The sequence below is a fragment of the Rosa rugosa genome, chromosome 2, assembly GCF_958449725.1.
Source record: "Rosa rugosa chromosome 2, drRosRugo1.1, whole genome shotgun sequence".
Taxonomy (NCBI): domain Eukaryota; kingdom Viridiplantae; phylum Streptophyta; class Magnoliopsida; order Rosales; family Rosaceae; genus Rosa; species Rosa rugosa.
In genome coordinates this window covers 58,831,287-58,901,541 of record NC_084821.1, presented here as the reverse complement: position 1 = coordinate 58,901,541, position 70,255 = coordinate 58,831,287, and the positions used below count along the sequence as shown (strand labels likewise).

The 70,255-nt window shown below is 38.5% G+C and overlaps 6 protein-coding genes and 1 long non-coding RNA gene across 12 annotated transcripts; 6 read left to right on the top strand and 1 right to left on the bottom strand.

Annotated features, from left to right (window-relative positions):
- Nucleotides 1-12,089: 12,089 nt before the first annotated feature.
- LOC133732557 (uncharacterized) lies at nt 12,090-14,874 on the top strand. 5 transcript variants are annotated; one of them, XR_009857180.1, is made up of 7 exons: nt 12,181-12,208; nt 12,286-12,342; nt 12,609-12,655; nt 13,183-13,274; nt 13,594-13,729; nt 13,828-13,861; nt 14,611-14,874. It is a non-coding gene; the product is annotated as an uncharacterized LOC133732557 (long non-coding RNA). The 5 variants fall into 5 exon arrangements; XR_009857182.1 differs by having other exon boundaries at nt 12,194-12,208; nt 12,613-12,655; XR_009857178.1 differs by lacking the exon at nt 12,286-12,342 and having other exon boundaries at nt 12,090-12,212.
- Nucleotides 14,875-20,054: 5,180 nt separating this feature from the next.
- Nucleotides 20,055-24,721, top strand: LOC133728850 (zinc transporter 8-like). Its single transcript, XM_062156280.1, has 5 exons — nt 20,055-21,022; nt 21,103-21,252; nt 22,102-23,266; nt 23,523-23,667; nt 24,101-24,721. The coding sequence occupies exons 1-3, from the start codon at nt 20,447-20,449 to the stop codon at nt 22,411-22,413; spliced, it is 1,038 nt and encodes a 345-aa protein (XP_062012264.1). The 5' UTR covers nt 20,055-20,446; the 3' UTR covers nt 22,414-23,266; nt 23,523-23,667; nt 24,101-24,721.
- A 7,920-nt stretch (nt 24,722-32,641) lies between these two features.
- Nucleotides 32,642-34,659, top strand: LOC133728849 (zinc transporter 1-like). Its single transcript, XM_062156279.1, has 3 exons — nt 32,642-33,284; nt 33,576-33,725; nt 34,186-34,659. The coding sequence occupies exons 1-3, from the start codon at nt 32,676-32,678 to the stop codon at nt 34,489-34,491; spliced, it is 1,065 nt and encodes a 354-aa protein (XP_062012263.1). The 5' UTR covers nt 32,642-32,675; the 3' UTR covers nt 34,492-34,659.
- Nucleotides 34,660-39,807: 5,148 nt separating this feature from the next.
- LOC133728848 (uncharacterized) lies at nt 39,808-42,571 on the top strand. The gene is made up of 3 exons (XM_062156278.1): nt 39,808-40,052; nt 40,813-40,922; nt 42,104-42,571. The coding sequence occupies exons 2-3, from the start codon at nt 40,826-40,828 to the stop codon at nt 42,322-42,324; spliced, it is 318 nt and encodes a 105-aa protein (XP_062012262.1). The 5' UTR covers nt 39,808-40,052; nt 40,813-40,825; the 3' UTR covers nt 42,325-42,571.
- A 580-nt stretch (nt 42,572-43,151) lies between these two features.
- LOC133728847 (protein SUPPRESSOR OF FRI 4) lies at nt 43,152-47,791 on the top strand. 2 transcript variants are annotated; one of them, XM_062156277.1, is made up of 7 exons: nt 43,152-43,500; nt 44,540-44,640; nt 44,815-44,935; nt 45,096-45,499; nt 46,422-46,570; nt 46,659-46,712; nt 47,350-47,791. In XM_062156277.1, exons 1-7 carry the CDS (start codon nt 43,307-43,309, stop codon nt 47,419-47,421), a joined length of 1,095 nt encoding a protein of 364 aa, XP_062012261.1. In that variant the 5' UTR covers nt 43,152-43,306; the 3' UTR covers nt 47,422-47,791. The 2 variants fall into 2 exon arrangements, with proteins under 2 accessions (XP_062012261.1, XP_062012260.1); XM_062156276.1 differs by having other exon boundaries at nt 46,659-47,791.
- Nucleotides 47,792-48,585: 794 nt separating this feature from the next.
- On the top strand, nt 48,586-53,072 carry LOC133728846 (GTP-binding protein ERG). The gene is made up of 8 exons (XM_062156275.1): nt 48,586-49,237; nt 49,914-50,003; nt 50,846-50,991; nt 51,077-51,235; nt 51,340-51,410; nt 51,788-51,891; nt 52,016-52,155; nt 52,406-53,072. The coding sequence occupies exons 1-8, from the start codon at nt 48,743-48,745 to the stop codon at nt 52,488-52,490; spliced, it is 1,290 nt and encodes a 429-aa protein (XP_062012259.1). The 5' UTR covers nt 48,586-48,742; the 3' UTR covers nt 52,491-53,072.
- Nucleotides 53,073-53,492: 420 nt separating this feature from the next.
- LOC133734609 (protein UNUSUAL FLORAL ORGANS) lies at nt 53,493-55,335 on the bottom strand. Its single transcript, XM_062162225.1, has one exon. It carries the CDS (start codon nt 54,979-54,981, stop codon nt 53,671-53,673), a length of 1,311 nt encoding a protein of 436 aa, XP_062018209.1. The 5' UTR covers nt 54,982-55,335; the 3' UTR covers nt 53,493-53,670.
- Nucleotides 55,336-70,255: the final 14,920 nt, after the last annotated feature.

Here is a 70,255-nt window from a genome sequence, read left to right as displayed (position 1 = left end):
AGCCCATTAGGCCCGGCCCGCAAACAAAAAATATTATATAAATAACACAGAAACTGTTGTGCAGAACACCTAACTTGCTGAATTTCTAGGAACTTCTCAGATGGAATTAGGAGCTGTACCCTATATGCACGGAAAGCCCCATGTGTCTAGTTTTTGAGAAATTTTACAGTTTGTGATTCTGACCTTTCTAGAAGGAGTTATGGCAATTTAAGTGAAGGCAGTTCAGCTTGAACGAGAATCTGCAACACAGAAACTGTTGTGCAGAACACCTAACTTTGCTGAATTACTGGGAACTTCTCGGATGGAATTAAGAGATGTAACCTATCTGGACGGAAAGCCTCATGTGTCTAGTTTCTGAGGAATTTTACGGTTTGTGATTCCGACTTTTCTAGAATGAGTTATCGCAATTTAAGTGAAGGCAGTTCAGCTTGAACGAGAATCTGCAACACAGAAACTGTTGTGCAGAACACCTAATTTCGCTGAATTACTGGGAACTGCTCGGATGGAATTAAGATCTGTACCCTATATGCACGGAAAGCTCCATGTGTCTAATTTCTGAGGAATTTTACAGTTTGCGATTCTGACTTTTGAAGAAGGAGTTATAGCAATTTAAGTGAATACAGTTCTGCTTGGACGGGAATCTGCAACATCTTTTACAAGTTCATGTCTAGAACCGAACTTTGCTGAATTACTGGGAACTGCTCGGATAGAATTAGGAGCTGTACCCTATATGTGCGGAAAGCCCCATGTGTCTAGTTTCTGAATAATTTTACGGTTTGCGATTCCGACTTTTCTAGAAGGAGTTATGGCAATTTAAGTGAAGGCAGTTCAGCTTTGACGGGAATCTGCAACATCTTTTACAAGTTTATGTCTAGAAGACCCAGCACATATATTTGGAAATCTTTAGTGTGCCACATCATCATTATATGTGTGTATGTGTCTCTTTGTGTGAGTGTGAATTTGTTGTAATTGGCTTATGGTGAAATTGGACGTTCTCATACTTCTATATAGAATATGTGCATATATATTCTACATGTCATGACTACGGTTGACTGATTAGATCGGATGTGAAAATATAGTGAAATTAACTAAATTTTTTACCACACTTATAATTTATTATAACAATCTCATCCAACGGTCGGTTTTTCCATTTTATTTGAATTGATAGAGGTTGTCCTTTGGAGTATATGATATATAAATATAGGTTTATAAGAGTAACTAAGTTTGACCTAGCTGATCGAATTCGAAACGAGAATTAAATTGGCTGAAATTTTTACAACCACCATAAAACATTACAATCTCTCCATCGAGCGGTTAGTTTCTCCAAATTCATTTTCCACTTCATGTTTGCTTTAGAATGAACCTCAACAATTTAAATGCAATGTATAAGTTATACAACTTTAGAAAACAAATTGGTATAGGCCAACGTCTTTGTAATTAAAATTGAAGTTTTTATCTTATGCTCACGCACATCCATCTATGGAATATTTACAGACGTGATGTGAAAAAATAAGCACGTTTCGCGGTCGTCATGCCATCGGTCAACTAAGAAGACATACAAGTGACGACGGTTGACCAATTCGATCGGATTCGAAAATATGGTGAAATTGGCTAAATGTTTTACCACACTAATAATTTATTGTAATAATCATATCCAACGGTTGGTTTTTTCATTTTCTTTGAATTGATAGAGATTTCTCTTTAGAGTGTATGACATATAAATATAGGTTTATAAGAGTAACTAAGTGAAGAAAGACTTCCTTGCCAAAAGATACCTACAACGACGAAAATGTTTTTTCAATTTTTTTATTATTTATAATTTCTAAATTATTTACATATCATTAGCGAGGAAATAATACTTTAGCGATGAAATTTATTTTATCGGGAAATATATTTAACGACTATTGTCTAGCCTTCAAAAATTTTCAGTGAGAAAAAAGTATGAGTTTAGGTGAGGAAAAAAATTGTAGCTAAAGAATAACGGCGAGAAAAAAATATTTTCATCGCGAAAAGGGATTGGCGAGGAAGTATTATTTTTCTCGCTGAAACTTTTCTTGACCACCCTACCGCGAGGAACTGGCGACCAAAATATTTTCCTCGCGAAAACAATACGGCGAGGAAATCTCAGTTTTCAGCGACAAATTTGTTCCTCGCAAATTAGCATTTTTGTTGTAGTGCCATCTTATTAACCGTCTCCCATCTTCCTCTATTCAAGGTCATGTTCCATTTGAGGTTTTGTCTAGTCATGTCTCCATTCCATCTCTCAATACCCTTCATGCCCGTGTCTTTGGTTGTGTAGCTTATGTCCATCTTTATAAGATCAAACGTTCCAAGTTAGATGCTCGGGCCCTTAAGTGTGTCTTTGTTGGGTATGGGTCTCATCAGAAAGGGTACAAGTGTTATCACCCTCCCTCCCAACGGTTTTATGTCACCATAGATGTTACTTTCAGTGAGGACACATGTTATTTCTCACCTACTGCTACTCCTAGTTAGGGGGAGAAGAGTGTTTTCTTTGAAGAGAAGTACAAGGAAGTGACTGACACAAGTCTTGAAATCGCAAATTCGTCTGAGGGCCATTCCGTTGAACCACTGTAGTAGCCAATTCTAGAAGCTCTGGATGCAGCTCTCGACCAGTCGAGAGATTCGTCTTGGCTCGTCCGACACCTCCAGTTGCTTCAGAATCTTTGTTTGATCCGTCAACTGGGTCTGTTCGACCGGCCGAAAAAGACTTTGATCCGTCGAAGGGGGAGCATCGACCCATCAACAATACACTGCCTGAAGACATTAGTTTGAAGAATATGCAAGCTACTTTAGCTACTCCAGTGAAGAATGTGCAAGCTACTTCAGCTACTCCAGTCTCTCCCTCTTCATCAGCGATCTCGCCTGAGGTAGTAGTGGTTCCCCTTTGTCTGATTATTCCCCTTTGTCTAATAATCCTCCTTTGTCTAGCTAGCAGTTTGTCTAATAATCCTCCTCTATCTAGTTGTGTTATTCCTTTAGATGGAACTACACAGGTTCAAATTAAAGTCTTGCCAAATCGACCAACCCGTGGTCAGCCCCCAAAGAATTATGAACTAAGTTTGAGTGCTAAGGTTAAGTATCCTGTAGCCAATTATGTGTCGACCATAGGTTGTCTAAACCATATGTAGCCTTTGTGAATCAATTATCTTCCAACCATATGTAGCCTTCGTGAATCAATTATCTTCTGTGTCTCTTCCTAGTAAAGTGCAGGATGCAATGAAGGATGAGAAGTGGGTAAAGGCGATGGCCGTGGAGATGGATGCACTTGAGAAGAACTATACGTGGGAGTTGGTACCATTGCCTCCAGGAAAACAGACTGTGTTAACGTTAGTGATCCGAGGGATCTCTAGTTAGCTTTAGAGAGAGAGAGAGAGAGTGTGTGACACGAGATGTATAGTGGTTCATCTCCCGCCTTAGCGGGAAACTACGTCCACTTGAATGTTACACTAGTGTGATGAGCCTTGCGGCCCAAGGGGATTACAAAAGATGTAATGGGATGTGTTGAGTTGTGGGAGGAGGCATTCCTTTTATAGGTGAAGGAAGCCATCTCCTTTACATGGTTTTCGATGTGGGACAAGTAACCACCATTCTAGTATAGAAATGCACATTGTGGAGGCAACTTGGCAAGGCCGGAAAGGTGGCTTCCCGGCGACGGATTTGCGACTTCCGGATACCGTAGAGTAGCTTGAACATAGGGCTACAAGATGCAAGTAGCGGTTGGGCCTCACCATGGCTTGTGGGTGTCCCAAAGAGGGTGTTACTTATGCTTGGTGAGATAGCAAACTAGCTTGCTAGTAGGTATCTACAAGTCCCCGAAGTCCCCAAGTAAGAGGAGCTTCTTGGTTGGGGAGTTATAACCACGAAGTCATCAAGCATAAGTAACCGGGCAGCACGGAGCCCCTACAAGTCCCCGAACTCCGTAAGCAAGAAGGGACTCATTAACCTGCACAACAAAGACAAAAAAATAGGCATATGTAGAATGCTTGTTGCATTGGGCAACAAATGTGAGTTGCATTGATATGCGTTGGCATATATGAACGTATGGGGTGCGTGATACATGGTCGTGTGAGCATATGGATTGCATATGATAAATGTGTGACGCGCGCAAGGAGACGAACGAAGTCGAGTTTGACGGGGTTACACTCGTGAGATGTAAGTTGCATGAGTGCCGCGAAGGTATGCATTTGTAACTCATGAACGATGACCGTGCGTACGGTTGTGTCTGTTTGGTTTTCGCTAGTATTAATGGAACCCGAAAAGAATTTGATTTGTCGCGGTCGGTAAACGACAAATGGTAAAAAAAAATTCAATGTTCCATTAACGTGTGGTGTGTCAAGTAGACATGAGCGTAAAGCTCGAGGATTGCCTGGAAGGCATGAGCGGAAAGCTCAAGGATTGCCGGGAAGGCATGAGCGGAAAGCTCGTGAGCGGGAAACTCGGGGTTGCCGGGAAGGCATGAGCGGAAGCTCGGGGTGCCGGGAAGGCATGAGCGGGAAGCTCGTGGGTTGCCGGGAAGGCATGAGCGGGAAGCTCAAGGGTTGCCGGGAAGGCATGAGCGGAAGCTCGGGGTGCCGGGAAGGCATGAGCGGAAAGCTTGGGGTGCCGGGAAGGCATGAGCGGAAAGCTCGGGGTGCCGGGAAGGCATGAGCGGAAGCTCAGGGTGCCGCGAAGGCATGAGCGGTAAGCTCGTGAGCGGAAGCTCGTGGTGCCCGGAAGGCATGAGCTGTAAGCTCAAGGGTTGCCGGGAAGGCATGAGCGGAAGCTCGGGGTGCCGGGAAGGCATGAGCGCGAAAAGCTCGGCGATGCCGCTGAGGCACGAGCGCGAAAGCCTGGCGGTGCCGCTGAGGCACGAGCGCGAAAGGTTCGGCGGTGCCGCTGAGGCACGAGCGCGAAAGGCTCGGCGGTGCCGCTGAGGCACGAGCGCGAAAGGCTCGGCGGTGCCGCTGAGGCACGAGCCCGGAGCTCGGTGTTGCCATGAGGCTTTAACGGGTAGCTCGATGGTGACGCCCTGAGGCATGAGCGTGGCCGTTGCTAATTATGCTGGGCTGTATGTATGAGTCCCCGAAGTCCCCAGTCAAGGAGGGTGTTCTTGCGGGTTGATACAAAAGCGTAGCTTTGTGCCGTATATCAAGCATAATTAGTGCGAGTGCGTCGTCCATCTAGAATTGGTTGGAGCGAACGCTTTTGCCCTTTCGGGTGGGCCCCTGCTAGGCCCTGCGAGGAGTCCCCCACTCCTGGCTATAGACCTCCGGATGGTCGGAAAATTGTTTGATGAGGGGAGCTGCGTGGAGCAGAGGGTGTTGGGTAGCGAGCCCAATCTTTGGTACCCAAGCGTCGGGGTTAACTGCCGGATCAATGGCTGCCGTAGGCTGTGTTAACTAGTCCCTTTACTATTTCTCGGAGGAGAAACTTGACTGCAATGCCGCGTAGCGGTCATTGTCATTATGAGGCGTTGCCTTACCGCTTGGCGGTTGAATGAAAAATGATACACATAGAGCAAGTAATAATATTTTGTATGAGCGTCCCATGTTTATTTAATTGAGGTGCAATTAAGTAGAAACATGGCATATGTGTATAGCATGCATGTACTTGTGATGTGGATGCTAATAACATTGTAGATATGCTAAAGGATCATTGAGATCGGTATGTGAAGCATGACATATGTAGCATGTGAGACCTAGAAAGTGTTGCCAAATCTACGAAATGTTTTAGGCATGCTCAAAAGTTTATGGAAGCATGTAAAAGCATATCAAGTGTGATATATTCGTAGGCATGCTTAGAGTAATAAAAGCATGTGAAGGCGTAGCAATAGCTCTAATTGCCCGAGCGTAAAAGATAAGATAGTGACTTATCTTATGCCGACTTGGAGGCTAGCGGAGTTGGCCGAGCATGGCGGTCCATTGCTTGTGGCGGATAAAGTACTCCGATAATACCCGTCAACTCATAGTTGTGGTTGAATGCTCAATAGAAATAGTTGAATTTCCCTCGTGAACTAGCATGTTTGACCGCTGGAGCTCGAAGCCATGGTTGAAGAGCGGTGCGAGAATGATATGCATTTCGGTGTTTTGACAGAGGCAGCCTGGTGGTTCGATTGGGATCGGCTTCATAAGCTGATCATGGGTGTCCGATCAGATTTGGAATGTTCGTCAACGGGCTTCGTCGTTGGCGGTGGCGCTTTGCCGCTGATGCCTAATTCTCGTTCTGTTGGCCAAAAGCCTGGACGTGCAGCTGCATCAGAAGAGTTGGAAACTCATGCATATTTGGAGAAGAGTATGAGAATAGCCCAGTTGAATCTCGGGCGGAGAAGCAAGGAAGATGAGCAAGCTCTGTAGCTGCCTGGCGGAAGCTTGGCTAGAGGGTTAGCAGAGCTGTGGCCGGCAGTTCAGCGGATCCATTGATCAGCGGAGAAGGGCCGCTGACGGAGATTGGCGGAAGAATGTGCCGCCAACTAGAGCTTTACCGCTGACGGAGATTGGCGGAAGCATGTGCCGCCGACTAGAGCTCCGCCGACTGAAGGTCAGAAGCTTGCTCTGCCGCTGACTGGAGCTTTGCGGATGAATTTTGGCGCTGCCGCTGACAGAGTTCGGCGGAGGAATTCTGGCGCTGCCACTCACAGCTGGGCCGCTGGCAGAGTTGCTGTTGGGCATATGGGTGCTGGCAGGCTGGCCGGCGCTGCTGGCGGGCTGGCCAGCCGCTGGTGTTGGAGGAGCGCCATTGGTGGTGGTGTCCAGCGGAGATGGTGCCAGCGGAGCACTCGACGGAGCGAAGCTGTGCTAGAATCTCGGGGGAGCGGAGCTGTGCTAGAGGTGATGGTTGGCGGAGCCTGATCATCAGCGATCTGTTGGTGCCGCTAGCTGTACTGAGCGGATGCTTGCTGGAACCCTTGACAGCGGAGCTGTTGCCAGCGGAGGTTTGCTGGTTGGCAGAGAAGTTGTTCAGCGGGGTTTTGCCGGCGAGTGAACTTGGTTCTCAGCGGAGATTTGGAGTTCAGCGGTGGAACATGGTCAACGGTTCGTGGCTAGCGTTGATGATCGATCGAAAGAGAAACCAGTGGCCGATAGAGATTAGCGGAAGAAGTGCCGCTGATGGTTCTCTGGCGGAGCAGTTGAGGTTAGCGACGCCTGAGTTGGTGGTGGTGCCGAGCGGAGGTTTAGCCGCTGACAGGTGGTGGCAGTGAAGCCTGCTGGTCACTTGGAGCACGGCGGAGGGACTGAGCTAAGCGGAGGCTTGATGCCGGCGGAGTTGTGCCGCTGGTGCCTATCCATGGGTGCCCAGAGAACTCTTCTGGGTGTCCAGAGAACTCGCTGGCGGAAGACTTGCTGGCCGAAGGACTCGCTCGCGGACTGCCTCGCTGGCGGAAGACTCAGCGGTGAAGAAAGCTCGGGGGAGGAGAAAGCTTAGCGGAGGCCGTTGCCGGTTGGCGGGGCCGAGGTTGCTGACGACAATAGCTAGCGGAGGAGCGGTGTTCAGTTCAGCGGTGCACAGTTCAGCGGGGACGCTGATGATGACTGAAATGCCTCCGGGTGTCCAGGGCAATTTTCTGGGTGTCCAGAGAAGATTTGCACAAATTTTTTTTTTTTTTTTTGTGGTTGGCGTTGACAGCTGTTGACCAACCTTGTCAGCGTTGACCGGAATTGGTTGGCGGAGACTAGCCCAAAGTTGGCGTTGACCAGACTTGTTCGGCATTGATTTGGCCGATGGCACAAGTTGCCGCGAAGGATACGTTAAGATGACTTAACTCAGTGATAAGTGACGAAGCATTTGTGTTGGCTTCCCACAGACTGCGCCAATGTTAACGTTAGTGATCCGAGGGATCTCTAGTTAGCTTTAGAGAGAGAGAGAGTGTGACACGAGATGTATAGTGGTTCATCTCCCGCCTTAGCGGGAAACTACGTCCACTTAAATGTTACACTAGTGTGATGAGCCTTGCGGCCCAAGGGGATTACAAAAGATGTAATGGGATGTGTTGAGTTGTGGGAGGAGGCATTCCTTTTATAGGTGAAGGAAGCCATCTCCTTTACATGGTTTTCGATGTGGGACAAGTAACCACCATTCTAGTATAGAAATGCACATTGTGGAGGCAACTTGGCAAGGCCGGAAAGGTGGCTTCCCGGCGACGGATTTGCGACTTCCGGATACCGTAGCGTAACTTGAACATAGGGCTACAAGATGCAAGTAGCGGTTGGGCCTCACCATGGCTTGTGGGTGTCCCAAAGAGGGTGTTACTTATGCTTGGTGAGATAGCAAACTAGCTTGCTAGTAAGTATCTACAGACTGTTGGGTGTAGATGGGTGTATACTGTGAAGCACAATTCAGATGGGTCGGTGGACAGATATAAGGCAAGGTTAGTGGCAAAAGGTTATACTCAGAAGTATGGAGTGGACTATGATGAGACTTCCGCACCAGTGGCAAAGATCAATATAATCCGGATACTTTTGTCTCTAGCAACTAATCGTGATTGGACTCTACAGCAGTTTGATGTGAAGAATGCTTTCTTACATGGAGATTTGAATGAAGAAGTGTACATGGACTTGCCTTCGGAATATGGTACTTCCACAAGAGAGAAGCTGGTGTATAGACTAAGGAAGTCACTATATGGTTTGAAGCAGTCTCCAAGAGCTTGGTTTGGCCGGTTCACAACATTTATGAGGAGAATTGGATATAGGCAGAGTAACTCGGATCACACCTTATTCCTTAAGCATCAGAAGAGTAAGTTACAGCCTTGATCATTTATGTTGATGACATGGTGGTGATAGGTAATGATTCACAAGAGATTAAGAAGTTGCAGAGTTAGTTGTCCTCAAAATTTGACATGAAAGACTTGGGAAATTTGAAATATTTCTTGGGGATTGAAGTTGCTCGAGGGAAGGATTGTATTATGTTGAGTCAGAGAAAATATGTCCTCGATTTACTAGTAGAGACTGGCATGCTTGATTGTAAGCCAGCTGATACTCGTATTGAGTAGAATCATCGGTTAGCGGAATATCCGGATCAGGTACTAACAAATAAGGCAAGGTATCAAAGGTTAGTTGGGAGATTGATTTATTTGTCACACACTAGACCAGATTTGGCTTATGCAGTTAGTGTTGTGAGTCAGTTTATGAATAATCCTAGTGAAGCTCATATGGATGTTGTAATTCGAATCTTGAAGTACTTAAAGTCTGCTCAAGGTAGAGGGTTGGTGTTCTCCAAGCGTAGGCACTTGGATGTTTGTGGGTATACAGATGCAGATTGGGCAGGTTGTATTACTGATCTAAGGTCTACTTCAGGCTACTTTACGTTTGAGGGTGGTAATTTGGTTACTTGGAAAAGCAAGAAGCAAAAGGTGGTAGCCAGTGGCAGAGCCAGAAATTTTAGTTTGTTGGGGCGCAAAAAAAATATATATATATTAATCATAGCAAAACATAAAATAAAATAAAATTGTATATGTAATCTATATATTACAACGGTACGTAATTTTCTTCGACGAGATTTCATTGGTGTGAAAACCACATGAAAAATATAGAAAAGAGAGCTAGAAAAAGCCTATAGTACGTATATTAGTATTGTATTGTATGGAGATTTCAAAGGTATTGTATATTTGTATTGTATTGTATGGAGATTTGTATATTGACCCTTTTATATACCAAAAAAAAAAGCTAGAAGAAGCCTATAGTACTTATATTAGTATTGTATTGTATGGAGATTTCATAGGTACTGTATATTTGTTTTGTATTGTATGGAGATTTGTATATTATCCCTTTTATATACCCAAAAAAAAAAAACCCAGTAACTGCAAGACTCGAACTAGGGACCTGGTGTCCACAACAAAAGTTGTTGGACCACTATGCCAAATTGGCAACTAGTAACATGTGTAATATAAGTTTTATTTGTATCAATCTTAGTGGGGAACGTGACCCACTAGGCCCCTATGTGGCTTCGCCTCTGGTGGTAGCCTGTTCCAGTGCTGAAACAGAGTATAGAGGAATGGCTCGTGGAGTTTGTGAGATGTTGTGGTTGAGGCAGTACTTGTTGACAGATTTGGGGTTCAAACAGAAGAAGGCAATGCCTCTATATTGTGATAATAAAGTTGCTGTTCAAATTGCTCATAATCTGATTCAGCATGACAAAACAAAGCATGTGGAGGTTGATAGACATTTCATTAAGGAAAGGTTGGATGGTCAAATTATTTCATTTCCTTTTGTACCTACTGAGGAGCAGTTGACAGACGTTCTTACAAAGGCAATATCTAGTAAGGCGTTTTATGACTCACTTGACAGTTGGGCATCCGTGATCTGTATGCTCCAACTTGAGGGGGAGTGTTAGCATGAGTCATGGGATTGGTATCCCATTTATTGTGGTGACTGTGGATTGATTAAGATTGTGTAATCAAGGAAAGAATATTTGTGTAATTAAGGAGAGAATATTTGTGTAATTAAGGAGAGAATATCACATTGTAATTATTGTAATTAGTTTCCGAATAGAACTCTGTAACTTGTTTATATGTAATACTCTAATTTGGGAGATGAGATATATATGAGTATGAGAAATTCTCAAACTCTCTCTTTGTATTCTGTTTGACTCAGCGTGCTCTTGGTCTGGAGCGAGCACGAGGCGTGCAGGCAGTGGAGGTAGGCGGTGGCAGGCGTCCAGTTGGTGCAGGCGGCGGATCTCAATTTGGGTCGAGGGTAGAGTGCTGGGCTGCTTGAGCTTCCATCCTACTAGGCCAGCTATGGGCTGGGCCTATTTGTTTTTAGCCCAATATGTTAGCATTTTTTTAAAGCTTGCATAGTTTAAGTTTTCAGCATTTTTCTCTAGGGATGTCCCCTTTCATAGGGTGCTTCTCAGGTTCAGTGAATAATATTACAGTTAATTATTCGTTTCATTCCGGTCCTTTCTCTAGTAGTGTCAGGTTACTAGTTAAATCTGGTGATGTTGAATAATTTTGCATTTTAGATAGCCCTGTTATATTGCTCCATTTCGGGTTAGCCCAAGGGCTCTTTAAGGATGGCTCAATCTTGTCGTAGCCCTTTCTTGGATAAGCTATTATATGTAATATTCTCTATATTCATCAATGAATTGACATTCACATTCTCTTAAAAAAAATAAAAGGAAAAAAAAAAAAAAAACCTTGTGTGTATAGAAGCACAATAAATTATCTGAAAAATGAGAATGCTCAAAAATACATGTGTAAGTTTATTAAAGCTTTTCATTTTATTTTAATGAGCGTTTGAGTTGTTAGTTTTGAGTTTAATAATGGCTGGAAGAAGGCGGATGTCTTTTCCTAGTGAACGGCGGCTGACATTATGTTGTTTGGTGTCGAGTTAATTTGGTCGCATCAGTAGGATGCTATCTGCGCGGGCCAGCGTCATTGAGGAGTGGGGACTGCATCCGTCTTCCAACTTTGTTAGGCCTAGGGTTTTTTATTGTTCTTTGGGCCTTAGCCTACAAATTAGTTAGTTTTTCTTTCTAATAATTCTCTTTGTTTAGGGAAGTCGATGTTAGTAGCTTTGTCTATTTTCAATAATTCTCTAATTTTTTAGGGAGATCTACACTTTATGTGCCTTTTAGTGAATCTTCTGGAGTATTGCTGAAAGAAGAGATCCGTTTTTCGGTGTATTTGATGTCTAATGAGTAGTCTAGTTCTATGTACCATTGTGGGTACTTACACATCTTCTTGTCTGTCAGACAGTAGAAAGGTATGTAATGGCCACTCTGACTTGAGATGAATGATATATTTCTTTAATTTAAAAAATATTTATATTTCAAATATAGGGGCTATTACTTGAAATTTATATCATTTCATTAGTACTATTCTTTAATACTTATTATTACGATTTTTTTCGTACTAATTTTGTCATGAGTATATGTTGCAAGAGTTCAATATTATGATAATGTGGGTAACTATTTTCATTATTACTATTACTTGATGCTTATTATTATGAGTTTCACATAACTAATTTCCGTTACAAATTATACTATATACTAAAGGAGTGTTTACCTTATGAATAATGGATTCGCGATTTTGCCCTCAGCCCCTGCCTGCTATTTTACGTAGTTGCCCCCTCCAGCTGTCCTTCTATCATGCATCCACTAGCCGCTTCATCTGTTTCTTTTGCTCCATGGTAGGGAGGGAGTCTCCAGACTGTTCAAGGGAGAGTGGTAGAACAGGGGACGGAGTTTTTATCGAAGGATGAAGAACACGAATGTGGGTATTTTTGATTTTCTTTTTTCTCTTTTGAGTTTGTCCGGTTTCAGCTATTTTGATCGATTTCCCGTCTTCAGGAAGTGGAAGTGGGTGGTTTCTTATTGTGCTAACTAGAGAATCGGAGTTTAGATAGTGTAATTTTTTTTTTTCCTCTGTAAATTTTCAATTCGGTTCTGACTTTTGAATTCTGACACAAGCTTTGTCTTTCATATATCTCAATCTATTGATCTGGTTAATTTTGCTACCAATTTCTTCCTGATATATAGTTTTCCTTCAAACTGTTCAACGTACTTTGTATGTGGGTTTTGTAGAAAGATTAACTCTTTACACTATCACTGTGCTTGAATTCAATTTGTTTGTGGGTTTTTGGATTTCTGATGATGGATGTCTTAATACGCAGATAGTTGTCTGTGAGAACAGAAAGGAATTGCAATATGAAGGACTGGGGTAATACTGCTTTCCTTGAATATTATTTTGATTATATAATAATGTGTTATTTACGGTTGCTTGAGCTTATTGGGTTTGGTATATACCACCTAAGTTGTTCGAATGAAAATTTTCCGAGGGCTTCTTTTGTTTCAGTTTCTTTTCGTAGGCTTCTTTTGTAGGTATATTAAGATCTGCCTGATATGCAAATATTAGTGGTAAGTACTTACCACAATGGAAAATTGATTTTAAACAAATTAGAAGTCAACCGACTTATGTTCTTGGTGAGCTTATTCTCTTGGTCTTTCACTAATAATAGCCCTCAAGGTTAAAACGACATAACATTTATTATGATTGTATTGCATCCTCCTTTCTCATTTATAGAAGTCTGACCTTGAACTAAGAATAAAGGGCAGAAGAAAGCTTTGTTCATTTGAAATTTATGTACGCATATTTCGTGGAGTCAACAAGTTTGTTACATTTTTATTTTTTACTCTTCGAGTAAGTTTAAATGTTGAAGAAGCCTAATGGTAAGAAATTATATGCAGGCATAGATGGACAGGGAGATATGAAGTTCATTTATGGGACAAAGGGTCTTGGCATCCAACATAAAGGAATAAGGGAAAGCAAGTTTATCTGGGTAACCACTGCAAGTGGCCTAGTGGTTCTTGCCCAGTTGGGTGTGCTCCCCAACCTAGGTTCGAACCCCGAAGCTGTCAAAGTGGCGAGGCACTGTGCTGCAATGCACAGTTGGAGCATTTCACATGCGCCGAAGGGGTTTATCTTGGGCCTAGGAAGCCTTTGGGTTCCCCTTGACAAAGTCAAAAAAAAAAAAAAAAAAAAAAAAAAAAAAAAAAAGTTTATCTGGGTAAGTACTTAATTACTAACTATACTGCTCAGAACCACTTAATTGTCATATAAACATATCTTGAATCATCTAACACAAAATGTATATGCAGGAGCTCATGGTGAAGAAGAATCCATAGCAAGAGCATATGATTTGGCAGCACTCAAGTACTGGGGAGCATCAACTTCTAAAAAATTTCCGGTGTCTGAATACTTAACATTAAAAGAATACTTGGCCTCTCTAAGAAGGTATCTATTCATCTTCAAATTAATAAGCATTGAGCAATCTACCTTAATTGTTGTAAACATTTCAAGTCGGTGACACTTTTATTTTTGTCTATTTACAGAAGAAGCAGTGACTTCTCAAATGGTGTATACAAGGTAAGCTTCATAATTAATCAATGCTTTTGTTGGGTCTGTATAAACTATTCCCTGGCTCCAGTTAAACAATACAAGCTTTCTCTATTCCTGCAGAATCTAAGTATTTCCCTGTTCATTGAGTTTATATGTCTGTTTACTAATTATCTGATGGCTTTTTGTCAAACCAGTTACATATTAAACTCATTTTTGTTTTTTTTTTTTGGATTCCATTCAACTGATATGTTGATATCTATTAATTTTCATCGAGTTAAATTTCAATGAAACTAACTAATCCTTTTGTTGGGTCTGTATGTTCTGTTCCCTAGCTTGAGTTCAACAATGCAGGCTCTCTATATTCCTACTTAATCTTAGTGCTGCCCCGTTCCTACTCTCTTTTAGTTTCTTTTTTGGGTGAACAAATGCAAGATCTAGCTCAGACCAAGCAACTTGGTCTGTGCTGATTTGGATTTGTAATTATGATATGGTTTGTCTATCAGCCTATTGTTTTCTTATTATTGGCTTCTTTGTACATCCTTCTTAATTCTATAATGAAACCCTAGCTTGCTTTAGAAATGCACGCCATTTGTTACCACTTTGCTTCTTTTGTCAGTCATCTTTAGATGATATGCACATTTCAATACATATTTGGAAATTAACTAACCATAGAGCACATGTAGTACTCTTAACTATAGACGAATTAGATTTTCAGTTTTCCAAAGAACATGTAATACATATTTGGTAGTGAAGTCTCAGTCTTCTCTCTTTTGCAGGGCAATGGTGATTACAACCCCTTCATCAAATATGACTATTTTGATATTGTCACGTGCCACATTATCCAGTTGTAATTCAGTCTCTGTCTTTGTTTTTACTTTGATGTGACTCTGAATAACCATACTTTACCGTCAAAATCACACCCATCCAATGATCATGATTTGTATTTGCATGAAATTCTATACCTTGGATGTTGTTGGTGTAATTCTATATGAGATATGGACATCAAGCTACCTATTCAATTTGTGTGTTGTTCTAAATTATTGTGTTCGAGTTTCACATTTAGTTGGCCAATTTTAGTACCAAATTTTTAGTATTCCTCATATTTTGAAATATGTAAATACACAAGTCTGGTTAGAACACTAACTTTTGTATCTGTAAATAATAAAGGCTTTAGTTACATATTCAGCATGAAAGTAAGCTATCATTTTTCGAATAGCTACTTTACGCATAAAAATGAGGTAGAAAATAAACCCGCAACATCGTGCGGAATTCCTGTCTAGTATCTTAGTAATGTAGGGGTTTTGCTTTGTAAAGTATTCAATACCATGGCAATGTTAGGGTTATGATTTAATCATTATATACTATTTACTATGGATTGATATCATTAATAGTATGATGTTGTAGGGTTATTTCTTAACTCTCTTCTTGATTTATCTTACATGATCATTAAATAATCAATACATAGGTATAATTTTTTTTTTTCTCATATGGAGGAGAATAATCATATGAGAATTGTGGCTGATGGTTTATTTGAGTCTTGCAAACAAATTAAAATGCAGGATTTTGCAAGCTAAAGTAACAAGCAAGATTTGGCCAAAAGAAAAAAATTAAAAAATATATATAATATGAAAAAAGTCATATATATGCCTCGCGGAGGAGGCCCCTATAGTCTCAAGGAGGAGACCATATATATATATATATATATATATATATATATATATATATATATATATATATATATATATATATATATATATAATATTGTTGAAGGGGGTGTGCTTAAGCCCATAAAGGAGACACCTAGAGAGGTAACCCAATTTTTGTGATTGGAGATCCCATGAAGGAAGGTCAAGGTGGTGGAGACAATTCATACTGCATGGCTCAAATATAGCACACATAATTTAAGGATATATCCAAAACAGATATTTTTTCCTATGCATCCATAAGCCATTTAGTGCTATATTAAATGTGACGTTAGGAAAGGAAAACAATGATACCCTGAATGAGTTTCGAGGCGGGAAAACTCCCGCAGGGTCCGGGCACACGTACCTTTGGAGAACTTACCTAAGTGAGAGTTGTTCGTAAGGCTGCGACTATGAGAAATAGGATGTTCTCTAGTACTCTCACGAGAATCAAGATACGCGCACAGCCATAAATGCGCCAACACGCGAAACTGTTTAACTACCCGTACTGTGTGTATCATATGTTGAAGTTTGGTCAAAGGTGCCAAGTTCAATACTTTGAACACTTTGCTTCCTCAAATGGAAACTATCAACACTAAGCTAGGTTCAAACCCGAAAGGTACATATGCCGATTGCACAATAAAAGCACTCACCTATTTGTTTTAAAAGATTTTATTTTAATTCTAAACCAATGGGGTGGTTGGAAATTTTATGATTTAAAATTAAAATTAAAATTTAATTTATTTATTTATTTATTATGGGGGTTATTTTTAATAATATGTTTATTATCTTATTTATAATTTTTACGGTTTTCTATATTAATATATAATGATTATTAGACCGTTATACGGTTTATAAGACTAATTATGGTCATTGGTAAGTATGACCTATATAAGGGTGTAGGGCTGGGACTTTTGACCCGAAAACCTGCAGAACCGGCCCGAACCGGACCGAAACCGGCGGTTCGGTGCGGTTCCTGTGAAGAAAATACTGCATTTTAGCAAGAACCGAACCATTGCAGCAAATCCAGTTCGGTTTCAGTTCCTGATTTCCTTAACTTCCAGGAACCGGAATAACCGAGAAACTCCTTAACATTCATATATTTTATAATTGTTAATACTCTCTTTCCTGCAAACATGTACACCACATGCCCAAGCTTTTAATGAATTCATATATTTTCATTTTTTATTGATGAGTGGGTGTTTATAAAATTTTATATTGAAGTTGATGGGAAACAAAGCCTGACATTCGTTTCTTTTTCTCTCATCTCTCCTCTTTTTGTCTCTCATCTTCTTCCCTTCTCACCGAAACCATCAATCCATCTCTCTTCTCTATTCTCTCATGCCTTCCCTTCAGGCTTCAGTTACAGATTAAATGTTGGAAATTATATTGAAACTTTCTTTTTCTCTCATCTCTCCTCTTTTTGTCTCTCATCTTCTTCCCTTCTCTTTGAACTCACCGGAACCATCAATCCATCTCTCTTGTCTATTCTTTCTCTTCTCTCATCCCTTCCCTTCAGTTACAGATTAAATGCTGGAAATTATATTGGTTTCATCTTGTTCCTTGCTTTTTAATTACTTTGTTTTGGTTGTTAGTGGGGAAGTGGGTGGATTCAACGCAGTGGCGGAGCCAGAATTTGATCTCAAGTGGGGAACTCGGATGTTTTAAAAAAAAAACATTTGAAACATAAACTATATACCAAAATTTTAATAAACATTAAAATATTAGAATAAGATTCCATTAAAATCATTTTTTTAAAATTACATGTTTTATTAATCAAATATTTTTAAATTTTAGAAAACTTTTCATGATGGGATATAAATTATCTTCGACTTTTAAAATTAAAAGGAAGTATAGTGTTACAAACAAATAAAAAGTATGAAATAATAAACACAAATGTTCCAAACCAAAAAAAAAAAAAACTCAAACAGTCAATGTTGACAACAGGATTCGAACTTGGGACCAGCCATATAAAATAATCAAGTCTAACCGCTGCGCCATATAGGCTGCTAGTAGCAAAGGGAAACTCTTAGCAACTTATAGGGTTGTTAAGTACCGAAATTTTAAAAAAAAAATTTAAAAATCCAGTGGGGCACGGGACCCACTGGGCCCCAACGTGGCTCCGCCCCTGATTCAACGCGAAGGCGGTCGTGTATTCTCCGCCTCCTAGATCTGGGACAACTCAGGAAGTGGTGTTTGACTCTTTGCAGACTTGGTGTTTTTAGATTTGCTGTGTTCTTTGATGGAGAATCTGAGAAATTTGCAGAACATGATGTGGCTAGGAAGCTGGGAAACTGGATAGCTTTGCAGCTGTTTTAATGTGTGTACAGGAACCGGTTAGAAACCGTAACCGAACCGAACTAAACGGTTCCGGTTCCAAGTCAGTTCCGGCGAATAAAAGTAACAACACCGAACCGAAAAAATATTGTCGGTTTCGGTTCCGGTTCCAACAAAAATGTCCAAAAACATAACCGATCCCAGCCCTATAAGGGTGTATGACTAGAGTTGGAAGGCACGTGTGTGGTTGAAAGGCATATGGTTCGACATATTGTTGGATATGAGATGTCAAGATGGTCGGATACATATGAGAGATATCATGAGGAAAAAAAAAAAAAAAACGAACTCCACCATAATGCAACAACTCTAGCACAACACCCTACTTTCCTAAAGTCCTCTTACATATTATACATATATCTATTTTAAGTATGTATACACTGTATTGAGTGCACAGGTGGTTAAGGTTCAATGAGACTTCTTAGCTGCACGACGGAGCTTGAAGAGTTGTTGTATGAATCTTCTCTTATGACAGTGCGCTTGCATGCCTCGACTTGATAAGTTTTTCCTATATAAAATATATATTATATTATTTTCTTACTTCAATTTATTTTCTTATTTATATTATTATTGTCATTTTGCAATATATTACCATATTCTTTTGTGTTTTAATTTTACAAGAATTCCGTGATCTATTTTTTACAAATGAAGTTTGCATGGACCTTAACCCTAAATTTTGTGATCATGTCGATTCGTACCACCATAAATATATTCCCAAAAATAATAATGCTATATTGTTATTGCTTGCTTGCTTAGAAACTATGACATAGACGGGCTCAAAGGTAAATCTATAGTTTGGCGGTTTTTAATCTTTGATAGAAATGAATCACAAGGAATACGGTTTTTTAAGTGAATGTGATCTGTTCAAATCATATTAATGTGTACCGTAAGAAATGTCTTTGATAGAAATGGCTAAATAAAGTAAATGAAGAATGTCTTGATGATTTTAGTGCTTTCAGTTTTATTTTGGTGTTCATGTACATCCGTTGCATCATATTGGTTAAGTTAAGAATTGGATATGTAGGGGTTATAGTTATACACTTATACTAAAGGTGTTTGTCTCTTCTTTAATTATGACTTTCTGTTGTGTGTTTTCCATTCTGTTTAGATCTTAAAGCACTACATGCAAGTCAGTATACAATCTCTACCTAGCAACTGTACCTAAACTAATATCGAAAAAATCTGGCAATTTTCACTAAGAAACCAATATAGAAATCGATACGAAAGTCAGAAACGTCCAGATTCCAAGTTTTCAAACCATGCACCTTCCATATTTAGCAAGTCTATCTAACTCAGGTATGGTATTGATATTAAATACTCTGGATTGGTCTTTCTATTCATTTTTTCTTTTGTTTTGGTCTTCACATTGAGGAAATATGTGTGTATATATGCTGGAAATTCGACTGAGGAAGATGGTAGTATTTAATATAAGGATAGTGGCTAGTCATGAGGGTTTACATAGCACGTTAACACGTACAGAATGAGAACTGAATTTGGCTGCAGATGGAAGCATGCATGTAACACCCTATCGGCTGCACGGGCAGTTTGATCCTAAGCGGTGGCGTTAGCCGTTGACCCGGCATTGTCTTCAACCAAGATTGGGCTTGTGGGCTGGTCTGCTTCTCTTGGGGTAGGGGGTGAGGTTCTTGGGCTCAATTTGAGGCCGATCACCCATTTGTGATGGGCTTTAAGGGTGAGTGTTCTGGCACTCTTTTTTTTTTTTTTTTTTTTGAAAGGGCACTCTTTTTTACCCTAAATGCTTGGTCTTTGAGCCTGCAAACACAGAATTTTTTTGTATAATTATGTAATCGAAGAATTTTTCAGCCGTGCCATTTACCACAATTAAGTGTATTGGTGGCGGAGGATATTTGTTTAGATGATCAGACTATCAGAGACCTTTTTTTTCTTTTTGTAGACTCACTTTAAATAAGTAAAGCTATATTTTTCTAATGATGGTATTGATTTTTCCTAACCTACTTGACCACTGATCTAGGGTACAATTATGGGTGTCTGTTGTAGGTGTCGTTCTCATTTTGGAATTAACGAAGTCTCTTGTTTTTTTGTCAAAAAGAAAAAAAAGATTTAATTAGGTGACAATTACGCAAGAAATTCAAGGTTGATTCTACACAAAATTAGGTTGTTAGTTGATACTAAGGAGGGGGGCTCGTCCAAATTTGAAGAGGCAAATTCATTATTCACCGAAGATGTTTGAGTTTTCATTACTCTCTGTTCAGTTCAACTTGGAGTGCATCGAATACCAGACATTTTGATAGAAACTAAGAGGATCAGATTCCCTTGTAGCATTGCTGTCTCTTCTGATTTAGCTTTGGAGGTTGCAGATGCAGTGACACTTGCATATAACTCCAATAATCAGTGCCCAAAGTTGGAATTTTGCTAGAGGGCAGGAGCACCGACTTGTTCAATTCAATAATGTATGAGTCTCCCTGTTTGGCCGCTTTTTCTCTCTCACTCACCCGCCAATTATTATCTTTGTCAGTGTCACTCATCACTAGAAGGACCATATAACCTATGTATATGAGCTTGGACACATTTCCACAATAGTTCATATCTAATTCATTCTTTTCCATTCTATACGATGAGTAAGTTCCAATCTAATTCAAGCAATTTCTTCAACACTAGCTTCTTTCTTATTCTTCTACCAGTTTTAGTATCTTCGACCTGCACATGTATTCAAAAGCAAGACGAAGATCGAAACCAATCCAAGCAACTGATCATATACAAAATAGTTGCAATCGTTTCAGTTCTGGTTTCTGGTGCCCTAGGAGTCTGTCTTCCATTTCTGGTGAAGATTAACATACCATGTCTTCACCCGGATAATGACTTCTATCTCCTAATCAAGGCCTTTGCAGCAGGAGTGATCTTAGCGACTGGCTTTGTTCATGTGCTTCCTGATGCTCAGGAGAGTTTGACAAGCCCTTGCCTCAGTCAAAAGCCATGGGGAAAGTTTCCGTTCACCGGTTTTGTTGCTATGGTTTCGGCCATTGGGACATTGATGATGGAAGCTTTGGCTACTGGGTACAAGAAGAGATCTGCTCTTAGCAAACCTCAGCCATTAGATGGTGATGAAGAGACACATCATGTTCATGGTTCTGCATTGGTGTTAGAATCATCAAATTCATCGGATAGGATCCGAAATCGTATCATATCTCAGGTAATTCACATTAATTTTTCTTTGGAATTGGTACAAGTGTTCCGCAGGAAACATATACATGAACTTGGTTTTGTGTTCAGGTTTTGGAGTTGGGAATTATTGTCCATTCAGTGATTATTGGGGTATCCCTTGGTGCTTGTCAAAATCTACACACAATCAAGCCTTTGGTGGCAGCATTGAGTTTCCATCAATTTTTTGAGGGCATAGGACTTGGTGGATGTATCTATCAGGTACTTGATTGATTAGTTTCTAACCAGCATTATCTGTTTGTAAAGCAGATTCAAAAAGACTATAGCAAAGAGTTATGTTCCTAACCCAACTCAATTCAATAGTCAAATTATTGGAAGTAGCTAACAGTCAACTGGTATGATGCTACTATAAATTTCGGCCAAATCTAATGGTTAATAGGTGAAGCGAACCAATATCAATGTTTCAGAGCATTATATTTTCTACCTAGCTAGCTGTTCAAATTTCCAAATCTTTATAATAATGTTGGTATTGATTTGAAAATACATTCGAACTTATTGATAATTTTTCTTTCACATAACGAAAATCTAATCACTTCTTTATTTTCTTACCTCTATACTAATTAGTAAATGCAAGGCTCTTTTGTTGTTAACAAGCTTCAATTATGTTAGTGCATGATTGCCGCTCTTTCGTAGCAATAGCTTTGACTGTCCTTATACATCCTTTTGTTTGGGTGTTGTTCTCTTTATCTTTATTATTGTTATTGTTATTGTTCTTGTTCTTGTTTTTTACCAAAAGGTTTTGGTTTGGTCCCTCTTCTTGTGTTTGTATTTTCAATCTCTTATATCTATGTACTTAAATAGAGAAACGGGCGATGGATTTCTTCCTTTCAAGGTTATAGTGGGCACTTGCGCCTCAAATTGGTTTTCATAAAGGAGTTAATATAGCTTAATTATCTATTTACTTAAAAAAAGTTAAACCAATCTTATTATATCATAAGGTAGTTCTTCATGAGTCGAATTTAGGATATGAAACTTGACTCATGCCACTAAACAAGATGATTGCAGGCCTGAAACTAATTAAGCTAAGATATCTATAACTTGTGCATGCAGGCAAAGTTCAGCCATAAAACAATGGCAGTAATGGTGGGATTCTTTTCCATGACCAGCCCCTGTGGAATAGGTGTGGGCATAGCAATCTCCAACACATACAATGAGAATAGCCCCACTTCACTAGTTGTTGAAGGACTGCTCTTATCAGCATCTGCAGGGATTCTCATTTACATGGCACTTGTTGATCTTCTTGCTGCTGATTTCATAAACAATGCCAAATTGATAAGCAATCCCAAGCTCCAACTTGGGGCTAATTTTACTCTTCTCCTAGGAGCAGGGTTTATGTCACTCTTGGCCAAGTTGGGAGATTAGTCCTAATTCAGTGTATAGTACACATTCAGTATATAGTAAGTTTTGTACAATGACATGATTTGAATCAGTGAATCATCACTTCACTGGTTCATTCAATACATGGCCCATTTTCAAAGAGAGCTTCAAAGGCAAACATTATATGAAATTTCTACTACACACACATGTATGTCATACACACACATCGGACAGTGTGTAAGCCATAAGTAAATAAGAAAGAAATGTTATTATGGCTTAGTTTGGGATTGCTTTTGGAACCTGCTTCTGGTCCAAAAGTGCTTCTGGAGGAAAGTGAGGCTGTTTGGTAAACTTCAAAATTGTTGCTTTTGGGCGGAATTGCTTCTCTGGGCAGCAGGAAATCAGAAGCTACTTTTTGTAGCTTTTGAAAATTGCTTTTGCGGAACGCGGCTGAAAACACGGAAGCTTTAATGAAAGTTAACCGAACCACCTATTTTGTCCTCGTCCTTTTCTAAAATTTACACTGAACCCAGACATTTTTCTTCTTCTGTGCGAGGCAAAACCATCGCACTCTCCTCCTCTTCCTCCCTTCGCCGTCAAAAACTTGAGCATGATTCATACTCATCGGAAGAGATCGAGAGAGGGCGCTGACATTTTTTTCCCTCTCAGCCTCTCTCCTCGACCATCGAGGCATCGACGGCCCTCGCTCTCCTCGATGGTAACTCGGTGACGGACTGCAGTCGAATAGTTGATCGATCTGTCTGGGTTTTACTTTCTGGGTTTTCAATCAGTCTCTCTTGGTTGCTCTCTTCCTCAAGCAGCAAAGCAGAAATTCTTGGTTGCTTTCTGGGTTCGATTTCTGATTCTTCAAGCTTAAAGTCCCTTTTTGAAACTCTTGGTGAGTTGCTCTTGTGTTGTATGATTAAATTGATCGAGCTTCAAGCTTAAAGTCCCTCTCTGAACATCTCCATTAGTTGATCGACTGTTGACAAGTTGCTTTATTGGATGAGTTATGGAATTGATCAAGTTGTTTTGGACGTTAGTTACTTATTGAAATTGAATTGTATTGTATATTTGTATTGCATCTGTTTTGAAATTTGGCATCAGTTTTGCCAGTTTTGATGGGAATTGAATTGCATCTGTCTTTTGGATAGGAATGGTACACGCCCCGTTCGCTTTACTTCCGATGCCCTTTCCAGAAACTCAGTTGAATCAAGCAAATGAGTTAGCCCCCATATTCAATGAACTTGTTGATCGAGTGAGTTTGGATGCAAAATTCCTGCAGGATTCATTGTCCAGGTACTTCTGCACATACCTTTCTAATTGAATGGTTCTGGATTTGGATAATTGTTGTTCAGTAACTATTGTTTGCAATTTTACATAGCATTTGCTGGATGCTTATTTCCAGCTATTTTGTGATTCTAGATGTACTACTTTTGATTAGTCTCAGTTTACTGCATAAAGAAGTTTGTCTGTTATGGAACTCCTACTAGATAATAAACATAAAAGCTTTTGTATTTGTATCATTGAAACTCAAGTTAAAAGGTTTCTAGACAAAAAATTCTAGACTGAACTTCTAAAAGAATTTGTGCTGAGTAGTCTGCTGTAATTTTCAAAGAATTAATTTGCATATATCTTTGAACTAGAAGCTCGTTTGCAGAATTCATGATTAGTCATGTTCCTTAACTATATAACATATATAATATATCAACTCTTCGAAAAACTTTGGCAGAAATTGATGCTGAGGCGGAGCTTTTACCAGATGGAACACTTGTTTTGTATGTACCTTTACTCCTATTTATCGATTAAAGAAGAATGAGATGTTCTTTCTCATGGTGAATATCTGTTCAGTAGCAAAAGGAGGCAGCTGTTTTGATTGGCTATTCTCAAGTGTATAAAGGCTTGTGTATTGATGTGCTTCTTTTGTGGGTCACTTTAGTTGGCTTATCCTGCAATGTGCTATTAAGTACTATTCCTTACTCTTTAAGCTCACAGTCATGTTAATGCTGCCTTGATTTGGTATATCTGATTTGGAAGATATACTCAACGAGATCTTGATTTTGATGAACGTGTAAATTACTCAAGTGAAGAGATAGAGGACAATGAACATGAAGGAGATGATCCGGGAAGACAAGAAATGGAGGGTGTTAAGAAATACAATTGCACAAAGTCTAATGAATGCATCTACTTAGCATTTAGTTGCAAATTTCAAGTAACTTTAATAATTTTGTGTAATGGTTCCCGTTGAACTATGGTCGGGAAATTAATCCAAATATTCTAGACTTATTTTGTGTAATAGTAAAACATAATATGCATATTGAAGGGTTTAAAGTAAATCTTTTATTTGGTCCAAGCAAGGGTATAAGGATAATACATGAGAAATATTTTTATTTGATATGGTTACATAATCAAAAAACAAAATTATGTATTTTAGTAGCATATCTAAGCATGTATAACCATTTTGGTAATTATACCCAGCCAAAGCACTTTTGTTTTGGAACTTACCAAACACCTAGAAATTGCTTTTCGTTCTCACAGCACTTTTAAAAACAGTTTACCAAACACCTCAGCTGCTTCTTCTCACAGTAAGTTCGGAAGTGCTTCCTCTCACAGCAAGTTCGGAAGTGCTTCCTCTCACAGCACAGCAATCCCAAACTAAGCCATATATAGCTCATACACCGTCAAATTCTGTGTGTATGTCACGCATGCATGTATAAAAACTTTCCGACATTATATATCTATTGGATGATATATGAACTAATTAAATTGAAACAATTTTTTTCAGCTTTTGCTGTTGTAAGGAATCCTAGCCTTATCTTCTGTTTCATCTTCTTAGTATTGATTTAAACAGTTTAATTCTAAAATGTCGTTTTACCGTAAACAAAAGATCAACACCAAACGTATTAGCATATGATTCTAGTTCTTGTCGTTTGGAATTCTAATTATTGCAGGGCCACGTCTTTATTGGATGACCAACCAAATCGGAGACTCCTTGTTTGACTCCTTGTTTCATCGATATGTTTTGAATCTTTAGGTCCAAAAGAAATTCTCCAATCGGGAATTATGGTCCTCGAACAGTAACGTTTTGACGTTTTGTAACATGTAGGACCACCAAGCAACCAACATTAGGAGAGTAATAGGGTTTCATAGTCTTTAATCTCTGATCAAAATGAAGAATTGTATTTAATCTGATTAACATTACTTTTTCAGGAGCTAGCATACCCATTCACTATAGTAGGCGCAACTGCACAATGCAAAAAGGTTTACTTCTTAGCAACATTGGTAGACAAGGGTCCTGAATGTATAAAAGTGAAAAGGGAGGGGGTTGGGAAAAAGTTTCGATACACACTAAACAAGTGAACAAAATTACAAAAAGGATAAAATGGAAGTATATGTTTTAGATGGCCACGAGACTGGTCGTCTTTGTCATTATCATCTTGTATTTGTCTCTAAACCATAATTCAATCGAATATGCAGGACCCCTCTAGATTTTTCAGATTTTTCAGATTTTTTATTTTTAAAACATAATAAACTTTATTTATCTATTAAACATGGTGAGAGTTCTTTTCAAAAAAAAAAAAAACATGGTGAGAGTTAGAATTTTACACATTATAGTCTACTGGGAGAATTTCACAAATGGTCACTCAACTATTTGGTCACTCAATTTTTAAATATATCACTTTGGTCACTCAACTATTATTCTGTCAATTACTTTAGTCACCAAAGAGGCATTTTGTCTCATTTTAATCTCTTCTCCCAATCATTCCAATTCATACTTCTCAATTTTTCACAATTGATCGAATGAAAATATCCTTGATATTGTGGCAAATAATTTTTTTTTAATGAAAATAATTAACAGAGTGACTAAACTGAGTAACAGAGTTAAAGTTGAGTGACTAAAGTGATATATTTAAAAAGTGAGTGACCAAAGTGTCGAACAAGTAAAAGTTTAGGGACCATTTGTGATATTCTCCCTAGTCTACACGTAGTATTCATATATATGACGTGTGTCACTGTCACGTTTGAAGTGTCATTATCTTAGGGAAAGAAGATAACTTATATATTTTTTTAGGAAAATTCTTCTATATACTGGCTGTGCAAGTAAATCAGTACATTCATTATATCTCAACCGTTGATAGTTATAGACAAAATTTTTTTTTTAATAACAAAATTTTTTTTTTTTAATAACAAAAAAATGTACATGATGTTATCCAACCGTCTATTCTTGTTTGTGCAAGTGCACTTAATACTTTTTCTTTATAGAATTCTTATAATTTCTCTCCTATAGCCTATATTCACATGACACGTGTAGTAATCTTCATAAAATTTAATCTTGGACAAGATTTTCGACTAATCTCCATCCGCCATTTGTTCTTATCTTCAACTTATATATAAAAATTTTATTGCTACTTTATACTTCATTGATCTTCTACACACAGTCCTCATTTTACGATCTTCATGGCTTTCAAAACCTCATTTTCCAATCAACCACTTTGCCACATTACTCATCACTTCAAGTCTCCAACGGAAGATTTGAGCAAATGGTTATTGTAGAGGCAACAGGAAAATTTAGAAGACCTTGAGCAGATACTAGCTAGCAACAAACTGTCAAGTTGCCACGATCGATAATGGTACATGCATTTCTTCCGATCCACCTAAAGAATGCAGTTCACGATCAAGTGGTGCCCCAAATGTAAAAATACATGGGGAATCGCAGGACAAGTGTCTAAATATCATATGTGTCAAACAGAATCAATGCAAAAAGAGTCATAATATGGTCATTGCAGAAGATGTTTGAGCTCATCTAGTATTCTAGTGTCCACATATCTGATCCATTGCCCAATAAAATGTTGTCTTTCTGGCTAGAATAAACTCAATAAAGGGTCTTCTTCTCATCTAATATTTCTTCACAAAAGCTGTCCCAACATGTAGATTCGATACTTGTATTACATCTTGTTCCAGAAGCATTAGAAGTTCTAACATTAACAGACTCAAAAAAATGTCCGAAGTAACTGCACATTGCCATCTTAGTCACTTGTCAACCCCAAATTCCCTTTCAAACAAACCGACTCCTTTTTCATGTCGTCATATTTACTCTATATGACAATAAAAATGTAATGGACTCCATTATAAATCACAACCTAGGCCAGAGTCTATAGCACTCTTTACCACTCCTTTACTAGCTAGTACTCTCTCCCTCTCTCTCTCTCTCTCCACAACTCTTAAAACCATTACAAATGCACCCTTTATCTTAGCACAGTCTTCTTCTTTCCTATCACTCAATCCCTCAATCAATCAATCTCTTGGTTTCGGCAGAATGCACATGCTTAGGATCTTGAGAAAGCCCAAGTTCTCAAATTCAAGCCGGTTGCAATAGGTTCAATCTTTAAGGGCTACTGCCTTTATAAGCATCGAACTTATTGCAACTAGCTTTGATTTTTGAGTTTGATATCATATAAGTTAAGGGTAAGTAGGGCGTTCGGTAGGTTCAACAAATGGTTCATTTCAACAGCAATATTGCATTCAAAGTTTTCGGCCAATGTAGATTGAGTTCTAGACCTTACAAGGCCATGACCAATAAAATCCAAACTTCAATCCAATCGGACCAAATAACAATTATTATTATACTGGGTTCTTAGCAATGCTAGTCTTTTTTCAGTTTAATTTTAGCTAAAATAGCTAAAAAGTCATTTTAACCAGTTAATTTTAAAATATGTATGCATCAGTTTTATTTATTTTAGCTAGTTCTGAATTTATATTATTTTTTAAATAAATAAATAGTTTAAATGTATGTATAAATTACACAAAATAACTTTAAAAAAATTAAAATAACAAAAAGAATAGAGAGTTTCATCTCGCTTTCTATATTTATGAGCCAAATAACTAAAAGTTAAAATGAGAAAAAAAAAAAAAAAACTAAATATGCTCTTTTTTTTTTTAAATAAGGGCCGGTGTGGCTGCCCTCAAGCCTTCATAAATGAAACCGACGAATACAAGGGGGGGACATTGAGCCTAAACCCCAGATTACAATATGCACCTAGAGTACATCCAGAAAAGAAATCACGAGACGACTCTACTAAACAATTGTATTCCAATTCACACCAACTAGCAAAGAACGCGCTCCAGACGGTTCTATTTGTTTCTCAGCGGTGACACAACGGAAAGATAACTCGATCTGCAACTCTTATACAGCAAAACATAATGTCCATTCTCACAGCTTTCCTATCATGTTGCCACTGGAATCTACATCCAGTGGCACGAAGTCTCACCCTGCCACTAGGAGGCAGCGACCATTTGACAAAGCAAGGAACTCGCCGCCTACCTAGAGCAGACAAGGCACTTTGAGTGCACCCACAGGCAAAAGGCCCGACTATCCCTACACAACAAATGCAGGGACTAATTGCTCGCAAACTGCGCAAAACAACCCAAATACTGCAAACAACTAAACAACTCAAAACAAAAACAGACGAAAAAACAAAACACAAAAGTCCAGCCAAACAGCAAGGCCCAAGCACAAGGGAATGTCCACCCGCGGCTATCTCAACCTAGTGGCGGCGGTATACCTACGAACTGAAAGGGGAGATTTTCCCTCTTCTCTGCTCGCTCTTCCGGTGACAGTGATGGACTTCGGTTTCATCGTGTCCCCGATTTTGCTGCTTCTGGTCATATTGTTTTGATTAGAGGCGCTTTTGTTCGATGGTCGGGGGGACCTGGCGATGGTAATCTGGTCGCAGATGCAAAAGCGGCAAGTAATGGGCTCGAGGCTAGCAATGATGTGAATCTGTCTGGGATTCTATTCGTTGATCCTCATGATGGGAAGGCAGGAAATGGTTGCTAGATTTTGCCGCTTCTGGTCATATTGTTTTGATTGGAGGCGCTTTTGTTCGATGGCCGGGAGGACCTGGCGATGGTAATCTGGTCGCAGATGCGAAAGTGGCAAGTAATGGGCTCGAGGCTAACAACGATGTGAATCTGTCTGGGACTCTATTCGTTGATCCTCATGATGGGAAGGCAGGAAATGGTTTGCCTGTTAGGGTGGCTTGGTCGTCAGCGCCTGACGATGCTTGGACGACCAAGGTTGGTCTTAGCAGCGGTTGGATCGCAGTTAGGCTGGGTCAAGGCGTGTTGGGCGGCAGTAGTGGTAGCGATGCATCTGTGGTCTGGCCGTCTAAGGCTTGGATGTCTTGCTAGCGTTTGTCGACGACGATGGCTGGGATAAGGGCGGCAGTGCTGCGGTGGAAGATATCGATGCCAAAGGTAGGGCTAGTGGCAGTGGCTTTGCTGGGACAGAGTTCCCCATGTCTGCTAGGGTTTTCCCCATTTGGGTTGTGGGCCTTCTTGGGTTGTGGTTTTGGGCCTTTTTGGTCTGTGGATTTTTATTTTTTATTTTAGGTTTGGGCCTGCATTCTTTTTCACGAAAGGATGTTAGGTCTGTTTACTTTTTCAGAGTGGGAAAGATCAACAAGATCCTAGTAGCCTCTTGTTAATTTTATTTGTTTCTTGGGGTTACTTAGGTTCTTGTTTTTGCGCTTAACAAAAAAATGTGGGTGTGCTAGGGGTGTGCTGCGTAGTATGCTTGTGTGAGGGGTGTGCTAGTATAGTGTGCTTTATGTAATGGCTTTTTCTGACAGCCCTAACGGATAAGTCATTATTGTACTGCTTGCTGAATTGCATAATGGATGTCCTTTTCAACTCAAAAAAGTTTATTTAGTTTTAAAAATTAAAATAAATATTCAATGAATATGCACCGAATTATTACATAATTTTTTATAACATTTTGCCGAATTTTTTTAAATTCTTTAATACCATCCGACCAAAATAACCTTCTTGGGTTGTGGTTTTGGGCCTTTTTGGTCTGTGGATTTTTATTTTTTATTTTAGGTTTGGGCCTGCATTCTTTTTCACGAAAGGATGTTAGGTCTGTTTACTTTTTCAGAGTGGGAAAGATCAACAAGATCCTAGTAGCCTCTTGTTAATTTTATTTGTTTCTTGGGGTTACTTAGGTTCTTGTTTTTGCGCTTAACAAAAAAATGTGGGTGTGCTAGGGGTGTGCTGCGTAGTATGCTTGTGTGAGGGGTGTGCTAGTATAGTGTGCTTTATGTAATGGCTTTTTCTGACAGCCCTAACGGATAAGTCATTATTGTACTGCTTGCTGAATTGCATAATGGATGTCCTTTTCAACTCAAAAAAGTTTATTTAGTTTTAAAAATTAAAATAAATATTCAATGAATATGCACCGAATTATTACATAATTTTTTATAACATTTTGCCGAATTTTTTTAAATTCTTTAATACCATCCGACCAAAATAACCTAAACAACAAGTTTGGGATTCGAAAATTTGATGAAGACCAACAAGTTCCACTGAGTTGAGTGTGTTTTGAATGGTCTTAAGTTCTAGTGCCAATCATATCATTGTAATTATTTTAATCACAAAGTCAAAAATAAGATCAAACAATGAAAGAAAATTAAGTGTACGATGTAAATTTGGACCTTCCATCATGAAGTATATGCAAACCCCCTAAAGTTGTCAGGTCACAATGGGTGGAGGTTCTGCACAGCATTGAAGTCCAAGTTCTTGATCTCTCCTTTCTAGTCTAAACTCTAAAGTGGCCAGAATATAGCATAAGAATAAGAGGAAAACTCATATTTTGGAAAATGAAAAGAAGGTATAATTTAATTGATTATTTGCCAGAAATGTTTAGAGATGTCTGCTCCGTCCAATGGCTTTGTGAATTTGTGTTATAGGCTTTTTTGGGTAGAATAAAGACCTTCCCATCTCAACTTTCTCAGTATATATAATAACCATTTAGGTTGGAATAGTGCTGCAAGAACTAGTATAGGATGTGATGCTTTCATTTGCTAGTATTTTTGACGCAACTTCTGACTTCTTTTTTAGTATATATATTGAAGAATAAATCCTGTTTTCTGATAGTAGGTTTTGAAATACCACAAGCTAGTATGCACTGATATTATTTTCTATTGTTTGGTCTAAAATAAATATCTATATTCTAGTGATTGTTCAAACCAAACCAAATTGGCAGATTCTTAGTGGCTTTATAATTATTAGACAACGCAATTCCTTAAACTCGAAAGCAAGAAATTGTGTTATTGAGAGTGTGATGAAGTTTATTTTAAGAAATTTTGTTGGACGTACAGTTTCTACCCTAAAAAAGAGCAAAATGGATAAAGTTGGGGGCACTGTGGCTCAAAGAGAAACACATTGATACAGTGTCAACTCTGTTTCGGTTTCAACTATATCGACACAACCAAAGCTCATTATCTTTATGAAATAGTCAAATTATTAATACAATAAGATAATGATTGTGAAAATTTTGTATTTCATTCTTTACAGTTTTGTAGATGCGGAAAATAGAAAATTGAAAAATTAGTAAGAGGAAACTTAAAGTAAGAAGTAATTTTGATTTTCTAGCAATAATTAAGTATATACAATCATGTGTTTATCTTTCTCATTACATATCAAGTAATCAATCACGGGAAAGAATTACTCAAAGAATACATGTGCATAACGTTGCATCTTATATGAAAAGTTAGTGGGCGATTAAACTCCTCGCCTACAAGTTAGAATTCTTTTCCTAAAATTAACATAACCCAAGCTCTACATTTGAATTCTTGTATGTTTCATGTCTCTAAAATACAATTTCATTGTTCTCATTTTTTTGGAGAAGGAAGTCAAGTTACAGATGCTCTGGCAAACGTCGGTTAAATTTCTTCAGGTTTGGTTTATTGAGATTCAATCCCCCATTTCTTTGTAGACCTTTGTCATTGAGATTAACTTGGCTTACCTTATTTTCGTTTTCTTCACTGAGTTTCATTCATTCAATGGTGCTAAATTTTGTATATAGGTTACTTTGTTTTTTTTTTTTTTTTTTTTTGAAAGGGGTTACTTTGTTTTTTATTCGGTAACATTTTGTTTATGAAACTCCCCCGCCAAAAAAAAAAAAAAGCTCATGCATGCGCCGATCCAAGATGACTTGCTAATTAGTGCTTCAACTTCCCTTTTCTCCTACAACAACAATTACTTTAGTTCCAAGTAGATCCTAGTCATCGTTCGATCATTAAGATTTTAAAGCCTAATTGAATCCCTAACCTTTTTAGTAACACACAATGTCGTCATTTGGCTTCATTAACCACACACTTGGCTATCCCACTTCACCTTTCTAACAATGGAATTCAATTCCATGTCGCCATTTTTACACACAACCCTTTGCTTTCCCAAACCCTCCTACTCATATATACGTAGTAAGCAATAGACCATTTCATCAAACACCTTCTTTACTGAAAGCCATGAGAAAGCTTACTCTATCTTCCACTCTTCTTCTTCTTTTGCTGTTCGTCCCCATCTTGGTTTCTGCAGAATGTACTTGCAGTGATGAATCCCAAGGCCGCGACAAGGGGGAGGCTCTCAAGTTCAAGCTAGTTGCAATAAGTTCAATCCTCATAGCCAGTGCTATTGGTGTCTCTCTCCCAATGTTGGGCAAGAAAATCCCAACTTTGCGTCCTGAAAATGATATTTTCTTCATGATCAAAGCCTTTGCAGCCGGTGTGATACTAGCCACCGGGTTCATCCATGTCTTGCCGGATGCATTTGAAAGCTTAACAAGCCCCTGCCTCAGCCAAAGGCCATGGGGGGATTTCCCGTTCACCGGCTTCATTGCAATGCTTTCGGCTATAGGGACGATGATGATCGACACCTTTGCTACTAGCTATTATAGAAGATCACATTTCAATAAAGCACTGCCAGTGAAAGATGACCAAGAAATGAATGGCGTGCATGATGGTCATGTTCATGTTCATACTCATGCCACACATGGTCACGCCCATGGATCGGACGCGATAGTCTTGGAGGATTCATCGTCTTCTTTCGAGCTCGTCAGGCGACGAATAATATCACAGGTAGAATTGCTTAGCAATTTAGTTGGCTATATTCAATATTTTGGAGGTATATTTTGTTGGGTAGGTTCAATCTGTTCTTTCCTGTTTCCTCTGTTTCTATTAGTATTTATCTGATTCAAGAAACAGAAGCCTACTGACTCCATGAAAAAGGATTCCAGAACTTCTCCTCTATTCTCTTTGGTTTTCATGTTTTATATGATGATGACCAATCTTCATTGGTTATGAACTAAATTCCATTCATTTCTCATATTGTTTATGTGTGCTAATTTCATTTTCTTGGTCTTTTTGTAGGTCCTGGAGCTTGGGATTGTGGTTCATTCTGTAATCATTGGAGTATCTTTAGGTGCCTCTCAGAGTCCCAAGACAATCAAGCCTCTAGTTGCAGCGCTGACATTCCATCAATTTTTTGAAGGCATGGGCCTTGGCGGTTGCATCTGCCAGGTATTTTCAATCTCCTCCGAAGATGATCTATCCAATAATTATCCTATCATTTTAAACATATCATCATCCTTCATATGTGATATGCAAGATTATGATGCAAGAAATCTTTTCTATGCTTACCAACCGTAAGTGTTCTTAGTTCTTACCAATGCACATAGAAATTTTTAGTGCTCAAAAGTGCAGAGACCTTATAGGCTCAACATATTTTGGCCAATATTCGTATGTCTTGCTTATCTTTGTAGGGTCCAATTGTATTTCATGGTACTGTACCCACCTCACTTCAGTCTACAGAGTCTCACATCAGTGATCAGTGCACCATTTGTTGAAAGTCAAAACATTAGTCTCAGTGCAATGGATGTCGTTTCATTCAGTCTGATCCTATGTTTGTATTTCTTAGGTTATTATTGTGTTTATGTCCACAGTTACGTTGTTAAATGCTCAATTTTAATTGTTCGTGCAGGCTAACTTCAAGTCGAAGGCCATTGCAACTATGGTACTTTTCTTCTCCCTCACCACCCCAATTGGAATAGCTGTTGGAATGGGGGTGTCAAGTTTTTACAAGGAGAATAGCAGTGCTGCTCTGACTGTGGAAGGAGCATTCAACTCTGCTTCAGCTGGGATCCTAATCTACATGGCTCTGGTTGACCTTCTAGCAGCTGACTTTATGAATCCTAGAATGCAGAGTAACCTTAGGATCCAGCTTGGGGCTAATCTTTCACTTGTTTTAGGGTCAGGGTGTATGTCTCTCTTGGCCAAATGGGCATGAATGCTTAAATGCAATTAGGGCTAGATGCCTAGATGGATGGTACATGGATTGAAGGGAATATGTCCCCTCTTAGGCTTCTCTATGCATTCTCATTTTGAAATCTTGTGGGGAACTTGGCATTTGCCCATTATGTCACTGAATCAACCCAATGCTTTCACTCGTGTCAAAGTTTAAAGACTTAAAGGCATATAACAGCTATTTTAATTCAATAACATAGGAAAATATATAGCTTAATCTAGTTTAAAATGATAGAGTTGCACATGTTTAGGGTGAAAAGGTTTTAAAATAGGATTCTCCACACTCACAATATATCCCATATTTATATAAGCACCAAAATTATAATTTAATAAAAATGTGAGGAATGTGCGTTCACATCTCATTAAAATGCTCCCAACCGACAATTTATGAGGTCATCATCCAATTATGTCAATATCATTTGTAAAGTAATATCTTTAAAGATTTTATAACTATAAAGTATAAATTCTATAGATCGTCACATATTTGAAGAGACATAAAATTTCAATCCTCCTACGTTTTGTTTTGTGTCAACATAAATCCACTCATAACTTCTAAAATGAATTGTTAGCAAATTCCTTACAATGGACATACCTAACAAAATTTCAGGATGTTTTAGCTTCCTTCAATATCTTATTGAATTTACAAATTATTCTTTATCAATTTTTTCATAAATTTTTTACGTACGGCCACTAGAAAATAATAACATTTTAAAGGAGAAGTCACATATGGCGAACTATATGTATTCAAAATCACACAGTATATATTATTCAAAAATAAATAAATCACACAGTATATATAAAAACGTAGCAGAGTTAATATGTCACACTAGTATGTGACAAGAAAGATGGGATTGGTTGGGTTAAGATTAACTCGGATGGTGCTTGGAAGCATGAGAAGGGTGTTGGAGGTTTTGATGCTATTTTTCATGACTTCAAAGGTTGTGTTCTTGGTGCTTTTGCTTTCAACACTGACATTCCTAGTTCTATAGCGGCGGAGGTTAATTATGGCAGTTATAACGGCTATTGAACTTACTTGGGTAAATGATTGGAAACACATTTGGTTAGATGTTGACTCGTCACTTGTGCTAGACTACCTATGTTCTTCTTTGCTTGTACCTTGGCAACTTCGTATTCGTTGGCTTAATTGTTTAAGTTGCATCTTGAATATGACATTTCGGTCTTCTCATATTTTTCGAAAATGAAATAAAGTAGCGGATGCTTTGGCTAATTACGGTACGTTATTAACTTAACTAATTTGGTGGGATGTGCCTTCTTTTTTTTTATTATATTGTAATAGTGATCTTGTGAGTCTTCCTCAATTTCCATCTTTCTAGTTTGGTCCCCCTCACTTGTTATTCTCTTTTTCTTTGATTAGTCAATCAGTGTTAGGGAGGTTTTTTTGGATAATGAAAATCATTCATTAAGGGACAAGGCCCAAGGAGCCCAGGAATAACTGAGGCCCATAGCTTACAATGAAATGGAGAATAACCTCCACCTAAGAGCAAGTTCACCCGTTGGGTCACCTACTATTCACTGTTTTTTAGTGTATATTTTCATTCTTTAGGTCACGAAATACACTGTGCCCTTGACCCAGAGCACGAAATACACTGTGTAGGTCACCATGGTGACCCAGAACACTGTACAGGGTGACCCAGGGCACGAAATACACTGTGCTCGTGACCCAGAGGGTGAAATTAACACTAAAAAATAGTGAATAGTGGGTGACCTGGTGACCCAACGGGTGAACTTGCTCTTAGTCCACTCCGGACATAGAAACAGAAAAGAAACCCAGAAAGACTAGACAATTACCCATCGCTCCATTGGAGGACGGCAAGGTAATCCATCATTCCTCAACACACGAGTCAAAGATGGTGGTGGCTGGTTAGCCCATCGCAGAGGACCCACCGTCCGAATGGCAAGCGAAGCTTCATTGTGAGCAGCTTTATTCGCTTCACGGGGAACCCAGTCCCAAGAGGAACAATCAAAGAAGGTGCAGCGCCTCCTTATCTTCTCAATGATCGGGTGAATTTTCCAATTTCGACAAATTGGAAGCTTCAAATTCTCAATAACCTCTTTTGCATCAGATTCAAATTTTACCATTTTCAGATTCAATGAGATGGCGATATCAACACCTGAGAGCAAAGCTTCGGATTCAGCTATTGCCGCCGAAAAGCAAGTAGCTGGGATAGCAGAGCCACCAAGGGAGGATCCCAAATGGTCTCTAATGATGACTCCCAGTCCAGCCGAATTCGGGGCTACCCAAGCTGCATCACAGTTAACCTTTGTAAAATTGCTCCTCTGTTTCACTCCTCTTTCAGGAAAAAAAAAAAAAAAGATGGGATTGGTCGGTAGTTGGTTGACTTGACCTGGTTCATACAAACATCGAAGTATCGAACCCACCAATTTGAGGTTCGATGGTTGACTTTGCTCTTTCTCAAGTTGACAATCTCAACGTTCTCTGGGACTTGCTCCAAAGGCCCTTCTTCATTCCAAACAAAAACTACCCATTTTCTCTATCACCTTGATCACACTTTCTCAGTTTGTCAGTTCTCAGAGTCGCAATACCATATTCTAGTCGCCGAGTCCATTAACCTGGTGAGTTTCTCGATCACTGTCTCACTTTGTTTCTGTTAGCATTTTATGAGTTGGGGATTGGATTGTATATATGATTCCTGTTATCTGCTGAATCTGTTGAAATACGAGTTTGTGAAATTTGTCCAAGTTTGCTGAGGAATTGGTGATGAATATTACTAGTATCAATGAACTTCCTAACATTTTATTGGGTGAAATCATTTCTCGACTTGCTTGCTATAAATTAATTTTTCAATGCAAGTGTGTGTCCAAGCGTTGGTGTACTTTCATCTCCGAACCTTATTTCATTGGCCGTTTTCTCCGTGTCCAATTTGATAAACAAATCCCAACAATGGCCACTCTGATAAACATTAGAGGGGAGGAATTACATGACAGAATGTCGTCCTTGTCATCCTCGATGCGGCTAACTCAGTTGTTGAAAAGACTTGTGAGTTTCCACGGTTTCAAAGTAGAGCCAATTGTTGTAGCCACTTATAATGACTTGGTTCTGTGCTGTGCACCTCTTAATAATCAAAGTAATTACTACATCTGCAATCCATACACCATGCAATGGGTGGCTCTGCCTCCCCCACCTACTCAGTTTCCGGTTACAGCAAAAGTAGTGGGAATCATCTGTGATACTCCGTATATATTACAACAAAAGTAGTGGGAATCATCTGTGATACTCCGTATTATAACTACTATAAGGAAGACGAAGGGAAGAGGCAGATCATACAGCTTAATGCGGACTACAAGTGCAAAGTTATCAGACTTCTTAGCTCTTATGAGTATCCTAAGAACTACAAGTGCAAGGTGGAGATCTTCTCTTCCGAGACCGGTGAATGGAGCGAGACAGTTATAATTTCCCATAAACCTTGGTATCATATCTATAGCAGTATTGGTCACAATGGAGTGTTGTATCACTTGTGTCAATCAACTGATTCTAGGACCTGTCTTGCTGGGTTGGATCCTTTCATGATAATGAACAAAATCACGAACAGTACTACTGGCAATGGTGTTGATCATTATAAATGTTGTTATGTAGAAATGGATACAATTGTGGTAGGCGGCTTCAGTGGAGATTACTGTGTTGTCAGTGAACGGTCTCTGCGGATTTCCTACTTTGACTGGGATACATTCAGTGTATATGTTTGGGACTTAAAAAAAGAAGAAGAAGAAGAAGGTCACGCTGAGATGGTCATAGAAGGAACTGGAAAACTGTGTTGGAAACACACGGGGGTTTATTCACTAGACCGAGATATAGCTCCAGATGAATCATCAGTATCAGTGTTTGAGCTGATAGCTATCGATCCAAATAATGATGATATATTGTATCTAAATATTAATGGAGACCTTGTGATGAGCAATATTCAAACAAGAAAGTGGTCAGTGCTAGTTAGAGAGAGTCAAATCATCGATTCTCACTTCTTCCAGTTACAGCTCCCATTGTGGCCAACACCAATTCCTATACTACCGCAGCATGCCAATGGTGGAGGAACTAGCAGGTAGCTAACTAGCGTAAATATTACAACAATTGAAGTACTATATATCTAATTAAACTTCGTATTATCAAAATTATATGGATGATGATAGATGTTGATCAACAGTGATTGTATTTGCTGGTGATTTAAGTGTTTCTTATTGTTGTTTATTGTGTGTGAGGAGCACTTCCAAGTTTGAATTATTATATATGCAATCACCGGATATTTATTCATGTGCTCAATTTATTTACTTCGTCATGATTCATGACCTTTAATTCATACTTGAGAATTGAGATCCAAAACAAATATTTTTTGTTCCTCCAAATATTACAGAATTTACTCGATCTCCTCGGTTCATAACACTTCATTGGCGCCACGTCAAATGTCAAACTCTACTTTCATTCAATCTTCATTCTACAAATATTACAGAATTTACTCGATCTCCTCGGTTCATAACACTTCATTGGCACCACGTCAAAAATTTGGAGAAAAATTAGAAAGTGATATTTTCAAGAAATTGTGTGCTCACAAAATGGTCAAATGCCAAACTCTACTTTCATTCAATCTTCATTCTACAACGATTTTATAGAAATTGATATTTAGAAGAAGCCACACCACCCCCCCCCCCCCCCCCCCCCCCCCAAAAAAAAAAAAACAAAAACAAAAACAATCTGTCCAAAAATTTATCCCGGTGAAAATACAAATAGCTAAAAGTCTAAAACTTATTAATCATCACTTTTGTGTGTGATACTTCATAATTAAGTATAACCATATATATGTCAATTTCTCTCATTGCCGATCCCTCTTGAAAAGGCGATTTTACACGAACATGAAACTTGCTTCTAGGCCAAAAGGCGTACAATATTGTAGAACTAATAAAAATGAGGAATTCACATAGTCGATCATCATGTTAGAGACTTACAGACATGATTGAACAGTAAAATATAATGAAATATGGGAAATTCACATATCATTAAAATACTCCCAAACCACAATTTGGGGGTCATTGACTCATTGTCAAAACATGTCAATGTTATACTTCCAATGTAACATTTTCAGAGATTTCGAAACTCAACTGAAAAATAATTATTTCATCTTTGAATCTAAATATAAGAGTGGTTGAGCATGATTTTTTTACAAGTATGACTACTTCTTTCACTACGGATGCGGGATGCCCGTGCCCGTAATTTTCCCGCAGGCAGATCAGAGTACACTATTGGGCTTGCCCACTACTAGATCTGATGGGGAGCCCAATGCCAAAATTCTCTCTTTTTGGATTTGGCCTCTGAACTCCAGAAGTACAGAGCAATACCAAAAGTGAAGTTGTTGCTTCTGAATTCCAGCACCCGAAAAAAGAAAGAAGCTTTGCTTCTTCGGAGCTATTTCTCGTGCAGAGTATGCAATTTCTGGGTTGTAGAACAGAGAAGCTCGCCATTGACAAGTCAAGTAATTTCTAGGCGACTCAATCTCCGGATCCAGCACTCTCGACTGGGTAAGCTTTCTTTTTAGGCCGCCACCAAGTATTTGATTAAGTGTCTCTGCGAGTTTTGGTCATTCTGGGTCACTTTCATACTATGTTCCCTTGTTCAAAAACAATTTAATTTCGAAGTTTAGTGTCTAGTGTTCACTGGGATTGCTTGTTGAATCGGCTGCGTTGGAAAAGTTTTGGTCTTTACTTGAATATGGATTGATTTCAAGTACTTATCAGAACCCAGTAAAACCCTTTAATTTCTAGTTCACTTAAGCATTGCATAGTAATATTTTACGTTTGTACACCAATGTTATGATCTCTTTTTGGTCTTCTTGTTTATAGGTATTTGATATGATTATTTGTTCCTAGTTCCAAGTTCCAGTGAATACTTAAATTATAATTATGATCATTGAGCATAAAGATTGTTACTTTATCATATTTAGGTACAAATAAAGGAACTGATTCTGAGTTTCAGTTTATATATACCGACTTAATTGCTTGAATTGAAGTATGAATATGTCCTATTAGATGTATCAGTGACTGAACCATAAGGCCGAGATCCTGTGCATGGTTCACAAGAATGATTAATAGCCCTGATAGCAAACTATATATAATCCTGCTCATCGGTTGCTTATGTTAAAGAGCCCAAAATTCATCGAGTCATCGACTATGAATCGCTCTGTGAAATAGCTCTAATATCATCTTGATTTGTTATTTTTTGAAAGGGAATCTTGATTTGTTAATATGTTGATATTGATTATTTTTCTTGTTTATTCTGTAGATTGGAGATATCAATGGCCGGAGTAATAACAAAGTTCGTTACTGCGTCATTGTTTATGTGGATAGTTCCTGTTGCAATATTGTATGGGTATAACAACAATTTGATTCCTGGTAAGACTATTGCGTCAAATAATGCAGCTTTTTGTTATCTTCAATTGTCATATGATGAAATCTTATTGGTTGTCAGAAACTAGTAGTGCTTCTGATCTGTGTCTGTCATACAGTATTAACAAAACTTGGAGCAGCTCTGATAATGCGATTTTTTTTATCTCTATCAAGTCTTTTGAATCTTGCTTCCAACTAATATTACCTCCTCTAAGTTCTCATGAAAAGTTGTGATGATTATGATATTTTGTTTCTTTATACTTTTCTACTCCAATAATATTCATGTAGTGAATGTGTTTTGAATGATGATATGCCAAAAGTCCACAGAAGTAACTAGTGTAAAATACAGTGGTGCCACTGATGTAGGATAGTATTCACAATGTTGGCTTTGCTTTTGATAAGAAATTTGTATGATTTTGTATACTGCAATGGAGAGTCTTTTAATGGGATTGGAGATCGGTTTAGATCTTGTTTTGAAGGAATGGATGGCAATAGGGGTCTGTGGCATTTTCGAAAGAAAATGAAGGCTAGTAGGAAAGAGAGGAGTGCAAGATATCCTATAAGAGGTAGAGAATAGGAATGCTCAGATTCCCACGTAGGACAATAAGGCATCACAGTTTCTCTAAGAAAGATTCAAAGGCTTTTGAAGATAATCTTTGCGACTTATTCTTGACTAAATGAAAAGAGTCTTTTCATATATCTAAGCTTCTTGTCATTTGACCCTTAGGCTGGAGACTAGTGAAACGAAGGTAACTAACATGCAAAACCCAGTACCATGAGAAGACCCATTGGCCACAATTGTAGATTAAGGCAATGCCTCCTTTCGAGAAAGCTGCTCCAATAATATTTGAGAAAGTCATATGTCTTATCTGATATTGATGAAGAAAATTGCTGCTGTGTATTTTTTTGATTGGTGCAAGCCACAAATCTAATGCCAATTGTTCAGAGATCCGTTTTCATGATGATAAAGACGAGTATTAATCAGTTTTTATGGCCCAGGCTGCACTTTCATCCAGAGAAGTGGCCTTTTAGTGGCTACATGGGATCAAATGGATAACTTCTTCACATTTGTTTGTCTTATCTACATTTTCTGTGCCTATATATATATTTTATGTAATATTTCGCGATTTATATCCCTAGGTTTTCCTATCGGTTATCTGATCAAGGATGTTATTCATTCGAAACAGGTTCGAGCGACTTGTCTCCCCATACCCTCACTCTGTTGAGTGGATTCCTTGCTGTTGTTTCTGTCAATATAGTTATTGCATTCTATATATATATGGCAATGAAGGAACCTTCGGATAAACATGAGCCTGATCCTGCATTTCTTGCTGAGGCCAAAGCTAGTGTAAACCAGTCTGCAGCTGACGCTGGCAGCTCTTCCCAATCCTCCAAGAAAGAAGAGTAAAATGCTGATTTTCCGTTTCCAAAGATGCTAGAAAGAGAGCAGAAAAGCATGGTGCAGATTAGATTTAGATTAAGAATCTATTTGAAAACTCCGTTGGTTTTCATTCTGTCATCTGCTGTTAAACCTGAGATACGATACTGATATGAGAACCTTCTTTCTAGAAGAGAATTCACTTGTTAAACCAGATGCTAAGACTTCACCTTTTAGCTTTGAATTAAATGCTAATGTTAAAGGACTTGCACTTGCACTTGCTTTCTCTTAAACTCGGTCATTAAAATTGTGGCTTCAGGCATTTGTATGTAACATTCTTTCGGACTCCGAGAATTGCAGAATGACAGTAAATATGATGGATCAAACTCCAGTGCTAATCAACATCATAGGTCAAGTTAGTCCTATCAATTATATGTTGCAATGCTATCTATCACATTTGTAGTCCACATTTAAGAAAACAATTTGCAGAAGGCCAAGTTTTACAACTATAACTCCAGAGTTTGCAAGGTAAGACTTTAAGATGTGTTGGGGATCATAAAACACGATCGTTAAACATGAAATCTGACTTGGTTTAGGAAAGTCGACAACTTTCTCTATCTCAATTCTATACGATCTCATATATTTATCTATCAGCCGCCGGTCGTGGAATGCGGACGACAACCCGATGGTGTTTATGACCCGACCCGAGTATCTGTCGGGTCGGGTTACCCTAGTTGGGCCTTAACATGGTCAGAACAGTAACCGAAGACCTAACCTCAATGGGGGTAATAAACAACTTTGACTGTCGGTCAAAAAAGAGTGTAATATAAATACAAGGGAAACAAAATAAAACAAACCACAGATCCCATTCTGAGAGAGAGAGAGAGAGAAGAAAGAAAGAAAACCCCCCAAAAAACCCAGATACCCAAAAACGCGAGGGAGATAGAGAAAGCGCGAAAGAAGAAGAAGAAGAAGAAGAAGACCCAGAGAGAGAGAGAGGCGAAGGGGCATAATGGGAAAGAAGAAGAAGAGGGTGGCCTCGAAGGTGTGGTGTTACTACTGCGATAGGGAGTTTGACGACGAGAAGATATTGGTGCAGCACCAGAAAGCTAAGCACTTCAAGTGCCATGTCTGCCACAAGAAGCTTTCTACAGCTGGGGGTATGGCCATTCATGTCCTCCAGGTCCACAAAGAGAACGTCACCAAGTATTGCCTTCTATACCCTTTCTTCTTTCTCTTATCTAAACCCTAATTTTGACTTTGTTGGCTTGCTGATTTTGGAGTGTGAAACTATTGGGTTCATTGATTTTTATGTGAAAAATATGATCTTTATCAGTTTTCTGTTGTTGGTATCGGATTGGGTCTTCGAAAATATAGAACACCCATTGAACAAAATTTGGACTTTTGGTCAGTTGTTGTGATTTCTGTAATGGGCATTGGGTGAAATTTTTAATTTTTTTTTTTTAATGATATCGGATTGGAGAGTCTGTGTGTTAGCTGAGTAGGTTGAGAGCTTAGTGGTCAGTGGAATTAATAGGCTGCTAAGTTATCTTAAGTTTCTTGGCAAATTTCGGTTCGATCGTTTATTCACTTTGGTAGCTTGATGCTTGGAATTTCAGTGCTAGTGGGATTCCAGGAAAGAATCTATTATACAATTGGGTTTTCTAGTCGTTTTGAAACGGGAATGTGTTACAATCACTAATGAGAGAACACCCTGAAACTTCAGGAAGATAATCTATTGCTAAAGGGAATTTCTATTTTCTATGCTAATAGTTTTTCTCCCTTGGTTCTGCGTATTTGCAAGAGAACCTTTATGCACAAGGGGGGTTATACTATGTACTTGATGTCACTGTGATGATAAACTGTGTAATAGTGCTTGAAATAAATCTTTTATATGTGATTTTTTTTTTTGGAAGATATCCCAATGACTCAGTTTTGAAGCACCAGAACGAAAAAGTACATGAACTGTAAATTAACTGAGGAAAATGCATTCTTTTGTAGGGTAGCTAATTGTTATATAGTCAATTTCCAGTAATATGGCCTACTTTACAGTTAGTTGTTACACTGTTTGTGTTTAAACGATTTGCAGTGGATCTTTTTCAGTAGTCTATTGTAGATGATTGGAGATTGTTAAAACATATTTAACTTTTTGCCTCAAAATCATTCCTTACCATTGATTTTGGTCTTTTTATTTCTTTGATTTCACTCTACTGATACTCTTTCTGGGAAAAACTGTATTTTACAGGGTTCCCAATGCAAAGGCTGGGAGGGAATCGACAGATATTGAAATATATGGGATGCAAGGAATCCCACCTGACGTCTTAGCTGCACATTATGGAGAGGAAGGTAAAGGATCTTTACAAGTGCTTTTTCTTGACTTTGAAATCTCTTTGCATGTGTTTTTCATTAGAGTTAAAGTCAAGTTATACCAAACAAAGTTCACAGACCCTGTAAATTTGTTTAGTTCATTTGCTTGTTTACTTTTTGGAATATATTCTGAAAAATCACGGCAATTTGCAGAAGACGACGCCCCGTCAAAAATGGCTAAAGTGGAAATCCCATCAACTCAGCTTGTTAGCAGTGTGGTGCCAGGTTCATTGGGGACATATCCTCCCCAACCACCTTTTGGAATGCGGCCAATGTATGTTTTTACTTTTCTGTGAGGTTTTATTGCTTTATATATCTTAATGTTTGGCAAAAGTAGGTCAGCAATTATTTCCTTCTGGAGTAGAATACATGATTATCATATTATAGATTTATAAACAACTTATTTACATGCTTATGTTCTTTGTTTGCATCAGATACAATTCATCGATCCCAATGCCTCATAACGGTTGGCAAGTTGCACCTCGTCCCCAGCCTTGGTATCCACAGCCTCCGGCAGTCTCTGTTCCTCCGCCTTCCGGAATGGGTTATTCACAACAGCCATTGTTTCCTGTGCAGCCACCTCTACCATCAACAACATCCCCTGGACTTCAATCTTCACATGTAACTCCTCCTGGACTGCCTGCATCTATGCATCCTGTACCTGTATCACAACCTCTGTTTCCTGTTGTTGGTGTCAATAATTTACCAACTCAAAGTTCTCCATTTTCTGCTCCCATGCTTTCAACAAATAATCCATCAAACCCTCTAGGCTCGATGGATGCACATCAGGGCACTAGAACTTCGATTCCAAATAGTTACCATGCTTCAAATATTCCAGGTTTGATTTCTTTTTATTGTATTATTTCTACAGTGATTCAAATCTGGTTATGCTACAAAATAATTGTTGTTTTTTTTTTTTTAATTTTTGTTCTTTCAAAATAATTCAACCTTTTGGCAATTAAAAATCTCAAAAATTAAAAGGTTTATTTTAAGTAACAACATTAATGTATGGAAATAGTAGGTACTTGTATAATCTGGGTGGTTTGAGTAGCACTGGCACAGTTTATATGGTATTTTCTCAACTGCATGTGTGTGTCTTTGTGCGGGATAGGGGTGGGGGTTGACTGTATATCCCACCTTTGGGATGTAAAGCGTAGGAAGGTATTGATATCTAAATAATTTTATAATTCAAAACTTGTTTATCGAGTCTCTTAAAAATTATTGATACAGGATTCCCGGGTAGAAATAGGATTATAAAGAAAACTTCAAGCTAGTATGTTATTCAGTATTTTCTTTACCTGTGTGCTATTGGTGTAATGCCAAAGTTGTCTTCTAGTCATAGGTTTCAACAGAATTGGTGTTCTTGCTTTTAGTTTGACATTTCCTTCATCTAGGACAAAGTAATTAGATACGTCAGATCTCTTTATGTTTTTTCTGAGGCTGCTTTGGAGATCTGTTGTGTCAAATCAACAATTTTATGAAAGGTTAGTTTGCACATTGTAGAGGCTAAAGTACATTTTATATCCTATAAAGCCAATCTGTTGTCTTCCTTATTATGCACCCACTCAATCATGTAACTTATTGACAAATTAGGATAAGCCTGCAACATAATCTTTCCATATGGATTTTCCCTTGCAATGATGCCCTCCAAGTTGCCAAAAATACAGTTCTTCTATTAGCCAGGGACTTGGAATTATTGTTCATTTCTTATTTGTGGGTTCTGTGATTGTGACATGCTCTATGCATCATGGTTGCTACAGGTGGGAACTTCAATAATTCACACTCTTATGCATCTGGTCCAAATACTGGTGGCCCATCAATCGGACCACCCCCTGTAATAGCAAACAAAGCTCCCCAACCAGCCACTAATGAGGTCTATTTAGTTTGGGATGATGAGGCTATGTCCATGGTGAGTTGTTTCTTATTTTCTGTATGTTTACTAAAGTTTCCTCTTTACTAGTATTGTTGCTTACTTGTTTAATTTGGTTTTCTTGCAGGAGGAAAGAAGAATGTCCTTAGCGAAGTATCAGGTGCATGATGAAACTACCCAGGTAAGTCATACTACCTCTTTTACTTTTACGGAGTTGGATTTCTCTAACCAGATGGGTAGGCTTTATGTTTCGGCTATTCAGATTAGTTTGTTTACCAATTCTTTCCTGTTTATAAATGTATTTTCTGTATGACTTCGATCTTAAAAATTTGAAAAGAAGAAACATGTGAACCTTTAATCAACCATCTTTCTGCTATTGGTTGGTTGTTTAAACTGCCATTCTCCGGTTTGCACGCAACTGCATCAATCAGTTCAAGTAGGTATTTACATTGTTTTTGTTGTTAGTTAGTAATTACAATTTTGACAAGCTTGCTGCAATGGACTCAAGGTGCTCCAACCTTTACAATGTACTCAGTTAAGTGTGTAATGAGTTTATCTGTTGTTAGTCATTCTCCCTGCTCTCTCTTGGGTTGTGGGGGTTTGAATTAAACCAGATGAAGCCCAACAGAACTTTGCTTAATTGTAGCACCATTACTTTATTTTATCATTGCACAGTGAAATCAGACTTGGCCCAGGTCAGCTTCTTTCACAAAGTTTGACATCTCTTGGATAGGACAAAATCTAAGTATCTCGCTTGCCCAAGTTGATTGTGTCCATTGTTCCTCTCTGATGATCTTTACTATGGTTTTTTTGTTCAGATGAGCTCAATCGATGCAGCCATAGACAGAAGGATTTTGGAGAGCAGGCTTGCTGGTCGAATGGCATTTTAGATCAAATGGCAGCTGTTGGAATCTGGTGTTGAGTTATGGTCCATATATCACTGAGTTTGCATGAATTTCAAGACAAGCTTCCCTGATTCGTCGTACAAATGACCAGCCATTTAAGTTATCCTGTGTTCTATTCTATTCTTTGCCAGAATATGGGTTAGGGGCAAATTTTTTTGAGTTATCATTCTTTTTTATTTCTCCCTTTTGCTCCTATGGATTTTGTTGTAACTTGTAAGCCTTTTAGATTAGGTATAATACAAGGATTACATTTTACTTATCTTCAGCTATTTGCTTCTTCAATAGTTTCAATCCAGTTTGTTTAATTACTCAAAGTTTGATACTTCATATCAATGACTAGTTGGAATTACAGCCATGGTTGGGTTTGAACAGTTGTTGTCTACTATTGTTTTGAACAAATCATGATGTGATATTGTATTGATGTATTCTGTCCCAAGCTGCACTGAGAAGCAAGGTTAACCCTACTCAGAGTCTCCGACTCATCCACTCTTTCCACTGATTTACAGTGTCTAAATTTTTCACCTATGTAGATTCAACAATCATCTGGACCATTTAATCCTTGACAATCCTACCGAGTATGTGTCGTCTTAATAGTTGAAATTTACCTATACAAACTAAATTTAGTTCATTACATTAGAGCTTATGTTCGAGCTAAGGTCACTCTTGAGTCGAGGGCGAACACCCAAACTATAAGTAACTGAACCAAAATGTGACTATAAGAACTCAACCAAAATCCGACGTAAAAGAACTCTTTTACTGCCAAATAAATCGTCGGAAAATGTCTATTTTTATTAAATTTTTTATCTAGGTTTTTATGATTTGTCGCATAAATAGGTGAAAGTGTTTCCCTATTTAGATTATAGATCTTTTGCCAACGACATTTTTGTCGGCAAATATATTCACCTATTTACTTTTATTGTCGAAAATTCATCCGTAAACAGTGTTTTCATGTTTATTTTATAGATGCTTTTGCCAACGAGTATTTCCTCCGTAAATCTATTTTCCTATTACTTTATGGATACATTTCTCGACTAAATTTCACTAGTAAAAGTGTTTTCAACACGTATTTTGCGGATGAATATTTGTCGATAAAAATGAAGACGTGCACTTACATTAACATAAATGGACGGCTAGATATGATCAACAACTGCAGCAGAACCCTCTTCATCCGAAAAATGCATTGCCAACTACAGAAAAAGGTTCCACACAGCCGAATCCAAACGAACCAGCACAACCCCTGTGGCCTTAAACCCCTAAAACCCCAAAACCCACTCTCCCTTCATGCTCACTCTCTAGCAACTCCAAAATGAAATCTTTGAGAGCCCTGAGGCTCCTCTCTTCCAAACCCACCAACACCACTCCATCCCCAACCTTCCTCCTCCTCCGCCGCCGCCGCTTCTACGCCGCCCAACCCCAACAATCCGATCCCACCCACACCCCATCCTCCTCAGAATCCGACGCCGAAAACAGCTTCGACAGTACCCACTACGACTTACCCACCACCGCTTCCGATTCCAAACCGCAAAACCCGAGTTGGGACGAGAAGTACAGAAGCAAAGCCGATAGATTGGTACCTGGGGATGAGGCCCACAAAGCAAAGCTGAGGTTTTTGAAGGAGGAGGAGGACGAGAGGAAGCGGAGGCTGCTCGCTAAGGCGCTGCTTGAGGCGGCGCTGGAGAGGGGAGATGAGGAGGAATCGGACGGTGAGGAGGAGGTGGTCAAGGAGGAGGACCAGAAGTCGTTGACGGTTGGGATTATTGGGGCTCCCAATGCCGGAAAGTCTGCGCTGACGAATTACATGGTTGGTTTCTTTGAGTTTGAGTTTGAGTTTGAGTTTGAGTTTTCGGGTTAAAGGTGGTTATTTCTCTAGAGAAAATTGATGATGTGTTGCTTGGTTATTTATTGACTCTGTGAATGAAGTGGTTTTGGTGTTGAGGATTTTTTGTGGGAGTTTAGTTTTAGGGGAAATGTATGAGCTTGACAGGGATTTTGGGAGAAATGCGGTGTGGTTTTTTGCTCTGCTGTGTTGGGTGTATATGGCATGGGATTAGATGAAGAACACGGGTATGGTAATGTGCCTAGTTTCTTACAAAGCAATGGTAATAGGTTTCGTGGTTAGAGTTTGGTCCGGTAAGTGGTAAGGTTAAAGTATGAGCTTGTTGATAGAAGGCTTAACAGGTTCACGAGTCTGAGTTCTTAGGTATCGTAGTAAGCATCTTGTGTTCAAAGTTTTTGTCCTAAATTGTTTTAATCCAACATTTTCGAACTAAATGACAAGCATTTGAGAGTCCAATACTGGACATATATATAGGCTTGAGAGATCCTTTGTTTGAAACCTTCGTTATCAATGTACTGCTTTGTATGATATAAAATAGCTTAGGGTAGTATCTTCAAGAAAATAACTTAGTATATGAATGTAACATTGTTTTAATGCTTGCTGACTTTCATTGTAACCATGCTCTCTCCATTTGTTATAGGTTGGAACAAAGGTTTCTGCTGTTTCACGGAAGACAAACACAACTACTCATGAAGTGTTAGGAGTTATAACAGAAGGAGACACCCAAATTGTATGTATACGTGCTTTTAGACTGTAAACCTTGCTACTCTGGGAAAATGTCCGATAAAGTTGCTATGTTCTAATGTGCTTGGCCAATAATTCACAACCAATTAAACTACCAGATGCAGTTAATGTTTTGCCCCAGTTGAATTATAAGATTGTTACACAACAGAATAAAAAACAATCTCTTGAGCTTTGTGATACTTATTAACACGAGTTCTTTATGCTAGAAAGTTTTATGATAATGAGTTGCCTTTGAATCTGATTATTCCCATGGATCAATAGCTCCTTTGTCTAATGCATTTTGTTTTTGTTTTTTGTTTTTTTTTTTTTGTTTTTATTATCAAGGTTACTGTTTTAAATTGTGCTGTATACATAGAACTAAGGTTACACCACGACCTCTACAGAAAAAACCAAGGCTTCAAAAAAAACAAAAACGTTATAAGAAAAAGCCAAGTGAGCATCATGTTTGTAGACTGTGAACCATGTAGCATACCAGTATTCCTTACCATATCAATGCTCTACTACCTTTCCTGCTCTGCAGCAAAATACTGCCAATATTCAATTATTTAATATAAAATTTCATGGCATGCATCTTGTTTAAAGAAACTTTTTGGAAATGCATCACCATTTGTCATAGTTCTATTTTAAGGGTCTAAATCTCAGCATATTAGCCTTTCTCTAGCTATAGTACTTTCTGCTTATTTTCAATTAGTGGCTCAGAGCAGGTATACATGCTTTCTAATTGGTTTTTCTTCACTGACTGAAGAGCTCATAAAATGAAGCTTATAACATTTCTTGTAGTTGTTTCTACACATTTGATCAACATTCTTTTTCTCTATTGCTATGCAGTGTTTCTTTGATACTCCAGGTCTTTCAATAAACACCCGTGGAATTCCGTACAAGGATTTCAAGGTTCGTGTTGAAAGTGCTTGGAGCTCAGTTAATTTATATGATGTCCTCATAGTTATTTTTGACGTCCATAGGCATCTTACCAGGTTAGTGATCCGTTGCATTTGGATATTCTGTAGACTTTAGTCGGTCCCTGATCCAATGCCTGGTTTTTTGTTTACAATCATATAGACCTGATGTAAGGGTTATAAAAACGATCAAACGCATGGGAATGGAGCCACACCCAACACAAAAGCGAGTTTTATGTATGAACAAGGTTGATTTAGTTGAGAAAAAGAAAGACTTGTTAACGGTTGCCGAGCAATTTAAAGATCTTCCCGGGTATGAAAGGTAACGTTTCCTCAAAAAATGAAAGATGATGTTTCGTCTTTTCTTTAAAAATTGTGCATTGTTCTCATGAATACTTCTAACTTGCTGGTTATTTCTTCTTGTAGGCATTTCATGATTTCAGGTCTGAAGGGCTTTGGAGTTAAAGATCTTACTGAATACTTGATGCTTCAGGCACGTGAGCTCTTTAGTAATGCCATCTTTCTGATCGTTACCTGTCAAAATAGAATTCCTTAAAAGGCCTTTTAAAAATATATGTTTTGATTAATGTCATATTACACAATGCAGTTGACATTTGAAAGACTCGTAATATACAGTATGAGTTCTTTTATAGTTATCAGATGGTGGTTGATTATAACTCTTTCTGATGGTCCATAATTTACAAGAGATAACTAATTTTAATAAGATTCCAAATTCATTTTCTCAAGAGCTTCAAATTTTCCCAGCTCCTGTTGTTTGAATGTTTTTGTGGAAAAGTTATACCGAGATAATTCAAAGCACTTCGTATGACTACTTTGCATTTAAGCTCTTCACTGACTTTTTATGTTTAGGCAGTTAAAAGACCTTGGGAAGAAGACCCCTTCACCATGAGCGAGGAAGTTTTGAAGAATATATCACTAGAAGTTGTCCGAGAAAAGTTGTTAGACCATATACATCAGGTAGAGCATCTATCCTCTTTCAAGTACTTTGATGCTATTTTTTCTGCCTGCTCATGTATTCATTTCCAATATCTAGAATAACTAATTTGAAAATCTCAACTAATGACAATCCTTCTCATTTTAGGAAATCCCATATGATATTGATCATCGTTTGATAGACTGGAAGGAGTTGCGAGATGGTTCTATTCGGATTGAACAGCATTTCATCACTCACAAACCAAGCCAACGCAAAATTCTTGTAGGAAAGAGGGGGTCTAAAATAGGGTATATACTGAAGTCCTAGTGCCAGAATTCTTTACCTTTTCTATCTTCTATTTGGCTAGTATTTTGAACTTTTTGAATAAGCATGCATTTTCTTTTTTTTAGTTTACATTTTTATGGAATTTGGATACTTCCCCTCTTTGCTTTAGAATTTATATATTATCCTGCTCATAACACTTCAAGTACTTAGCACAGTGGAACCACTATTTTACTTTTTACAGAAGTTAATTTGAAATGCATGCTTTTAAAACAGGAGAATCGGCATGGAAGCCAATGAAGAGCTAAGATCCATCTTCAAGAGGGATGTGCATCTCTTTCTCCTGGTTAGACTTAAATGATTCATTAGCACACTGAGTCAGACGTCAAGAAGGGCTCCTTTTCATGCCATACTATCTAGAAGTCAAAGCTAGTGAAGAACTATGGTCCATCACAAGATACAAGAGCACCTTCCTTGTGACATGCTTAGCAAATAGAGTTGAATGTCAAAAGTTGCACCCTTTCACACCCTGCAAGAGTACTGTACTCTTATGCACTCATCAACTTCATGAAGGGGCTTTAATGGCAGAAAAGCTTTTTGTTTTGGTATTGATGTTGGTGGCAAATAATACGAAGGCCCCAGTTACCAAGGGAACACACTAGTCCTGGAAGAAGATACAGTATCTAGTCTCTTGATTTTTCTGTAGTTACTGACCTTTTTTTTTTCTACTCTTTCAATACTGTATTTTACGTACCAGCATATATATGAAAGCGCTTAAGCAAGGTTCTTTCATTTGATTCTATGTACAATTATCATCTCTGCAAAACCTTATAAATGTGACTGTAAATTCTACCTGTCCAAAACAGTGGAAATTGACCCAAATGTTGTACCCCATCAATAAGGGCTACAGGTTTATTGTATGCAAAGGCATCTATTATCTTTAGCATGGTTTCAATTGTTATCAATCTTCTGATAGTTAACTCAACGGTACAAAGTAAAGCTTGGATTTGTAATAAGACGGTCACATTAAATGTTCAGGCAATACCAAAACGAGAGGGGCTTACTTTTAGCTTTAAGCCTTAAAGTTGCAAATGTTTTACCTCTAGCTACTTAAGGATGTAAAAGGGGGCTGGCTGTTTGGTTGCAACATTTGCTTTACTTGATCAGTTGATCTATTCACTTAACTACTCTAAAAAAGAAGCTCAAGAATGCCAATATATTCGACCGTCGATGTGGTGTAATGAGAACCATGAACAAGCTAGCCACAGGCTTCAATATATTGTTGTGAATTATGAGAAATAACTTGAAACTAATAACTCCAAACTTACCAGCAACTTGGATTCAGTCTGATTACATTCAGGGATTTTCATATAATAGTCATGCAAATTATCCCTACATTTTACAGACCTGGGAAAACAGAGTTGCAGAAAATAACATAGTACATCACTTGAAATTCTGACAAGTAGCTCCTACCATCACAATTCACAACCACTGGTTTTCAAACCGCTAGATACTAGGATTACATACCAAGTAGAAACTTCCTAGTTAACCACACTAAAAGACTGGAATGGATTAGTCAACTGATCCAGAAGCACAGTGACTGGTGTAGCAAGTCTTGGTTCATACGCAAAACCATGCAAATCACCATCACCCCCACCACCATATTGAACATAAGGGCATGGAGGAACCCATTGCCACAGTTTCCTGCACATGTCAAACAGTAAAGCCTTACCGGAACCCGGAATCATGATAATAATGAACTCTCCATGGCCAACACAATGGAACCCGTTTCCGTTTTCGATCGCTGCAAACTGAACATAAAGCTGCTGTGGCATTCTCTCCATCTCAAACCAAGTTGTTCCACAAGACTGCAATCCCCAAATCCTCAAGCTTTTAGGCACATTCAGCCTGCTCTTCTCAACAGCAGCAACCAACAGCAGCTTTCCACTGCTCTCCACCAAGCTTGGAAACCTCAGAAACCTTCTCATGGGAGCCTGAATCTTCCACCAATTGTTTGCTGCCACATCATAGGCCAAGACACTGAAAGGGCTGTAGTTCATGGAGTAGAGTCTTCCATGAAGATGAACCATTCTTCCTGACTCAAAACTACAAAGCCTTGGCAGAGAAGAGTTGATTCCCCACAGTGAGAAAAACCCACCACCATCTATGTGGAAGCTTTCAGAAGTCAAGTTCTTCACAGCATATGGAGAGATCATGTCATCTCCAGCAACAGTGACATCAATCGATGTAGGGGTGACACTTAGGCCTATGGAAGGGCAGAGCCTTGACCTCAGAGTTGGAGGTAATTGGGTCAAAGAACCAACAATTGGGTTGGAGAGAATGAGACTCTTTGGACCAGCCTCTTCAGAAACCCAACAGATCAAACCACCTGAAGAAGCACATGGAGAGAACCCAGACGGAACAAGAGGAAAAGAGAGGCGGTACCATGCAAGCTCATAAGGGTCAAAGAGGTACCCTTCACAAATGTTAGCAGTGTTACTACTGTTCCCTCCATTCCTGTAAATGTAGCTGTTCTTGGGGCTCTTTTGCTTGAAGAAGAGGAACCAATGGCGCTGGCGATGAGTGAGCTGGATGTACAACTCGAGGAAGGCATTGGTGAACAAGAGGCCATACCATCTCTTACAGACACACCGAGCTCGAAAGAAGGCAGGCGGTGGAAGAAAGGCGATAACGCGATCGAGAAGCTGGCGTGGGAGTCTACTCCATATTCTAGGGTCCATCCATGGATCACTTGATATGGTGTTAGCAAGCGAAGCACTAGGTCCAGCGGTAGTAGCAGTGCTAAAGATGTATGAGAAGGGAAATGCTAGAGAGGGATGAAAGGCTTCCATGACAGTGATATGCGTCTAAATCCTAGTACAATATGAGTGGAAATTAGAGCAAAGAAGTATGGAGTTGAAAGAGTGAGCTAGTTGTGGAAATGGAGGCTAACATGCATGGTTGCTATTTTTCATTGTTAGAATGTGGAAACTTGCTTTTGGGTGACTGAGCAGATTAAGGTGGGTTGGTAACTTGGTCTGTGTGTTTAGAGAAAGCTTTGGAATTGTGAACATAAGCATGGAACTTTAAATGTGAAAAAGGCTCAGGTCGGTTTCAAGAAGGAAATGTCCACATTCCTATTGGGGAAAGGTTGAAGATTGAAAGTTAATTATGAAGGAAAGGCAAGGTAACTCGAAGGGGTTTTGGTTTTGTATTGGTTGGGGTGGAATGTGGAAGTGAGGTTGTGAGTATATATAGGACGAGTTGGTGTGTTGCTAGCTTTGTCTGATTTCTCTTTACATATTATTTAATTGGTTTTCTTTTGCAGTGACTCTGATGGATGCATCGGTCGTGTTGTTTTGTCAAGGCCGAGGTAGATAATTAGACGAGTGCAACTTTGAGAGAGAGAAAGGAAGGAGCACATGAATTGCCAGCGATCAGAAGTCCTTGGATTCATTACTGATTATTCATTCACAGTTTCACACTGCATTGCAGATACGAACTCTTCTAAGTGAGTGCACCAATTCAACTTTCTAGGCCACGAGGTGAAGCCTGAAGAGATGGGACAAGCATGCACCAGATTCGTGAAGAAGTATAATCATATACAGCAATAGTAAGCAGAAAGATATTAGTTTGGATAATGAATGCCTTGGAAACAAAACAAGAGGTGTAGGAAATAGACAAATTTATTTACCATTAGTATATAGTATCTCGGGGCTAGTCTATTACCGTTAAAATGTTTGTAGCTGTATGCATATTTTGTTTATTATTTAGAATGTCTTGCACATAAAGAATGACCCCTAAAGAGAAAGAGAAGGTGCTTGCTTAAGGTATTAAATTCCAAGACATTCTGAACTCCAAGCCTTCTTAAGTGGGAGTGATTTCTATATGCTTCTCTAAGATGTTTCTAGTTGATATGTATACCACAATTGAGTGTTGGCAGATTAGACTAGATGATTAATTTTGCCTTACAAAGCGAGATTATTCTTACTTAGTTTTTTGGATTGCTGTTCAGCGAGCGACCATTTAGATTTTAATGAGTTTAAGTGTGACTTAGATAGGTTATCCGGTCTAATTCTGGATTTGCTTATGTAAGTTCTGTTAGACTCTGGTCTGTTTTCATGACTTTGATTTCTAATAATATCAAATCCTATTCGAAAAAAAAAAAAAAAAAAACTCCATTTCAAAAAGGAATAAAAATAAATAACGACTCCTTTAGTTCTCGTCTACAGGCTATAACCTATTTTTCCACTCTTCCTCACTGTTAATCCGACTTTTAAATATGCAAATACATTGTTCACAAATTGCAAAAATATAGATTTTAAGAATATGAGAATATCTATGTTGATCTATGATTTAGAATTCATCTATACATAACTGATCCAACCTAATCTTAAAAAATAAATGCATCTTTCGATTACCAAAATCCAATCTTGATATATTTGCCACGAAAGTGTATTTGGGTTGTCAACATGACAAACCATGAACTCTTACTTTGATATGGAGTTCAAAATCAAAACTGGGACCAAGTCCTACATCCTTTTAATCTTTTATCATCATATACATATCCTTTCTCTTGCAATTTGTTGTTGACAAACCATGTATTGGTACCATATTTTTCTAGGAGGATTACCAACATTATTCTTCTCCTAATTAAACTTTTTACACATTTGTGGTGAAAGTGAACCACTGAAACCTATTGCCAATCTGAATATCCTAATTAGTAATTCCATTTCAACAAAATTCATATTCTCAAAGAAAAAAAAGAAAAAAATCCATCCAAGTTGGATTTCAGTAAAAAACAAAAAAGGGAAACAATTTGTTTCATTATTGTCGTTTGACCTAGTGCAACTCATCATGCAACCCTAATGCAAATGCAGGTGGTCTACAGTATGACACAAAAAACTTTGTCAGGTCGATCACACGTCTAATCCAATCTCACTGATGGGTTTCAGCTACTCCCAGTACTTGTGGCGTGAACAACGAAAAGCTTTAATTTCCTATTCTCGAAGGACCGTGAGATCTCACGAGGGGGACTTCATCGAAGAAGGTCCACTCAGAAATCAACCAGACAAATATTATAATGCTCTCTCTGTCTCTGTCTCTCTCTCTCTCTCTCAGGGAAGCAAAATCTGAGTCAGAACGATCACCATTGTCTTGTTTCTGTCAAACTGTTTAGTATTATCAGTATTATCATTTGTCTCAGACAGACGTCCGTGCTTCAAAAATAGAAGAAGTTTGGAGGCTCAGTTTTGGAAATTCAGAAACTCCCTCAAGAAAATTCTATTTTTGGAAAAAGCTTTCTCTCGAATTTGGAAATTGTGTTTTCTCTTCAAGCAACCCAGTACAAGTGCGAAGCAAAAGCCACTAAGCCAGCCCTCTCATTTCTCTTTCTTTCTTGTCAAAGTACTGTGCTTCTACTGTTTTTTCCTTTCCTTTGAGCTAGCTAGCTAGTTCATTTGCCTCAGTTTCTGTTCGCTTCTAGCTAGTTACTTCAATGACTTAGTTTCTGACTATTTGGTTCGGGAGTTTGACTTGCCCAAAATTTTATGGAGCTTTAACACTTATATTTTACCTTGAGTAGCCAGTTCACATATGTGGCATGCTAAAACATGAACACTCTCTAGACACATCTCCATTTCATTTTATTTTTGACAAGTGAACTCCTTTAATTTTTTTTTTTCTTTCTATCTTGCTAAAATATCAAGGCTGGAGTTGTTCAAAAAAAAAAAGATCGCCCATATGTATTTTGAAAATATTGTACTAAAATTAAGTTAACGTACAAAGTGAAGTTAGATTTGAATACTTTTTTTTTTTTGAGAAATGAATAATGTATTGTATTTAAATTTTTAAAAATATTACAAATAATAGAAACACCGCTTGTGACTAAGATCTCACAACTCACATCCATCATATAGATCTCAATTACAAGTTCGTCACTAACAATGACATACACAAGCTAAGTAGGGCATCGCAAATGGGTAAGAAATGTCAATTTTTTTTTTTTGAAAGGCGCTGGTGCGGTGCTTTCAAGTTTAAAATATCAATTTCTTATGACTACGTAATTTCTAATGAAAGAAAAATCTCCAAGTTAGATTTGAAATTACATTGCATTAGTTTTTAACTTTTTTTGGCTTTCGATAGATTTTTAAGGTTGAGAACAAGTACAAGTTACATTGTTCTTGTGTGCATTATATTTCACATGTTTTCCTCATTTCCTTTCAAAAAAATTTATATTACTGAATAAATCATACACAAATACAATGTGGTCCCTTAAACGTTCTAAGTAAGATATCAAGGGATGTGGTAAAACCAAATTGGTCAGCTCTAGAATCTGGAGCATAGCGAACCACTAATACTTTGGTGGTGTACCACCACTCAATATAAAACTGTCATGTGTTATAAAACATAATTATAGTTAATCATGATGTTTTATCAAAAAAATAAATTTTAAGTATTAAATTAATTATACATGACGTGACAAGTATTAGTGGTGAGCAAATTTAAATCCGAGCATCAGTATGGTATGACTATAGCGACAGTGTTCCTTAGACAAAGGTTGCACATTTATATTCAAGCATCCATTTCTTGAAAATCGAACTACGAAATGTTGGAAGTACAAGCCGTCAATGAGGAGATTAGATGATGCCGTTGGCCGTAGACCAAATGTTGGAATGAGTGGCTTAAACTAGAGCCAAATTTATCTATTGACTATTTTTTTTTTTTTTAGAATATATCTATTGACTATTGGGTTTTAGTCATAAAAGAAAATTAAATAAAAAAGTAAAAAGTCAACTATTAACTTATAAGGAATATAGTCACATACTACTTGAGTATGGATGACAACGGGGAGGGTAGGGTAGGGTAAGGGGATTAAATTATCATCCTCATACCCGACTTCATTCCTCATTCCTTTACCCATCTCAATCCTCGTAATAAGAAATTGGGGATTCCCCGTCCCCGTCCTCATTGGGGATTAGGTCCCAATACCCACTCCAATCCCGGTTAACAATATTACTAATTTATTATATAAAAATTCATACAAATAATTATTGATTGTAAAATATGAAGTTAAAATCAAACATCAAAATAAAATAGATTCTTTATTTCAATCAAACAAAAACAAATACAAGTCTCGTTTAAAAGAAAAAGAAAAACAATAAAAGTCTGCATTTGACAAAAAAAAAATTCCACAATCAACTGCTTAGTGTAACCTAACAACTTGCTCATTCACTCCAACAAGGTGAATTGAATAATATCAAAAATATATTGACAGAATTTAAATATTGACAAAAAGATGAAGTTTACATTAATATTTATTTATAAATAATATCAAATATATATATATATATATATATATATATATATTTTAGATAATTCTTATTGGGTGGGTATGGGAATGGAGATCAAAATACCATTCCCGCCCCGTACCCGATTTCAGAATTTGAATACTGGAGATCTCCATCCCCGTTACCCGTTTTTCCCTGAATTTCTCCCCATTAGGGTCGAATACCCGATGGGTACCCTACTCAATGGGGATTAATGACATCCCTATACTTGAGACGTAACTGAAAACGGAGGCTACATGGGTCGCAACTGGTAAGTCCTAACCCATGTGCAATTTTCTGACTAGGTATAATTAGGACAAATTAAGTCATATCCTTATAATAGCAATAGCCCACATTTTTTAGTTGAAAATGTCATCCATTATACAATTCAGCAAACAGTTCAATATGACTTACTCCTAACAGTCGTTAGAAAAGTGATTACATAGAGGCGTAGAGCACACTAGACTAGCGCACCGCTCACACACATACTACACAGTACACCCCTAGTATACCTACCTTTTTTTTAATTAAAACCCAAAACAAGGAAACCTAGACTTCTGAAGAAGAATAAAATGAAACAACGAAGCGTCTATTTTCCTTGTCCATCTCCTCACTCAAAAAAAAAAAAAAAAAAAAAAAAAGCCCATCATTCCTTTTGACCCACATAAAATAAAACCATCATCACTGCCATCACAGGTCGCAAGGGAGGAATATGCAACAACTTTACAGACGAGTCAGCCGCCGCCGCCACCGAAAAGAAAACGAGAGAAAGAAGAACCCTTCTCAGTCGGAGATGCAGAATTACCACTAGCCGAAGCTAGCTGCCATCGAGAATCCTCTCTTAGGAGAGTCAGATTAGGGAGCATTTTTGACAATAGCCCACCCTATCCAGCCTTCTCCATTGATCTTTTCTTATTACAAACTTGCAATAAAGCTCCGTACCATTGGTTGCATGTTGGGTCTCTTATTTTCATCTCTTTTGGAGAACGGATTTGATACCTTTCGAAGAAGTTGGTTTCATCTGTTTTCCAAATGACAACAAAACTCTCCAATCACACCATTTATCCACACAGCTAGACACCAATTGTTTTTCCCTTGAGTACCTAATACCAACAGACCTAAAAGAACAATGTCATACTGTGAATTTATAATTATAAGCTTTATTCAGTCTGAGTATCAAAGAAAATAACAATTTTGTAGGCATTCAACAATATTCCACTTATGAAACCAAAAACGAAAAAGAGGTAATGTTACGTGTCCTATAACGTTTTATGAAATTATTTTTATAATACTGGATTGTAGAATGAAAATGGGGAATTAAACTACAAGTTTTAAAGATGTAAATACATGTTCGGTACAAGTATTTCAAAACTTGAAATATCAAAAACATATCTATCATTAAGCGTAATATTATAATGACTCTCTTTCATCGAGCCTTTCTTATTGAAACCCTAGCGGCGCCGACGTCCACCCGTGCAGCCGAGCATGCCGACGGCGGTCATCCCCGCCCTCGTGTGAAGCGCCAGGCGCATCCCGGTGCTGGTCTTCTCTCTATGGCTTTGCTAGGGCTGTTTCTCCAAATCTTGATTTCGATTGAGATCGGAGCATTCGAAACTATTGCTGCTGATTTGCTGGTGAAGGTGACATGGATTCCTCCTGTTGTGCGTCTGCCCTGTTGGGTAGGCGATGGTGAAGTGGCCTATATGCGGTTCCGGGGTGGTCGGGTGTACGGCAAGGCTGTTGGTAGCGTCTGTGAAGGCAGGGTGACTGTGATGGGGGTGCTAGTGACGCAGAGGAGTGACAACGGTGTTTGTGACTGTGATGGGGATTTTCCTCGGTCAAGCCTAGGAGAAGGCCCTCCGTTCATTGATCATATAGAGGACGACAGAGAAGGAGCAGTTCTATGGGACGGCGGAACAGTGGGAATCAGTGGGGAAGATCGTTTATGGACCTCCCATTGTTCAGAGATGGCGGCGACGGCGTGGTGGCCGGTGAGTGGGTTCAGGCTGGTCGGAAGTCTACTGGGTCGGCCGGAGTTGGTATCTCAGGTGGAGGCGCGATTGCTTTGGTGGCTGACTGAGGTGCAGCTAGGGTTTTCTCTAGATGGGTCTCTTGGGCTGTTAGTTGGGCTTGGAGTGTGGCTGCTAATTTTTGGGCTTGACCTGGGCCTGGAACAAGGTTCTTTGGGCTTGGTCTCAAGTTCTACGCTATTTTGGGATAAGTCATCGGCAAAGAAGCTCAAGCCTCTTAGGAAAGAGGAGAAATTGGTGAATGGATTACCGGAATTCACCGTGGTGGAGGCAGTTCATGGTTCCAACCCATCACTGGGTAAGGAACCAATAGTTGTTTGATAGGTTGATCCTAGTTACTATTGTCTATGCTGGTAGAGGTACCTCTATGCGTCTTGTGGAAGTACTTGGTTTTAACATACCACAATTGCGTGCTCGGCGTGTGAGACTAAGTAGAATAGATTGCCTGCAAGGCGAGGTGTTTGTATGTGGCATAGACTACTCAGAGCATAAATGTTTTATTGGAGTAGTCTTCTGTACTATTTCTTAATCTATGAACGGAGCATACTATTGGTATGTCTCAAATTTGATCAAAAAACATATCTATCATTTAAAAAAAAAAACATATCTATAGCACTCTGTTTAGTTTTTCCTCAGTAATCATGAAAAATTGACTATTTTGTTTGTATTGATTATGAATCCTTTATTGGTTGTTATGAGAAAATAAACAGAGTATTGTGAAGGAGATTGAACAAGAAGAATCAAATCCCTCAAATTTGTTTATAAAATATATCATATGAAGTTGCAGGCTCTTGAATCTTTAGTTCAAAAAGATAATTCAATCAAATGTCTCAACCTTAGTTGTTAATTCCTCTTGCCCATGAGATAATCCAATTATATTGAAGCATAAAATACCGAAGCTTTCACCCTAAATCATCCGTATAAATTAGATCTGACACGTAAAAGAGGGATTTTCTAAATCCTTCATTCTTCTCTACTGCATAATTCTGCAAGTTTCAATTGATTGAAAAAAACGGGGAAGAAGAAAGTTCAAACAACATATAAAGTAGATGAGATCATGAGAAGAGATGATAAGTCTCAATGGAAATTGTGGGAAAGAAAGAGAGAAAGATCAAAAGTGAGGAGAAGAGTTTGTGGATCTATGTGCTTAAAAGTAAAAAAAATTAATCACTTTCTCTAATTGTAGGGCAAGTTATTTTCAGGAAACAATGAAAACGTCAAAAAGTCATTTCCCATATTTATTCATAGTTCCTGAATTGTTTCCTAAAATTTATTTTCCTTGTTTTTCAAATTTAATGCACCGAACGCAAATTCATAAATTTTTGAATTCATAAAACAAAAAACAGTATCGCAAAATGATACCGAACGGGCCCAAATTTATCCCATTCAACGTCCTCGGCATAACATTATGAACAAAATAATAAGACAAGACTTTCTATTAGAGCGTGACAACAACGTACATACCACAATCTTTGGTATACCCCTTATCACTTGATCAATCTCTACTAGGCAGAATATTATCAACCACCCCGCCGCCAAACACACATCGAGACCTCCCACAGATCCTTAGCACCCCACAACGCTAAAGTGGAAGTGAAGCATTGTCAAACGACGTAGAAGGAGCACTACTAACGTATTATAGGTAGAAAGAGTGTGTGAAGATAAGTGAAAGACCAATGCCCCCCAGTCCTCTCTCACTCTTTTTTTCTTTCCTGCTAATTTCTTGAAGTCCTAATATAGCAAGCTGCGTTTAGACTGCACTAGCAATATGAGACGCTATTTACCCTCTCTAGAATACTTGTTTTATTTCATTTTGTCAAAGGATCATAGTTGATGTAGGACATCAATAGAAAACTTTGACACCATTCAATTGGTTTTAAAGTTCTAACTATGTCACTACTAACCATGCTCTTTTTAAAAGAAGAACCATATGTCATTCCAGGGTCGTTGTTTGACAAAAAAGAAAAAAAAATCAGTATTCTTGCTCTTTGTAAGTACAAGATTTGTACATGGTTGTTTTGGCATTCTCATACAAAGCTAGTGAAGTATATCATGACAATTCATCACTAAAGCAGCTGGAAAAATACCTCAAAACTGATCTCAGAGATGTCTCAGGTAAATGCATTTCATGTGTCTGCATATGCACTGGGATTGCAACCTGTGTTGCAATCCCCGAGTCTGTCATGGGTTTTAGGTCGTCCCTTTTCGGAAAGTGTCTTTCTGTGACTCAAATATTATTTTGCAAAGATATTTTCCACCTGTTTAATTTGTACCATTTAAGTGTATCAGTCCTAATTGATTTATGATCATTTTATTCTAATTGACAATTTTTTATTAAAAGGTTTTTCCTAATAGGAGTCAATTAGGGTTAGAAACATTGATTTTCGGAAAGTGTATTTCTGTGATTCAAATATTATTTTGCAAAGATATTTTCCACCTATTTAATTTGTACCATTTAAGTGTATCAGTCCTAATTGATTTATGATCGTTTTATTCTAATTGACAATCTTTTATTAAAATGTTTTTCCTAATATGAGTCAATTAGGGTTAGAAACATTGATTGAGTGGGAATCTTTTCCTTCATATATTCTGAAAATATGAGGTCAAGCATGTAGAGCTTTTTGTTGAGATTTTTGTGCATCTCATAGTTGTGAGAAAGAGCTTTCATTGCACCACAGTGGGGGTCTGACACAAAAAGAACGCGCCTCACGCGCCTTGTCTTTCTCCCTACGAAACAACCGTTTCTGATTGTTGACTTTGTTTCTCTCGGCGTTGACTCCATCATCTCCGGCTCCTTTTGGGCTACCCGTAGGGACTGGTGGCGACTCCAATGTTTGTTTTCTCCTCCCTTCCACCGGGAAGTGGCGGGGATGGTGCGAATTTGATGTTGCAGCATAAACACACACGAAATGGTGGTGATATCAGTTCTGAGCTTCAAGCGCTACGAATGGAGGATCTGGATTCAAGCGTTCCAGCTTCTCCAACTCCGGCAACACCTATGAGTTATGCTAGTATTTTGAAGAACCCAGTAGACCGATTTCGGCAAACTATGCAAGAAGATTTTGAGATGTCTGAGGATGATTACTCTATTACTGAAGGTAAGCTTGGTACCAATATTTCCTTTTCTGAGAAAGTGCATAATAAATTGGATTATGATTGGCGTTGTGCTGTGATAGTGAAGCTTATGGGAAAACCTAATTCCACTAACACTTTTGATTATATGTTGAGAGGGCTAACGAGGAAGTGGAAATTGAATTTCTTAGTTAAATTCAATTTGGAGGAGGATATGAACCATGCTCTTTGTGGTGGCCCATGGATATTGGCTGGACAAACCTTGGTTGTGCAGAAATGGAGACCCAATTTTGATCCCAGGAATGAAACAATTGGGAAAATGGCACTTTGGGTAAGAATTTGTGGGTTACCAGTTGAGTATTTCAAAGACTAGATTGTGACCAAGATTGGGAAAATTATTGGGGATGTAGTGAAGGTTGATCAACTTACTCTTGGGCAGTCTAGAGGGAAGTTTGCTAGGGTATGCATTGAAGTAGATTTGAGTAAACCTCTGAAACCCTTTGTCGAAGTTGAATCAATTGCTTATGGAATTGTTTATGAGGGCATCTCTCTCATATGTTTTGAATGTGGGTGCTATGGTCATGCTAAAGACAAATGCCCATCTGTCAGGGTTGCTGCCAGTACTAGTACGAAGCATCATGCTCCAGCCAATCTGAATTTCAAGGAGGTTAGTGACATAGTTGATTCTGCTAATCCTAATATTCGGCAGGATATGGATACCTCACAAACACTAGTTGAAGGAGATTATGAAGTGAACGTAGTACTAAACCAAGAATGGGACCCTGGATGTTAATGAGCTATAGACATAAGAAAAGGCATACTGACACTGGAGGCATCAAGAAGAGTTTTGGGAATGGTTCTAGATTTTCTATGTTACAAGATGAAGAGGAAGTTGACCCTCCAGAACCGGAAATTAATGATCAAAATACTTCAGCTGCTAAGGATACTCCCCTTATTGTGAAATTGTGGAAAAATTTTGAAGACAAGTTGAAGAACTCTCATGATTCTGGTGCTTCTAATAGGGAAAAACAAGCCAAGGTGGCCACTGACCATATTGATAAGAGTACAGACAATAGCAAGACTAAGCATACTTCGAAGAGCATTCCTACATTTGGAAAAGGGAAAATGCCTACTAGGACTCCTATGCGTGATGTGTCCAACAAATTGGATGGTGGAAATGGTTCTAAAAGTACTATGCAGTATCAAAGAAAAACAAAAAATTTGAGTTCTTCCCTATCCAATCTGCAGCTCCCTGTCCCCAAGCAGCTCTCTCTAGATAACACAAACACTAATGTGGGTAGCTCTGATGTGTCAGCCATTTTTGGACATACTCCTCCAGAGGAGACAATGAGCTGTGGTGATGACTCAACTTCTGCTGCAAAGTGTAAGGCTACTATTAGTTTTGTTGAGCAGGTTTTTACTTCAAATAGTGTTCTGACATAGGAAACTAGTTTGCCTCCCCAAAACGGGGATGGTATGGCTACTGAATTATGAGGTTTACTCCTCTTCCTATCTCTAGCTACCTCAATGTTTAGATTGATGTGTTGGAATGTGCGTGGAGCTGGAGGCAAGAAGTTTAGGTCAGCTATTCCTGATCTCATTTCTCTACATAAAGTTGATTTACTTATTATTTGTGAACCTAGAGTCCCTTTTGCTAGGGTTCAAAAATTTCTTGGTAATCATGGGTTTCCTAATGCTGAGATTGTTGAAGCCAGAGGTTTTTCTGGTGGTGTTTGGGTATTATATGATAAGAATAAAATTGGTGTTAATTTTGTTGATAGTACTAACCAGTCAGTATCTGTTAAAGTCTCAATTGGTGGATTACAAGATTGGGTGCTGACCGCTATCTATGCTAGTCCTACTACTTCAATTAGATGTCTACTATGGGAACATTTATCTTAGTTTGCTCTACACTGTCAATTGCCTTGGTTGGTTATTGGAGATTGTAATGAGCTATATAGTAGTGCAAATAAAAATGGAGGATCTTTAATTGGAAAATTTGGCGGTATGAGAAGATGGGTTGACAACTCTGGGATGATTGATCTAGGCTTTCGAGTAGGGATGGCAATGGGGCGGGTTGGGGATGGGGATCACAATACCATCCCCATCCCCAAGGTCATTCTCTACCCTCATCCCCGCCCCAATCCCCAATAAAAATATATTGGGGATTCCCCGTCCCCATCCCCATTGGGGACTAAGTCTCCAAACCCGCCCCAAATCCCCAATAAGAATTTAATAAATAAAATAATTTTTTCTCATATTGCCTTTTTTTAAATCAAAATCTACAACAAATAAATTTAAAATATAATTAAATTCATAAATCATAATTCAATGAGTGCAAAAGTCAAAACATCATTAAAATAAAAGTGTAGATATTAAAGTAAAGTAATAAATGTATATATTTGCGATTTATATTATAAACAATAAATTAAAATATATATAAGTTAAATATATGTATATATTATTGGGGCGGGTTTGGGGATGGAGATGACAATATCATCCCCGCCCCATCCCCAATCTTAGATAGTGGGGATTGGGGATCCCCATCCCCATTCCCCATTTGTCCCCGAATTCTCCCCCCATTAGAGGCGGGTATCTAATGGAGCTCCGCCCCGCTGGGGATTTTTGCCATCCCTACTTTCGAGGTGTTGAATTTACTTAGCAAGACAAAAGGGTTAAGGAGCGGTTGGATCGAGGATTTTGCAATGATTCTTGGAGAGTTGCTTTTCCTCAAGCTTTTATCACTCATCTACCTAAGTTGAAGTCTACCTCTGATCATTGTCCTCTATTGCTGCAGTCTAAATCTTCTGTAACTTCTAATGGTGGGATGAAACCTTTCAGATTCCAAGCTATGTGGATGAGCCACTGTGATTATAATAAATTTGTTCTTGATCAATGGCAGAGTTATAATGGGGGTGTCTAACAAAAAGTTGTTTGTTTGGCCAAGGATTTGCAGAAGTGGAATTCCAATGTTTTTGGTGATTTGTTTAGAAAGAAAAGGAGGATTTTAGCTCGAATTTCTGGTATTCAGAAATGTCTTGCTAAAAGTGATAACCCTTTCCTCGTAAACTTAGAGATTGAGCTACTGAAGGAATATGAAACCTTAAGGGATCAAGAAGCGATGTATTGGCAACAAAAATCTAGAGTCAAGTGGTTGCAGCATGGTGATCGAAATTCTAGACTTTTTCACATGTCTACTATGATTAGAAGGAGAAGAAACAGAATTGAGGGTTTATTGGATATGGATGAGACTCTTTGTAATGATCTTGATGGTATGAAGTCTATTGCTGCCAAATTTTTTAAAAATCTCTTCACCTACAGTTCTTTTGATGATCTAAGATTTGTTATTCCACACCTTTTCCTTCCCTTAAGTGATAATGAGATGAATTGGATGAGTAGAAATATCACGAATTCTGAGGTGAAATCTGCTCTGTTTAATATTGGAAGTCTCAAAGCTCCGGGTGCAGATGGCTTCCTTGCGTTGTTCTACCAGAAACACTGGGATATCTGTGCTATTGAAGTGTTTAATCTTGTAAATCAAGCCTTCTGCGCTGAAGTTATTCCCCACGGTCTGAATCACACTCTCATTACCCTAGTGCCAAAAACTGTTAGCCCTCAAGACATGGCTCTATTCAGACCCATTAGCCTTTGTAATACTCTTTATAAAGTTATTTCTAAAGTGATGGTGGCCAGAATCAAACCTTCCCTCAAGAATCTCATAAGCCCAAATCAAGCTAGCTTTGTTCCAGGGAGGCTTATCATTGATAATATCATCATTGCTCAAGAGGTTCTACATAAGTTCCAGCACTCCTATGGTCAAAAAGGGTCCATGGCATGGAAGATTGATTTGTCTAAAGCTTATGATAGACTGAATTGGAATTTTATCGAGTCTGTGCTATATGAAGCTCAATTTCCTGATCGTATTGTGAAATTAATTATGCAATGTGTACCTACAACTAGTTTCCAAGTCTGTGTCAATGGTGAGCTTTCTGAAAATTTTACTGCTAGCAGGGGAATTAAGCAAGGGGATCCCCTGTCTCCTTACCTGTTTGTTTTATGCATGGAAAAGTTGTCTCATCTAATCACTTCTGCTGTTGAGGTTGGGCAGTGGAAACCTGTGCGTGCTTCTGGTTCTGGACCTTTGATTTCCTACTTATTCTTTGCACATGATCTTATTCTTTTTGCGGAGGCTAGTTGTGAGCAAGCAACTGTTCTTAAAAAATGCTTAGATGTTTTTTGCGCTCTTTCTGGACAAGAGGTTAGTTTCAGCAAGTCACTTCTTTATTGCTCTCCTAATACTTGTAAATCTTTGGCTGGAAACATTAGTAGAATCTGTGGCTCTTCTCTAACTAATAATTTTGGCAAATATCTCGGAATGCCGTTGATCCACACAAAGGTAAATAAACAGACTTATGCTCTTATTATTGAGAAAGTTCAGAGTAGACTAGCTGGATGGAAAAGTAAGTGTCTGAACATGGCTGGTAGGCTCACTCTTATAATTTCGGTGTGCTCTACTATACCGGTTTATGCTATGCAAACTGTGAAGCTACCCATCTCTCTATGTGATTCTTTGGATAAATTAAACAGGAACTTTCTTTGGGGTGATTCTGAAGCTAAGAAAAGGGTGCATCTAGCCAATTGGGATATGGTGTGTCGTCCTAAGGAGTATGGTGGCTTGGGAATCAAGAGTACTTCGCAAATGAATCAAGCTCTTCTTGCAAAACTTGGGGGGAGATTAACTCAAGGAGATAATGGATTGTGGTTCTCCATCAGAAGTATGTGAAGACTAATTCATTACTTCATTCTCAGTATGTGTGCCCTTCTAGGTGTTCTAGTACATGGAGAAGTGTCCTTTTTGGTACTAAATTGCTTAAGCAGGGATTGTCATGGAGGATTGGTGATGGTAATACTGTGAATTTTTGGACTGACAGTTGGACTCCAGGTGGACCTTTGATTAAGGATGCTGTAAGCCCTGAAAATGTTGATTTGAATATGAAAGTGAAGGACTTTTGGAACGATGCTGGTTGGAACCTAGATTTGATAAGACAAAGTGTGAGTGAGGATTCCATTAGCCAAATTATCCAAGTCCCTGCTGGTTTCCTTGGTGGTGGACATGATAAATTGATCTGGGGAGCTACTTCAAATGGTAATTTCACTGTTAAATCAGCCTACCTTACTCTTATAAAGGAGAAATTTTTTGATAGTTATCCTTGGTTCTTTTGTTGGAAACTATGCATCCCTCCCAAGTTAAAGACTTTTATGTGGTGTTTATGTCACTAGAAACTTTTGTCCAATGTTGAGAGGGCTAAAAGGCATATGACTATGGATTCTTCTTGCCCTTTATGCCATGAACAACCTGAAACTATGATCCATATGCTTAGAGACTGTCAGTTTGCTCGTGTCGTTTGGAATGATATTGTATGTCTTGATACAGTTGCTAGAAGCATGCAGCTAGACTGGAGTAGTTGGTGTGCTGCTAATTTACATTGTCATAGGCGATGTTATGGGGATTTGAAGTGGAGTACTGTGTTTGTCTTCACTTGTTGGTACTTATGGAAATGGAGAAATAAGGTAGTGTTTGAGAATGACTTTCATATGCCTTTGAATCTTTGTAAGGTAATCATTGATGTAGCTAAGGATTGGTGTGCAGCAAATTCTGGTAATTCAGGTGATTCTCTTAAAAAAACAATTACTCT

Bases quoted from the DNA above. Each gene is read 5' to 3' on its own strand.
- LOC133728846 (XM_062156275.1), top strand. From the start codon at position 48,743: ATGAAATCTTTGAGAGCCCTGAGGCTCCTCTCTTCCAAACCCACCAAC. The intron at 50,004-50,845 runs GTATGTATACGT...ATTGCTATGCAG, and splicing joins CAGAAGGAGACACCCAAATT to TGTTTCTTTGATACTCCAGG. The intron at 51,236-51,339 runs GTAACGTTTCCT...TTCTTCTTGTAG, and splicing joins GATCTTCCCGGGTATGAAAG to GCATTTCATGATTTCAGGTC.
- LOC133728848 (XM_062156278.1), top strand. From the start codon at position 40,826: ATGGCCGGAGTAATAACAAAGTTCGTTACTGCGTCATTGTTTATGTGG. The intron at 40,923-42,103 runs GTAAGACTATTG...CATTCGAAACAG, and splicing joins TAACAACAATTTGATTCCTG to GTTCGAGCGACTTGTCTCCC.
- LOC133728850 (XM_062156280.1), top strand. From the start codon at position 20,447: ATGAGTAAGTTCCAATCTAATTCAAGCAATTTCTTCAACACTAGCTTC. The intron at 21,023-21,102 runs GTAATTCACATT...TTTTGTGTTCAG, and splicing joins GAAATCGTATCATATCTCAG to GTTTTGGAGTTGGGAATTAT. The intron at 21,253-22,101 runs GTACTTGATTGA...TTGTGCATGCAG, and splicing joins TTGGTGGATGTATCTATCAG to GCAAAGTTCAGCCATAAAAC.
- LOC133734609 (XM_062162225.1), bottom strand. From the start codon at position 54,981: ATGGAAGCCTTTCATCCCTCTCTAGCATTTCCCTTCTCATACATCTTT.
- LOC133728849 (XM_062156279.1), top strand. From the start codon at position 32,676: ATGAGAAAGCTTACTCTATCTTCCACTCTTCTTCTTCTTTTGCTGTTC. The intron at 33,285-33,575 runs GTAGAATTGCTT...GTCTTTTTGTAG, and splicing joins GGCGACGAATAATATCACAG to GTCCTGGAGCTTGGGATTGT. The intron at 33,726-34,185 runs GTATTTTCAATC...TTGTTCGTGCAG, and splicing joins TTGGCGGTTGCATCTGCCAG to GCTAACTTCAAGTCGAAGGC.
- LOC133728847 (XM_062156276.1), top strand. From the start codon at position 43,307: ATGGGAAAGAAGAAGAAGAGGGTGGCCTCGAAGGTGTGGTGTTACTAC. The intron at 44,641-44,814 runs GTAAAGGATCTT...GGCAATTTGCAG, and splicing joins TGCACATTATGGAGAGGAAG to AAGACGACGCCCCGTCAAAA. The intron at 44,936-45,095 runs GTATGTTTTTAC...TGTTTGCATCAG, and splicing joins CCTTTTGGAATGCGGCCAAT to ATACAATTCATCGATCCCAA.